At 40.2% G+C, this 72,089-nt stretch overlaps 1 protein-coding gene and 1 long non-coding RNA gene across 3 annotated transcripts; both read right to left on the minus strand.

Moving 5' to 3' along the window:
• Nucleotides 1-11,131: 11,131 nt before the first annotated feature.
• On the minus strand, nt 11,132-18,769 carry LOC119870645. 2 transcript variants are annotated; one of them, XR_005353048.1, is made up of 4 exons: nt 18,598-18,769; nt 17,556-17,739; nt 15,060-15,247; nt 11,132-13,593 (listed from the first exon to the last, which is right to left on the minus strand). It is a non-coding gene; the product is annotated as an uncharacterized LOC119870645 (long non-coding RNA). The 2 variants fall into 2 exon arrangements; XR_005353049.1 differs by having other exon boundaries at nt 14,977-15,247.
• A 29,759-nt stretch (nt 18,770-48,528) lies between these two features.
• On the minus strand, nt 48,529-51,451 carry CCN2 (cellular communication network factor 2). Its single transcript, XM_038526030.1, has 5 exons — nt 51,386-51,451; nt 51,045-51,267; nt 50,650-50,901; nt 50,306-50,517; nt 48,529-49,926 (listed from the first exon to the last, which is right to left on the minus strand). The coding sequence occupies exons 1-5, from the start codon at nt 51,449-51,451 to the stop codon at nt 49,630-49,632; spliced, it is 1,050 nt and encodes a 349-aa protein (XP_038381958.1). The 3' UTR covers nt 48,529-49,629.
• Between the last annotated feature and the right edge of the window lie 20,638 nt (nt 51,452-72,089).

Below are 72,089 nucleotides of genomic sequence, written 5' to 3' on the forward strand. Positions count from 1 at the left end.
TGTATTCTATTTCTGTGAAAACTGCCATTGGAATTTTTATAAGGATTGCATTGAATGTGAATATTGCTTTGGGTTATATGGAAATTTTAACAATATAAATTCTTCTAATTCATAAGCATGGAATATCTCTCCATTTATATGTGTCTTCTTGAATTACTTTCTTTAATGTCTTATAGTTTTCGATATACAGGGTTTTCACCTTGCTTAAGTTTTTCCTAGGTATTTTATTATTTTTAATGTGACTATAAATGGGATTTTCTATTTTTATAGTTATTTATTAGTGTATAGACATGTACCAGATTTTTGTGTATTGATTTTGTATCCTGTAACTTTACAAAACTTGCTTATTAGTTCTAACAATTTTCTTTTTAGAATTTTTTAAATATTTTATTTATTTATTCATGAGAGATACAGAGAGAGGGAGAGAGAGAAGAAGACACAGGCAGAGGGAGAAGCAGGCTCCATGCAGGGAGCCCGATGTGGGACTCGATCCAGGGTCTCCAGGATCAGGCCCTGGCTGAAGGCGGTGCTGAACCACCCAGGCTGCCCAGTTCTAACAATTTTCTGATGATATCTTTTGGGCTTTCCATATATAATATCATGTCATCTGCAAATAGTGAAAGTTTTACTTCTTCCTTTCCAATTTGGATGTCTTTTGTTTCTTTTTCTTGCCTTATTTCTCTCGCTAGGACTTCCAATACTATGTGGAATAAAATTGGCAAGAGTGGACATCCTTGTCTTGTTTCAGATCTTTGAGGAAAAGCTTTTAGCTTTTCACCATTGAGTATGATGTTAGCTGTGGGGTAGTCGTATGTGACCTTCATTAGGAAGAAGTCTGTTCTCTCTATACCCTCATTGTTGAGAGTTTTTGTCACAAACGGACATTGAATTTTGTCAAGTACTTTTTCTGTGTCTATTGAGAAAAATCATATAAGTTTTATCCTTTTGTTGGTTAATGTGTTGTATCACATTGACTGATTTATGGATATTGAACCACCCTTGAATCCCTGGAATAAATCCCACTTGGTCGTGGTGTATGATCTTTTAAATATATTACTGAACTCAGTTTATTAATATTTGTTGAGGATTTTTGCATCTATTTTTTTCAGGGATATTGGCCTGTAACTTTTTGTTTTTGTGATGTCCTTGTCTGGTCTTAGTATTTAGGTTAATGCTGGCCTCAAAAAATGAGTTTGGAAAAGTTTCCTTCTCTTCCATTTTTTGGAAGTGTATAATTGTTCATAGTCATCTCTTATAATCCTTTGTATTTCTGTGCTATCAGTTGCAACATCTATTTCATTTCTGATTTTATTTATTTGAGACCTCTTTCTTTTTTTTTAATTTTTTAAATTTATTTATGATAGTCACAGAGAGAGAGAGAGAGAGAGAGGCAGAGATATAGGCAGAGGGAGAAGCAGGCTCCATGCACCGGGAGCCCGATGTGGGATTCGATCCTGGGTCTCCAGGATCGCGCCCTGGGCCAAAGGCAGGCGCCAAAGCGCTGCACCACCCAGGGATCCCGAGACCTCTTTCTTTTTATCTTGATGAATCTAGCTAAAGATTTGTCAAGATTTTATCTTTTCAAAGATCCTATTCTTGGTTTCATTAACCATTGTCTTTTTAGTCATCATTTCACTTATTTTTTTTCATTTCACTTATTTCTACTCTAATCTTTGTTATTTCCTTCCTGCTGCTAACTTTAGACCTTGTAATTCTTTTTTTTTTTTTTTTTTTTTTTTTAGACCTTGTAATTCTTTTTCTAGATCCTGGAGGTGTAAAGTTAAGTTGTTACTTTGGGATTTTTCTTGTTTCTGCAGGGAAGCATTTATTGTCATGAATTTACCTCTTATAACTTATTTTGCTGCATCCCACTAATTTTGGTATGTTATTTTTTATTTCTTTCTTGATTTCTTCATTGGCCCATTGGTTGTTCAGCAGCATGTTGTTTAATCTCCACATACTTGGGAATTTTTGAGTTTTCTTCATGTAGTTAATTTCTAGTGTCTTATCATTGTGTTTAGAAAAAAATATTTGATATTTCAGTCCTCTTAAACTTATTAAGACTTATTTTTGACCTAACATATATGATCTGTCTTGGAAAATGTTCCATAGTCACATGAGAAGAATGTATATTTTTCTCCATTTGGATAGAATTCTCTGTAAGTATCTGTTAAGTCCATCTGGTCAAGCATGCTGTTTTGGGTGATGTTTCCTTATTGATTTTCTGTCTGGATGATATGTCCATGGATGTTCATAGGATATTTAAGTTCCTTAATATTTACTGTATTGCTGTCAATCTCTCCCTTTAGGTCTATTAATATATTTATGTGCTCTGATATTGGATGCATAAATATTTACAAATATTATATATCTTCATGTTGGATGGACACCTTTATCATTATATAATGCTCTTTGTTTCATTATAGTCTTTGTTTTATTATTTTTATATATTTTTTACATCTTTGAAAGTATATTTCTTCTGATATAAATATAGGTACTCCAGCTTTCTTTTGGTTTCTATTTGCATGGAATATCTCTTTTTCTATAAAGATTTTATTTATTTACTCATGAGAAACACACACACACAGAGGCAGAGACACAGGCAGAGGGAGAAGCAGGCTCCCTGTGGGGAGTCTGATGCGGGACTTGATCTCAGGACCCTGGGATCACAACCTGAGCTGAAGACAGACACTCAACCGCTGAGCCACCCACGTGTACCTGGAATATCTTTTTCTATCCCTTCAATTTTAGTTTCTATGTTTCCTTATGTCTAAAGTGAGTCTCTTATAGGTGAGTCTTGTTTTGAGGGGGGGTGTTTTTGTTTGTTTTTATCCATTCAGACACTCTATGCCTTTTAATTGGAGAATTTAGTCCATTTAAATTTAAATTAATTAATGGTAGGTATGTGTTTTTTTTTTTTTTACCATTTTGTTACTGGTTTTCTGAATGTTTTTGTAGTTCTCTGTTCCTTTTCTTGCTCTGTTCATTTGTGGCTTGATGAATTTAGTGATACTCCTTTCTCTTTTCTTTTTGTGTATTTACTATAGGTTTTTGCTTTGTCATTACCGTGAGGCTTACATTACTAATTAGAGCTATAACAATCTACTTTAAGTTGATAAAAACTTCAACTTTGATCCCACTGTAAAGCTCAACATTATCACTCTTCCCCATCAATGTTTTGTGTTGATATTTTTTTTTGTGTTGATATTTTTTGAGTTGGTTTTTGTATTGTTTTTTAAAGATTTTATTTATTTATTTATTTATTTGAAGGGGAACAAAGGGAGAAGGAGAGTCTTTTTTTATATATATATATTTTTTATTGGAGTCTGATTTGCCAACATACAGTATAACACCCAGTGTTCATCTCGTCAAGTGTCCCCCTCATTGCCCTTCACCCAGTCACCCTGTCCCCTGCCCACCTCCATGTTTTGTCTCCCTCTCTGAAATTTCCCACTCATTTTCTCTCCTTTCCCCTATCCCTTTCACTATTTTTTATATTCCCCGTATGAGTGAAACTGTATAATGTTTGTCCTTCTCTGATTGGAGTATTGGAGGGTATTATGCTTACTTCACTCAGCATAATACCCTCCAGTTCCATCCATGTTGAAGCAAATGGTGGTATTTGTTATTTCTGATGGCTGAGTAATATCCCACAGTTTGAGGCTCCTCCCACAGTTTGGCTATTGTGGACATTGCTGCTAGAAACATTGGGGTGCAGGTGTCCCGGCATTTCACTGCGTCTTTGGGGTAAATCCCCAGCAGTGCAATTGCTGGTTCATAGGGCAGCTCTATTTTTACCTCTTTGAAGAGCCTCCACACAGTTTTCCAGAGTGGCTGCACCAGTTCCCATTCCCACCAACAATACAAGAGGGTTCCCCTTTCTCCACATCCTCTCCAACATTTGTTGTTTCCTGTCTTGTTAATTTTCACCATTCTCACTGGGGTGAGATGGGATCTCATTGTGGTTTTGATTTGTGTTTCCCTGATGGCCAGGGAACTGGTGGAGCATTTTCTCATGTGCTTATTGGCCATGTCTATGTCTTCCTCTGTGAAATTTCTGTTCATGTCTTTTGCCCATTTCATGATTGGATTGTTTGTTTCTTGGGTGTTGAGTTTAATAAGTTCTTTATAGATCTTGGAAACTAGCCCTTTATCTGATACTCTGATACGCCATTTGGAAATATCTTCTCCCATTCTGTAGGTTGTCTTGTAGTTTTGTTGACTGTTTTTTTTTTGTTTGTTGTTGTTTTTGTTTTTGTTTTTTTTTTTTGCTGTGCAGAAGCTTTTTCTCTTGCTTAAGTCCCAGTAGTTCATTTTTGCTTTTGTTTCCCTTGCCTTCATAGATGTATCTTGCAAGAAGTTGCTGTGGCCAAGTTCAAAAAGGGTGTTGCCTGTGTTCTCCTCTAGGATTTTGAAGGATTCTTGTCTCACATTTAGATCTTTCATCCATTTTGAGTTTATCTTTGTGTCTGGTATAAGAGAATGGTCTAGTTTCATTCTTCTGCATGTGGATGTCCAATTTTCCCAGCACCATTTATTGAAGAGACTGTCCTTTTTCCAGTGGATAGTCTTTCCTGCTTTGTCGAATATTAGTTGACCATAGAGTTAAGGGCCCATCTCTGGATTCTCTCTTCTGTTCCATTGATCTATGTGTCTGTTTTTGTGCCAGGACCACACTCTGTTGATGATCACAGCTTTGTAGTACAACCTGAAATCCGGCACTGTGATGCCCCCAGCTCTGGGTTTTTTTTTCTTTTTCAGTATTCCCCTTGCTATTCGGGGTCTTGAGAAAGAGAATCTTAAACAGATTCCCTGCTAAGTGTGGAGACTGATACAACGGCTCAGTCCAATGACCCTGAGATCCTGACCTGAGCTGAAACCAAAAGTTTGAACTTAACTGACTGAGCCACTGAAGAGCCCCGATGTTTTATGTTTTTGATGTCACATTTTATCTCTTTTTATTTTGCATATTACATAACTAAATATTGTAATCATAGTTATTTTTACTACTCTTATCTTTAAATTTTTATACTACCTTTATAAGTGATTAATCAACTACCTTCACTACATATTTACATTTCCAATAGGGTTTATTCTTTTGTATGTACTCTTTTTACTAGTTAGCACCTTTTCTTTTCAGCCTAAAGAAGTCCCTTTAACTTTTCTTCTAAGTCTTATTTAATGGTGATGGACTCCTTTAGCTTTTGCTTGTCTGGAAAACTCTTTGTTTCTCCTTCAATTCTGAATGATAACTTTGCTGGATATTCTTGAATACCAGTTTTTTTCTTTTAGCACCTTGAATATGTTGCGACAATTCCTTCTGGCCTGCAAAATTTCTGCTGAAAAATGTACTTATAGTTTAATGGGGGTTCCCTTGTACAGAACAAATTATTTTTCTTTTGCTGTTTTGTAATATTTTTCCTTGTCTTTAATGTTTGATGTTTTAATTATAATGTATCTTGATGTGGGTTTCTCTGGGTTCCTCTTATTTGGAACTTTCCGGGCTTCCTTCTCTAGGTTAGGTAAGTTTTTAGCCATTATTTCTTCAAGTAAGATTTCTATCCCTTTCTCTGTCTCTTCACCTTCTAGGAGCCCGATTTTGCAAACGTTAGCCTGTTTGATGTTGTCCCATAAGTCCCTTAAGCTATCCTCATTTTTTTTCCATTCATTTTCTTTTGGTTGTACTGATTGTGTGAGTTCCACTGTCTTGCCTTGTAGTTGACTGATCTTTTCCTCTGCTTCATCTAGTATGCTGTTGGACCCCTCTAACTTTTCAGCTCAATTATTCTATTCTTCAGCTTTATGATTTATCTTTGGTGCTTTCTTATATTTTCCTTTTCTTTGTTGAACTTCTCACTGTGTTCATCCATTCTTCTCTCAAGTTTGATGATCTTTTTATAGCCATTACTTTGAACTCTTCATCAGGTTAAATGACTTATCTCTATTTCATTAAGTTGTTGTTGTTGTTGTTTTCTGAGGTGTTATCTTCTTTTTTTTTTTTTTTTTTTTTTTAAATTTTTATTTATTTATGATAGTCACACAGAGAGAGAGAGAGAGAGAGAGGCTGAGACACAGGCAGAGGGAGAAGCAGGCTCCATGCACCGGGAGCCCGACGTGGGACTCGATCCCGGGTCTCCAGGATCGCGCCCTGGGCCAAAGGCAGGCGCCAAACCGCTGCGCCACCCAGGGATCCCTGAGGTGTTATCTTCTTATTTCATTTGGAACATAGTCCGTTTCATTTGCTTGATGGTCTGTATTGGTTTTTATACAGGATAGGAAACAACCTCTTCTTGCAGTCTTAGAGGACTGGCCTCATGTAGGATATGAAACTTGTCATTCAACCCTGCCTCATTCAACCCTCAACCCTTGGGTCTTGGCTAGCTCTCAAACCTCTGTGCTTGTCCAGGCCACCTATCATATTTTCATAGCTCCAGTATTTGATGGTGTGCCAAGTCCTATCAATGTTTCAAAAGGGAGATTCAAAAAAAACAAAAACAAAAACAAAAGGGAGATTCATCTCAGCACCTAGATTCAGGCTGATTGGACACAGACTTGCAGGCATCAGCTTTTTAAAGCATGGAAATATATGTAGGTGGTGGAATCACAAGTAAAAGCCCTGCTGACTACTAGAGCTGGGCAATCTGTAGGTGTTCCCTGGGCAACCATCCTAGAGATCTGAACTCCAGCTGAATGTATAATCTTTCACCTGAGTGATACTAGTGAAGGGGAGCAAGACAAAGGGATAGCACCAAGATGGCACTCACAGCTTGTGCTTCTAGAAAGCAGTTTTTTAGCCATTCAATGTTTGACAGACCTGAAGTCTGGCCCTCAAGTCAAAGATCCAGGACAAACGAAGAAGCCTTTTTTTCTTTCACAGAAAGACAGAAGGAATGTGGCTTAGTCCACTGTCTGTGCAGTGCCCTGGGGGTGGTAGCCTGTCAAGAACCATCTCTCCAATTGCCACAGGCTTGTGGGACCAAACTCCTTCACAGCCACCAGAGCCAGGTGATCGAGGGACATCCTCTGGACGGCAGCCACAGAAGCCACGGTACTAGACGTGTCTAACCTCTCCTCCACAAGTCACTGGTGTGCTGGAGTGCAGCAGAGAACGAGCGTGAGGATACCACCCAACCTCTGAGGTCTCTGGAAAGAATGACTGTCAATATCAAGATGCATATTTAATTAGATGCCTGCCTACCCCATCAGGGGGTAGGCTAGTAATAATAATTAGCTAATAGGCTGCCTTCACAGAAAGACTGAGCTCTGGGTCTGTTGCCATAACTGTGCCCTGAGGGTAGTAGCTATTTAAGAACTCTGTTGGAGTCCTGTTGGACTCACCAGTATAAGCCCCACTGGCTACCAGAGCAAGTACTGTAGAGGTGTCCCTGGAAGCAGTAGCAAAAATCAGGGTGCCAAACAGGTGTATGCACTCCCTTCTGTGTGACAGCATTTATTACAGTCCCATAAGACCAGGAGCACAAGCTCCCCTGACCTCCAGAGCCAGGTGATCAAGAGGCATTCCATAGATGGCAGTTGCAAAAATTGAGGCACCAGACACATGTAAAAGCTCCCTTCGAAGAGTTACTGTGGTCTGGGACCCAGGAAAGGGAGAGCTCGGAGATGGCACCCACTAGTCTCAGTTCCCAGAGAGTGTTCCAGCAGGCCCCTTGATGTCTGTGTTAAATTACGTTCCTGCCCCTCAGGCCAGTGCTTAATGTAAGCAGGTGAGCCTCCTTCACTTTAAGTCTGGGCACAGTCAGCTCCTTCTGAGCTGGGCACTGGGCCAGTGAGTATGAGGGAGTGAACCCTTTTAGAGCTCTAGATCCTCAGAGTCTTGTGGGCCTTGGGACATAAGCCCTATTGGTTTTCAAAATTAGATGTTTTGAGGGTCTTGTTTCTCAAGTGTATGTCTTAAAAGTTGGGAAGCCTGATAAGGGGTTCAAACATTCTGCTTCTCAGGGAGAAGCTCCAGGCTTTGAGTTCCCTCCTGGATGTGGAACCCCATACGTGGTCTATGGCAAGAATGTGTCCCAGCCTCTCCTTTCCATTTGAATGTGGTTTTCGTCTTGCTTGATCAATGTGTACTTATCCCTCAGTCAGCCTTCAGGTTTTTAAAAAAAGGCCTTGTTCCATATGTAGCTCTAGACTCAGTGTGTCTGGAAGGAGGTGAGTTTAGGATCTTCCTATGTCAACCTCTTGAACTGGAATTCCTATTATCTCTTTTTAAATTATATTTTATTTTTTATCTCTTTTTTAAATAGCTTTATCGAGATATAATTCACATGCCATACAATTCATCCATTTAAGTATATAATGCAATGCTTTTTAGTATATTCAGAGTTGTGCCACCATCTCCACAATTAATCTTAGAACATTTTAATTATCCCCCCACCCTACACACACACACACAGAAAATCTGTAAATTTTGGCTGTCACTCCCCACTCCCTACCCCAGGTCTAGGCAATGAAAATTTACTTTCTATCTCTATGGACTTGCCTCTTCTGGACATTTCACACAATATGTAGTCTTTTGTGCCTGGCTTTTTTTCACATAGTATACTGTTTTCAAAGGTCATCCACACCGTATTATGTATCATACTCTGTTCCTTTTTACTGATGAATAATATTTCACTATATGGATATATCATATTTTATTTATTCATCTGTTGATAGATATTTGACGTTTCTAATTTTCAGCTATTATGAATAATGCTTTTATCTCATTGTCACTTTGATTTGAATTTCCCTTTTGGCTCATATTAGTAGCGTTTCCTATCCGGTCCGTGTACCTTGCTCAGGTGTTTCTTCTGTCCAGGAAATCATTTTCTTCTCTGCATTCCCTCAAGAGCTGTTGAACAGTCTTATCTGTGAATTAACTGTGGTATATAGATGTGCCCATCACCTTGATTATGGTGGTGGTTTCACGTGGTATGCACATGTCAGAACTTACCCAATTGTATACATTTAAGTATGTGCAGTCAATTGTATATAATTTATATCTTAGTAAACCTGTCAAAACAAAACCACCAGGGTGCCTGGCTGGCTCAGTTCATAGAGCATGCCACTTCTGATCTCAGGGTTGTGAGTTTGAGCCTCATGTTGGGTGTAGAGATTACTTAAGAAAAAAAAAGGGTATGTTGGCAAATTGAATTTAAATTAAATTTTAAGAAAGGAAGCAAATAAATAATAAAAAAAACAATGAAAAGCAAATAACCACTGCCCCCTACCCCGAAGTGATGATGATCCATGCTAGCTTCCTAGAACAATTATATCACCTCTTCTATGAAGTTTCTGGACTCTGTTTTTGTCTGAGAGCCCCTTGGCCTGTGTGTCTTAATATTGTAAAGTGTCTCAAAATTCCTTGGGCAATAGGCCTGATATGAGAGCAGAATGGCAGATGGGTTTCTAAGAGGGTGAGGGGCTGTTTGGGGCACCAGTGGGGGAGGAAGCATGTTGGGGGGGAGGGATGAGAAGTGCCTAAACACACAGGCTCTCTGTGGCACTCTCTGGTGCAGGAGAGCCCAGGCCGTGGCTCAGAGTATTCCTACGTGATGTGCTATCAGCTGGGGGGCCCTGGAGCAGCTCTGGCTCTTAGCTCTTTACATTCAAATCAGTAAATCACCCCATACTTTCAAGGACAGGTAACAAATGGTCTAAACCTAGAAACAAATCTTTATTTGAAACAATTGGAAGTTTTAATAATATCATTTAAATGTCTGTTTATGTGGCTTGACTGATAGTTTCTTATACAGAAGGCACCAATAAATGCTAATTAATAATAAATGTCAAATAATTATAAGATGATGATAAAGTCAGTATCACTTTATAATTATAATCAGGAAGATAATTGATAGTTAAACTCTAAACAAAGAATACAGAAAATAGTTCATGTAGGCTCAATTCTCTTGCAGTCTCCATTAAATTCATTGAAGAAGAAACTTTTAAAAATCAAAATAAAATTAACAATATCATATTTTTTTAAAAGATTTTGTTTGTTTGTTTGTTTGTTTAATTTGTTTATTTCAGAGAAAGAGGGAGACAGAGCATGAACAAGGGGGAGGGCCAGAGGCAGAGGGAGACACAGGCTCCCCGCTGAGCAGGGAGCTGGATGTGTGGCTCCATCCCAGGACCCGGGGATCATGCCCTGCGCCAAAGGCAGATGCTCAACCACCGAGCCTCCCAGGTGCCCCTACAATATATTCTTGACAAATGAGTTAGGACCTCACAAGAAAATGAAAAAACAAAAACACAATGACCTGGTCTCTAACGATGAATTACATACTGAGTTTGCAAATCAACACAAATGGTGAAAGATTTGCGTGCATTATAAATTGCTTAAACATCCATGAAGACAAGAATACTGAGGATCTAGTAAAATGTGAACATATAGATTTCTGCTATTCAGAAAATAGCACAATAAATCATAAGTAAATATATGTACTAACTACATATGTATTAAATATATATGTGAAAACTTTATGTTAATTGAAGTTCACATAAATGAATTTTAAAAGCCAGTAGGAATACGGACAAGAAAGTCAAATGTATATATTTTGATAAGTAACGCATTTGATAAGGTGCAGCTTGTGCCACTAAATGTGCAGTGAGGAGAAGCCAGCATCGCTGTGTGTGCTTCCGAGGCAGTTCCCGGAGCTGACGGGCCCCTCCTCCACCAACTAGCCAGGTGTGGCAGCCAGCTAACCTCTTCTTCAAACGTCTCCTGTCACCCCGAGATGACTCCCCGTCCTTGGTGGTTTGTTCTCAGAGTCCTGCCCCAAGTCTCCCTCAGCTACAGTAACAGCTTCAGTTCAACAATCCCACCTATAAATCTGCTTATGCTGCTCAAATGTCAAACAATTACAGGTTCTGGAAAATCTACCTTTTTATCCATTGGCAGCCGTGCCTTCGTGTAATGCGTCACCAATACCAGCAGAGATTTGATCACACTGTGGTGCAATGATTTACAGCTGCTTGAAAATGTCTTTTTCAAGTGCAAACAGGGCACCTGGGTGGCTCAGCAGTGGAGCATCTGCCTCCGGCCCAGGGCGTGACCCCAGGGTCCCGGGATCGAGTCCTGCGTCGGGATCCCCGCAGGGAGCCTGCTTCTCCCTCTGCCAGTGTCTCTGCCTCTCTCTCTCTCTCTCATGAATAAATAAATAAAATCTTTAAAAAATAAGAATCCAAACAATTTATTAATTTTCTGAAAGTCTCTGCATTTTAATAAAATGTAGATTAAACTTCTGCTATAGACCCAGAAACTGCCTTTGATCATCGGCTCTCAGCACCAGCTACCACCTCCAGGGACCCAGGAGCCCCCTGAGGGCCGGTGTGCCAGTCCTGGTGTTTCACCCTGTGGCCCGGCCTGGCTACAGACTCTGTGTCCGCATCTATAATGTGGTTATAGTATAGTTCACCTGGGTTTTCCAGAGAAATTTAAAAAACCAAATAAAGATTATTTGAGTTGAAGTATCTGTAAGGTGCGGAGCACTATCTAACATGAGATCCATAGGGAGGGGAGAGGAGACAGGGAACAGAAGGGAACCAAGCAGGAAGGAGAAGGGGGAGAGTCACGGTGCTGAGTTAAGACACCAGCACATGAGATAAATATATAGAAAAAAAATGGAATAAATAATTTTATCCTCGGAGCTTTAGTGGAGACATTCCCCCTAACACAGCAGAAGGGGACTTCTTAGGGTGAACAGCTCAGCTTTCCAAGTGCCATCTGTAGGAGGTTCTCCCGGGGATGGTAGTGGCTCCTCACAGACCAACCACCCCCAGCCATAAACTCAAGACAATATATAAGCAGCTTCGAGGAGGCACCAGACGGCCCCCAGCGCAGACCGACCCTGGGTGGAGTCTGTATTTAGAAGAGGGAGGACGCAAATTCTTGTTTCCTGTGGCTCTCAGCCTAAAGGCCAGCCCGGTCCCGGGCAGGGATAGCAGGTGTTTGCATCGAAAGTCCGCAGCCTTGCTGGTGGAGAACCAGAGAACAGAACTTGAGCAGCCCAGAGACCCTGGGAAAGGAGAAAGCCAGCAAGAGGAGCCCTCACTTCTGTGGTTGCCTAAGTCTCGTGGGAGATTCCAGCTACGGGGCTTACCCGTGGGTCTCTTCGCCAGGGCAGATGCAGTTGTCAAATAATCTCACCACAGCCTAGGAGCATATTGTGATATTATTTATTCTGGAATAAACTATGTTGAAAGAAACTGGTAATTGGTGGAAATGACCGTGCCACAGAGCACGTCGGTGTAGGCCACCGTAACGTTTGATGGGAGTGAAAGTTTTAGTAACATTTTGCTGTACAAATTTTTTTTTTCCATTGATTCAATACAACAAACTTTGAATAAAAGGCAGGCATAGTCCTCCGGGAGACGGAAGCCCCCGTGGAGCTGGCGCACGAGTCTGGAGCGGTGGCCTCAGTGTCCCGGGGAGTGTGATGCCTGGAGGCACCCCCCAGAGGCCTGCAGGCTCCGAGACCAGGCAGCAGCCAGCTGCTTTCCGCAGGCTGTTGTCATACGTGCACACCCTGTGATTTGTCACCGTCGTCACGGCCTCGGTGGGCGCGGGGAGGCCGTCTCGACCGCAGGGGTGCACGGGCTCTGCTCCAGAGGCAGGTGGGCAGCAGGGCTCTCCTCGAGTGAACCAAGGGGTGCGGCGAAGCCCAGAAACACATTCCAGAACAGCGACTTGGGCTTCAGCCTTACCCTCCTCCTGCTTCCCTAACTAGTGAGCCCAGCGCATCTGTGACGGGCTTCAGTCTACACTGGCACGGAAGTTACGTGTTTTCTCCTACAAATTAGTTGGACCGTCCAAGTCTGGCAGCCCCATCACGATGCGGTGGACGCCCGGCAGAGCCACAGGACCCCTCCCACGGGGCCTCAAGGTCGTGGGACTGATGCCCCATCCCAGGGGACGTCCCAAATGCCACCAGTCGTTCCCTTCACTCACCCACTGCTTCTCTCTTCCTCCCCACCCCGCGTTCCTGTTTTTGTTTCTGGCTCTTGGTCAGCTTTGGTTCGGCGCCGGTTTGGCCAGGATCCGGCTCTTTCTTCCCCACTGGCCGCAGCAGAGCCCAGGAGCCGGCTTCCCGGTTGGCCGTTAAGAGACCCCTGTCCCCTGGGGCCGGAGCAATCCACTTGCACTGGCCGGGAGGTGACAAAGTCTGGCTTACTCTCCTGTGTTCCGTCTGTGTGCCCACCTGCCTCAAAAGGATGCTTTGGGTCCCTTAAAAAGAAGAGGGAGTCTCTGAGGGCTGCATCAGATGAGGGCTGCATCAGGTGAGGGATACATCAGGTACATCAGGTGAAGGCTGCATCAGGTGAAGGCTGCATCAGGTGAGGGCTGCATCAAGTGCACCAGGTGAGGGCTGCATCAGGTGCACCAGGTGAGGGCTGCATCAGGTGAGGGCTGCATCAGGTGAGGGCTGCATCAGGTGCATCAGCTGAGGGCTGCGTCAGGTGAGGGGTGGCTTCAGTGCCCACTTCACCTGGGCTGGGGTTGTGGAAAGCAAGCTGTGAGAGCTCTGCACTGTGTGTCTCCGGCGAGACTTTTCTCATTTTCTCTTTACCTCTCGCACCAAGCACCTGAAATATCATCTATATCAAGAGTGTAGTAATAGATTATAAAGTCTGTCACAATAAATAAATGTTCTTATTGGCTTATAGCCACTAAGAATGCTTATATAAATGTAATGTTCCCAGAATTCTCAGAAAATATAGAAACTGAATTTCTGATACTTCATTTAATGTGCTAACCTTTTAAGAGAAACTCTTTCTCCCCAAAACTTCTACCACTTTTAGCATTTTTTTTCTATAAGAAACAAAGTTAGGGATCCCTGGGTGGCTCAGCGGTTTGGCATCTGCCTTTGGCCCAGGGCGTGACCCCGGGGTCCTGGGATCAAATCCCGTGTCAGGCTCCCTGCATGGAGCCTGCTTCTCCCTCTGCCTGTGTCTCTGCCTCTCTCTGTGTGTTTCTCATGAATAAATAAATAAAATCTTTAAAAAAAGAAACAAAGTTAATATAATCAAAGTGATTAAACAAATTGCTTTGTAATCACTACATTAATAAGTTTGGTTTAAAAACAGCTCATATAAAAAAACAGCTCATATGCTTTGTTCTTGATTTTAACTATATGAAGTATAATGCAAGTGTACATTTTATTTTTTCTTCTAAATTTGAGTTGGTTTTACCCTGAATAGATTAGATAATCTGAACTTCCTGTACTTCTTATGTTGATCAATGTTAATATTACTTCCATATGAAGTTTCAGATTTAAAAAATGTAAAATTGAGTTCAACTATATCATTCAATATATATTCATAATTCATTGAATCTGACAAGCTTTATTATACCAACACTAATTATTTTCTGTAGAATGTCATTTTTATATATCATTTCCAAGGTCCTTAATTAACTTTAAGACTTTGCATTAATATTAAGCTAATCAATAGTTAATCTTTAAGTATTCATTTCTTCTTATTTTTATATGCCACCAAGCACTGACGCCTTTGGGCCATGTTAAAATAGGTCCATTTTTACCACTTCGATGGGCGCACTGTAGGGGTTCTCTTCTGCTTGTGAGCCTCACTGACTGTGGTGGATGTGGCCCCCAGTATTCAGTCAATGCAGGGCCCCTCTCCGTGTCTCTTCTGGTCCCACAGACCCTGACTCCTCCATCTGCCCAATTCTGCTTCCTCCCTCTCCTCCCAATGGTTTTATTGAGTTTTTTTTTTTATTGAGTTTCTTTGCTTTGGACCCTGGACACCAATGCACCCCCCGCTCGGCCTCAGCAATTGCTCAGAGGCCCCTGTGTGTGACATCGCTCAATGCTGCAGGATGGCAGGCAGTTCTCAGCCCCCATCCCCCAATCCTGTCTGTGAAATAGAAGTTAATGACTTTGGTTAACACTGATAATCAATACTGGTGACTGAGACCATGCTCGGAGCAATAGTGGCAAAGAAATATGACAGTGCACTCACGGTGTGCTTTGGTTTCTGAAGGAAGAGATTCATTTGTCTAAAATAAAGTATTTGTTTACTCCAGAATGGGAAAGAGGCTCAACCTGAAGGAAAATAGAAGATTTGGGGACACCCGGGTGGCTCAGCAGTTTGGCGCCTGCCTTTGGCTCAGGTCCTGACCCTGGGGTCCTGGGATGGAGTCCCACGTCGGGCTCCCTGCATGGAGCCTGCTTGTCCCTCTGCCTGTGTTTCCGCCTCTCTCTCTTTGTGTCTCTCATGAATAAATAAAATCCTAAAAAAGAAAAGAAAAGAAAAAAAGTGGATTTGAAGAAAGTGAGCTTCATTTTCCTTGGTTTTAAAATCCTGCAAATAAAGAGTCTGAAGAGAAACAATGAATTATGTTAGAATTTTGGCAAAATTTGTTCATATTTAATGGATTTTCTGATAAGAAAGTATAAAAGTGTCTAAATTCTTTACTGCCAAATATATAAATGCAAGAATGGAATTTGGAGGGACACCTGGGTGGCTCAGTGGTTGAGCCTTTGGCTCAGGCTATGATCCTAGGGTCCCGGGATCGAGTCCCACGTCGGGCTCCCTGCATGGAGCCTACTTCTCCCTCTGCCTGTGTCTTTGCCTCTCTCTCTCTCTCTCTCTCTCTATCATGAATAAGTAAAAAATTTAAAAAAAATCTTTAAAATCCCAGAAAGGCGAAGGCAACACCTTGCACTCAAGAGACGGGTGAGGCTTGGGGGCAAGGGGTTCCCAGCGTGGAGACAGGGCGCCGGCAGACACTCGGGTTTCCGTACTAGAGGTGATGGGGCTCGCTGCACGCCAGGCCCTGCAGGCCCTGGAGGACGGGCGCCGGGGCTGCGGCCCCTGGTCTGGGGTTGGCCTGGGCCCGGGCAGCCGGGGCTCGGGAGGAAGAGCCGATATCACCACACCGAGGTCATCCTCGTCACCGAGGAGCAGGGGCCGACCTCGGTGTGCTCATGGCAGCCCCTGAGGCCCTCCTGAGGGAAGGGCTCGCGCCGCTCTCCGGGGCCAGGAGGGAAGGGGCCTCCGGCAGCCTGGGAGCCGCAGCTGGGGCACCGCAAGGCTTGGCTCTGGGCTCACGCGTCTCCTGGAGCCCGAAGGCGGACCTTGCGGCGACGGTGAGCAGAGCCACCAAGCTAGGGGCGGGGATGCAGAGGCAGCTCCCGGGGGCCGGGCCCGAGGGTGGCTGCGGGGGCCTGAGGGGTCTGTCTCCATGGGATGGCCGCGGGGACCTGTGGGGTCTGTCTCCGTGGGATGGCCGTGGGGACCTGTGGGGTCTGTCTCCGTGGGATGGCCGCAGGGACCTGTGGGGTCTGTCTCCGTGGGATGGCCGCGGGGACCTGTGGGGTCTGTCTCCGTGGGATGGCCGTGGGGACCTGTGGGGTCTGTCTCCGTGGGATGGCCGTGGGGACCTGTGGGGTCTGTCTCCGTGGGATGGCCGCAGGGACCTGTGGGGTCTGTCTCCGTGGGATGGCCGCGGGGACCTGTGGGGTCTGTCTCCGTGGGATGGCCGCGGGGGCCTGAGGGGTCTGTCTCCGTGGGATGGCCGCGGGGGCCTGTGGGGTCTGTCTCCGTGGGATGGCCGCGGGGGCCTGTGGGGTCTGTCTCCGTGGGATGGCCGCGGGGGCCTGTGGGGTCTGTCTCCGTGGGATGGCCGCGGGGACCTGTGGGGTCTGTCTCCGTGGGATGGCCGCGGGGGCCTGAGGGGTCTGTCTCCGTGGGATGGCCGCGGGGGCCTGTGGGGTCTGTCTCCGTGGGATGGCCGCGGGGGCCTGTGGGGTCTGTCTCCGTGGGATGGCCGCGGGGGCCTGAGGGGTCTGTCTCCGTGGGATGGCCGCGGGGACCTGTGGGGTCTGTCTCCGTGGGATGGCCGCGGGGGCCTGAGGGGTCTGTCTCCGTGGGATGGCCGCGGGGGCCTGTGGGGTCTGTCTCCGTGGGATGGCCGCGGGGGCCTGAGGGGTCTGTCTCCGTGGGATGGCCGCGGGGGCCTGAGGGGTCTGTCTCCGTGGGATGGCCGCGGGGGCCTGAGGGGTCTGTCTCCGTGGGATGGCCGCGGGGGCCTGTGGGGTCTGTCTCCGTGGGATGGCCGCGGGGGCCTGTGGGGTCTGTCTCCGTGGGATGGCCGCGGGGGCCTGTGGGGTCTGTCTCCGTGGGATGGCCGCGGGGGCCTGTGGGGTCTGTCTCCGTGGGATGGCCGCGGGGGCCTGTGGGGTCTGTCTCCGTGGGATGGCCGCGGGGGCCTGTGGGGTCTGTCTCCGTGGGATGGCCGCGGGGGCCTGAGGGGTCTGTCTCCGTGGGAACTGGCCCAGAGCTCGGTCCGCTTCCTCCCAGCAGCGGGGCGGCTTGTGAACCCCACGTCCCGCTGGGAAGAAGCGGCCGGGCTTGCACACGATGGTTCTTCATAAACGTCAGGAGCACAGAGGCTTCCCTCCTCTCCGGTCAACGTCTCCTCCGTAGTATTTTCCTACATCTGGGGTTTCCGTGAGCCCAGTAGCCGTTCAGGGGGCTGCTCCCTAACAGCCTGGAGCTAGGCAGCCAGGTTCATGGTCCCGCTTTTCCTGTCCTACCTCTGTTTCCGTGGGTTGGGTAGGAGCCTGGCTCCGGGGCCTTCCCTGCTTTCCCTGCGTCGCCCGGTCTGCCCCGAACTGGTTGCGACGTCATTCGTAGGACCCCAAGGACCGTGGAATGCCCCCTCCTCAGTGGGCTGTGCAGGAAAGCTGAACAGATTCCTCCGTGGTTTAGTGTCCCGGCCTTGGAGAAGAGCACAGGGAAGAACTTTGAGGCCTCTAGAGGGTAAAGGCTATTTGCAAGTGCAGTCCCCGAGTCCTCGTGCAATGCCCAAAGTGGTTAACGTCCTGGCCTCATCCGTGACGACAGGTGGAGCCCTAGGTCTGCCGACACACGATGAGGGCCCGACCTGGCTTAACACACAGGGCACCTGCATCAAGGAATCAGCCTGGCCTTCCCGCCTTAGGGGCAACACTGGCAGGTGACTTATTAGGGGGTCTGTTACGCAAAGAACGACACCAAACCTGTAAATAGGAAGACAGCTGACAGCCTGTTCAATTTTTTAAAAAAAGATGAAAGTTGCTGGAGGGTAGTGCATGGGGGAAGGGGTAATTGGGTGATGGGCATTAAAGAGGGCACTTAATATAATGAGTACTAAGTATTATATGCAACGGATGAATATATAAATTCTATCCCTTAAACTAAGGTATGTTAAGAAAATGGACTTTATAAAATAATTTTTAAAAAGCAAGTATACATACGGGGAATATTAGAAAGTGACCATACCTGCCCAATGAAAGGCTCAGAAAAGACCTGAGAAACCCTTAAATTTACACCTCAGGTTGATCTTTGCCACAGAGAAAATCTTCAAGAACCGAAAATAAAGAAAAACAGCAATAAAACTCAGCAAATCCTGAGGGGAAGGGGAGAATCTGATCTCCAGAATACCACATTGTTAGAGTCAGTGTTCCGTGTTGAATAACAACACCCCCCCCCAAAAAAAAAAAATCAAAAGGTGCACAAAGAAACAGGAAACTATGGCCCATTCAGAGGAAAGATAATAAATAAACAGATAAAATAAATCAAACTACGGCAGGGCACCTGGGTGTCTCAGTTGGTGAAGCTTCCAACTCTTGATCTCAGCTCAGGTCTTGATCTCCGGGTCATAAGTTGAAGTTCTGCATTGCACTCAATGCTTGCACTCTATGCAACTCCCATCCATGTCACCACAGACCCTCTCATAGGTTTTCCTAAGAGCTTCTCCCTGAGGCCCCTCGGGTCACGCGCTCTAGCCCTTTACCGTGATTGGCCCACAGTCTGGGGCGCACTCTTCCCCCACCCACTTCCTCCATTAGGGACTCCAGGAAACTGGAGGCTCCACTGCCCCTCCTGTGATTCTGCCTGATTTCTCTGCTAAGTGTTTTTCCATCTGGGAAGAATCTGGTGCGGACTTTGTAAAGTTCCTGCTTCTCTGGGGCTGGACTTTCCTCTCCCGGAGGCTTTAGCCACCTGGATTTAGCCCGACTCCTCATGGGGTCCCTCCCCACTTGATTCTTTTTTATTTTTTTCTTACTTCCTACATTGTTAGAAGTGAAAACCCTTCTCTCTGTAGCATTTCAGCTGTTCTCTCTTTAAATCTCAGGTCAAATTCATAGATTTTCAAGATGGTTTGAAAGTTATCTAGGTAAGTTGGTGGGGCCAGGTGAGTTGAGGACCCCTACTCCTCTGCCATCTTGCCCCCTAATTTGCCTCTAAAACTATAACTGTTTTATTTGCTAAGACATATAATATCTCCCCCCTTGCCCTCCCCCTTGCCCTCCCCCTTGATAATCTGCTTCTTTCTCAATATTTTCTGTGGCAGGTAATGTTACTACTGCTTTTTATCTAAACATCCAAGTCAACAGTTGAAGTGTCACCTCTGACTGCTTTCTGCTCACACTGCAGAACCAGCCAGTCAGCAAGTTCTACATCCAAATTGCATATTGAATCTGACCACTTTTTTTACCTTCACTGCCACAACTCCCATTCATGTCACCACAGACCCTCTCATAGGTTTTTCTAAGAGCCTCCCCTTGGGTCTCCTACCTGCTTGTACTTCTATCCTTTATCTATTCAGAAGTGAGAGTGAACTTTCTCAAACATAAATATTCCCATGGCTTTTCATTAGAATAAAATCCAAACTCCTTAGCATAGTTCATAAAGCTTTCATGATCTAGTCTTTCTCACCTTCCCAGCAACATTGTCTTCTTCCATTTCAGTGATGTTGTCTTCTGAGCATTCCTTAAATGCTCTGAGATCAGCCATGTCCTAGGGCTTTTGAATTTTCTATTCCCTCCACCTAGGCAGACCTTTCCCCAAGAATTTCTAAATCCAGTAGAACAGAGTGTTTTCTTATTCTCCACCATATCTGTAGGGTACAGAATAGTACTTGAGATAGTCAATAAATATTTTCTGAATGAGTGAATAAAGAAAATATGAAAACACAAATGAGGTCAGATATATAAGCAATGGAATAATGGGAAAAAAAGTTCAGATAAGTGCAATAATTCCAAAATTCCAAAAGACAGACAATCTCTCTGTTTAAAGTTTCACTGCCTGGTTAGATGTTTACACTAAGAAAACTTAAAAGTAGCCTTTACTCGATAAATAAAAATAAAACAGAAATAACAAAAAATATTAGTAGTTGCTACTTTGCTATGAGTGATGAAAGGCTATGTTCTTCTGAGTCAAGGTCCCTCATTTATCTAGAGTTCAGAGAAGAACACCTTCACACCACAGAGAAATAAGAACTGTGCTAAATTAAGCCATTGGGAAATGAGTTGATTTAATTAATGCTGATTTTCTAAAAGATGCAGAATTTTCCAAAGAATGCTTAACACTAGCAAAATTAGCAACAAAGAATGTTTCACACTTGTAATTGAAAAATGTAAAATGCGTACATCAGTAAATCCCAAAAGATGTCATTAGAGACAAATAATTAAGAAGTTGCTTTTTCTAGGAAAGGGAAAGGCTGAGTATTGACTGGGCAGAGAGCAGTTTCCAGGGTCATTTTAAGGTGTTGGTAGGCTCTGAATTCTTTTACTATGGAGGCTCCACTCTGCATCATATAAAACATATCAAACCCTTATCCTACACTAAATATAATTTTCAGCTATAAATTTTTTGAAAAGATGTTTATAATTTTACTTTTAAAATTAGTTGGCTACAGGTAACATTTGATTTATGGTTGGCTATGATTTGTTAGCTATTGCTAGGTGTACTCAGGAAATATTTCAAAGTAAGAAATCCCAAATTCCAAAATTACATTCAAATCCAATGAAATTTATATAAATACTAAAGTTGACAAGACAGTGGACATATTGTTATAGTTATGTATTTTTAATTACATATTTATTGCTTTCAATTTTTTAGTTTTTTTTTTTTTTCACCTTATTTGAGGCCCATACATATATTTTTTTTCAGGATTCAAACATTTTTGTCAGCCTCAGAAAAGCTTGTAGGCTCCAGGATTTGTGCCTATGTTGCCCAATGGATTAAGTAACCCTGAAGATGATTCTTCCAGAATTATTCTGGATGAGGAAAAATTCATCCTCAAAACATGGAGTCTAAGACAGAGCCTTGAGAGGAAACTAAAACAAAAAGTCAAATATTGTCCAAAGATGAAAAAAATAAAATCTATGTGTGAGACAACAACAGGACAAAAGTAAGAAACGTGAGAATAGAGGATGCCTGAGTGGCCCAGTGGTTGAGCATCTGGCTTCAGCTCAGGGAGTGATCCTGGGGTCCTGGGATGGAGTCCCACATATGGCTCCCTGCAGGGAGCTTGCTTCTCCTTCTGCCTATGTCTCTACCTCTCTCTGTGTGTCTCTCATGAATAAATAAATTAAAAAAAAGAAATGTGAGATTAAACCTGAAGAACGGGAGTGAGGGGGATCCTTGAGTAGCTCAGTGGTTTAGCGCCTGCCTTCGGCCCAGGGTGTGATCCTGGAGTCTCGGGATTGAGTCCCGCATCGGGCTCCCTGCATGGAGCCTGCTTCACCCTCTGTCTGTGTATCTGCCTCTCTCTCTCTCTCTCTCTCTCTCTGTGCGTCTCTCATGAATAAATTAAAAATAAATAAAATCTTTTTTTAAAAAAAGAATAGGAGTGCATGGGAGGAAAGGGGAAATGGGTATTTAAGCAGTGAGATCACCTGTAGGCACTGGTGGCTCTGTGACTTCTATAGAGGTGAGAGCTGCTAAAAACCTGGTATTTAAGAATACTGTATTTTTGTGGTTGATGTGGGGCAAAAAATGACACCTGCACTGACACTGTTCTTACCCTCCTAAGTTTTCTGAGATCTGTAGCTCCCCTTCCAGGCTGTCCTGAAGTTTGAATGAAGGACCATTGACTCTGACCCCGGAAAAGACTGTCTCTTTCCGGATTTGTTTCTTTATTCTTGATTGGACTTGTCCAATGGAAATTGTTCAGTTGCTGGGGCAGATTTCTTCTGTCAGTGAAGCTGACTTCTGCTCCCAAGATTCAAAGTGATTTCCACATCCACTCTCACTCCCTTATACTTTAACTTACAGAGCCATGTGGCCTCAATGATTAAAGGGTTTCTCTGCCTGTGTTGTAACAGCTCAGCCCTCTAACTTTCCCTATTTCTCACTAAATTCAAGTTTCCAGTCTGAAGAAGACCATTAGATTTTCATTTGATTTTGAAACCGAGATAATTGATATACCACATCCAAAAATTGTTTTCATAGCTTCTCCCTAATGGTAAAATCAATTATCTGTTTACCTAATCCCTGCAAAAGAATTCCTGGAACATGATTGTTTTTTTTTTTCTTTTTTTTTTAAACCAAAATTGTTTTCCACCTTTAGTAATGATACCCTGATGGATGAGGACCAAGATTATGAGTCTGACTTCAGGTCTAATCTCATCCCTTCTTCATCATGGAAGATGAGGATAAGATATTTTCTCAAGCTGTCTCTGATCCTGGAGCCATTATGAAACTATCTGTCCATGGTATAAGCTCTTCTGAAGAGAAATATCATCAGAGACAACATGGCTATCTGCCACAAATCCTGGGCAGGTTTGGAGGGAGGTTGAAGAGACGAGCAAGGCATATCATAAAGGCAACTGTTGGAGGGAGAATCTGGAGCTGAGGGTGCCCTGAATGCTCCAACCCATTCTGCCAGGCTCCAGGTGAGGAGGCATCTGACCTGACAGTATCATTGAAGGCCACTAGCTGTGCACTACAGTGTGAGTGGTAGCCCTTGGAATTTCACCGGTGTGTGGTCTGTGTAATTGAACACTGGATTTGACAAAGGGAACTCAGCAAAAAGAAATGGTGTTGGAAGTAGGAAAAGCCAGCAGGGGGCAGAGCCTCAGCTGTCCTGGGTTTCAGAACAGGAGAAGCTATACTGGCATGTCTGGAGGTGACCAGTGCAGTTTGACACTTGATGTAAATAACTTCACTACTGCAATGTCCAGAATGGCAGTTGTTGAGCACTTGAAATGTGTCTAGTGTAACTGAGGAACTAATTTTTAAACTTACCTAATTTTAATTAATTTAAAATTGATACTCAATGCAGTTGTTGGAAAATTTCATGTGACTGGAATAACTTGGGTATATGAATTTATTTTTCAGCTATAAACTTATGCTTTCTAAACACATCACATATTCCTCCCCAAAATTTAATGTACAAATTGAGATGGGCTATAAGTGCAAAATACACACCAGATTTCACAGACTAAGAATGAGAGAAATGTAAAATATATCAATCATTTTATATTAATATCATGTTAAAATACTCTATTGTGTTAAATAAAATATATTATTAATTATTAAAAATTACATTAATTAAAATAAAAGATTAATGCATTGTTAAAATGTATTAATATATTAACTTAATATATACTTAAATATAAATGTCAAACATTTATATATTTTATAATATATTTTGTATATAATTATATAAGCAAAATTAATGTATTTTAGAATAAATTAATATGTCATTACAATTAATTTTTCTTGTTTTTCTTTTTAAATGTGACTTCTAGAAAATTGAAAATTACATGTGGCTTTTGTTCTATTGAACAGCACTTCTCCATCACATATTCATATATATCTTCTAGATTGTTTAAAATTCTAATTTTTAATGGTAAATTACTAAGTGAACAATTTAATAACCTCTTTTCTACTTCCCAACATGCCAAGAACATCTTGTCCTATGAATAAATATCATCTGCAACCTCATCTGGACTAAAATAAGTGAGAGATTCTTATTTATTGGCACGATCTCTCTGAGAAGACTATATGAGTTGGATCTTCATTTCCCGACGTGGGATTCGATCCCGGGTCTCCAGGATCGCGCCCTGGGCCAAAGGCAGGCGCTAAACCGCTGCACCACCCAGGGATCCCAAATCTTCATTTCTTAAATTAGACTTTTCCCTAAAATATTGAGGGTGGAGAGCTAACAGGTAGCAGAGCCCTGGACCATTCAATGAGATGGGTTTCCCGGAATCAGAGTATAGCCGTGGATGAAAGGAATATTTATGAGCTAAACCTTGACATTTACCCTATTGCAGTAACAATATTGTTTGTCAGTAGTAGCTCTGGACTATTCTCTCGCACAGGCTTATGATCAAGCAATAACACTATTTTTAGGAGGTGACTGTAGAGTTGACAAATCCTGCAATAGTCACAGACTGCCTCTAAGCAACCAATACAAAACAGATCGATGAGACCTTTAGAGAATTATAAGAGAACAGGGAGTAATAAAGTCTCAAAGTAGGCTTTCTTGTTCAGAACTTTCCCCTTAAATGTCAGCTTCTGAAGTTCAACTCAAATATAGCAAACCTGGACTTCTCATTCATAAGGAATAATTATTTTGTACCTATGCCTACATATACTGACATAGAAAGACTTAATTACTTCACAAATTTCCAGGTCCCAAAGCAATAATTAATGGCACCAATATTCCTCACACAGTAAAAACTGTTCAGAAACAATATTCACTATCTATTCTACTTTTCAGAGAGGTAGCACGGTAGTGTGAGAAAATCATGAGTTTCTAGTGTCTCAAAGGTTGGCGTTTAAATCCTAGATGCACAGTTACTGGTTCTGTGACCTTAGAATGTAATTAAAGCTACTTAAACCTCAGTTTTCCCATCTGTAAAAAGAAGTAATAACAAATGCCTTGTACTTTAATATGAATACCAAATTTAGTATTGCATTCAATGAATTCTCTTAAGTACTTACTATGTGCTAGGCACACAGTAGCTGATATATATAATAACCAATCAGTAAATATTCTCTTTTTCCACCTCATGTTACTTAAACATCTAATCTGATTAGAGAATACATACACAAAAGAACAGAAATAAGAAGAAAATTGAAAAAAGGCATAATGCCTTGCCGTATATACTAATAGGACTATATATAGTTTGGATTTTTTCCCTCATTTTACTTGCTTATAATAATTTAGTTTTAAAAGATGCTTTAGTGGAAGTCCACTGAATTATAGTCATTTGCTCTTTCCTTCAATTATACTGATATTTATTGTTTCTAAACACATGTCTGGAAATTGACAATTATCATTTCCATATATTAAATCTTAATCTGCAAAGATACCACATGATAATTCTACGTTCAAGAGTTAGTATGTTGGATAATTGAACACCAATAAAAAATAAATTTATAAAACAAAACAAAACAAAAAAAATTAGTAACAAAAAAAAAGAATTAAGTAACAAAACAAAATGGAAGTATGCACTTATTCTTTAGGCTTTATTACACATCATATCAAACATATTAAAATGCACCCACATTCTTAATTACACATATTACATAGATAATTATAAGAATTGAAATTAGCTGGCTAACTGGCATATTGTTTTGTGTTATGGATAGTTAATGAACTACTTATTAAATCTAATTTACAGTTTGGTATTTTCTTCCGGCATGGAGATAAAACTTAGTTTTCAAATTACAAACATTTTGTTGGCCTGCAAAACTTTTTGTCCCTGGGCAAGTGTTGCATCTAGAATATCTAACAGATAAGAGCAGGACTTCTAAGGCAGGACTTCTCATACTTCAAACTTTCCAACGCAACTTCCATAACTAGAAGGTGGAAACCAAAACGCTCATGATAGTATTTCCTCTGGCAGCTGGTGCTGTGGGCAACTGTTTTATTCAGTGGGATTTCTTTTCTTTTTGCTTTCTAATGTAGAAATCACAAATCACTCACACATGCAAGTACACTCACATACATAAACTAATTGTTTCTCTGTATGTTTTTCTATGTTCCATGTAAATTTGTTTACCAACATATATTCTCAGCATGTACATCCACCTTTGTGTGGTCTGTATTCTTTCTCTGAGAGTACCTCACAGGGCTCCTGCCTGACCTTTGTAGTTCCTTTGTTCATTCATCCACTTATTCTAACATTTGTATGTAGCGTGCAACCGTAATGTCATGCTTCCGAAGGGGAAAATAGCTGCCGATAGCAGCCATCCGTCTGGATAATAACAAAACACTCTAGATAAGTTATTTTGCACTTTCTTATGTATAAAGTTGGTAGAAACTTATTTTTGCTTTGTATCATTTAAATACATTTTGTTTTGGTAAATGAACTGTGTATAAAATATTTATGCTGTTAAAACTGTTTTTAGAAAGTATTTTTAATTTCAGCAAGTTTGGTTACTTGTTGCATGACTACTAACACAGCTGACTTTTTGTGTCAGTGCAATATATATATTTTTTGTCCTGTTATTAACTTGTAAGCCCTAGTAATGGCCAATTATTTGTACAGCAACAGAAGTAAACTGAAGATACTGGCTAAGACTGGATTGATTGTAGACGTTTGTACTATACTGCAGAATTCAATATCTGTTCTTTGGTGGTTATGTAAAAGGCCTGAAGAATTACTATCTAGTGTGCAATCTGTGATAACTGAATGTTCATTGTATATCTGTCTCTGATGCAAAAAGGAAGAGTAACAATTACAATACATGATTAAATGTAAAAAAAAAAAATCCCTGTAAAAACTGCTGGTCCCCACCTTCAGAATTTTTGACTCAATAGGTTTAAGGTGGGATCTGAGTTTTGCATGTCTAATATGTTCCCTGATGATGCTGATACTCCTGGTCTAGGGACCACCCTTTGAGAATCTACTAGAATCCAGATCTTGTCAAACAAACCCTTAGTGAGGGGAACTACACTTATATATGCAAGGATGTGCGTGGACTTACAGAGGATATCTGGTTTTCACATCAAATTGCTTGCTATATGGTAGGAGTTAGTGTCTGAAAGACATTTGATGTTGGAACAAGGACAAGTAGAGTTCCAGTAGAAGTCTCTTGGGAAAGTCTCTTCTCTCTGGGCTTCCAAGCTGCCTGCATAGAGTGGGTGTTGAGTGTCAGTGAATTCTGAAATAGGAAGGCACTATATCAATGAAAGTAATTTTTTTATTATATTGGAAATGAAAAGACTGGACACCTTTATATCCTTGGAAGAATATATGCCATCTAAACACTATTGCAAAACAGAAGGGCAGGTTAAATCTGGATGAGAAAGAGCTGGTTTGGCACAGTGGTTGGCTGAGGATCAAAGGCCCTATTCTGTCACAGCTTTAGGGAGCAGTTGCTGAAAATCTGGGAATGAACTAAAAGAGCTCTAACCTTGCTTTCCAAATGAGAGTACCAGCAAGGAAGAAATTGTAGCCATAAACAACTGGCCCTAGACCCAGCAGGACCAATGTTCAGTAGTAGCACCATGTGACAAAAGCTGTGCTGAGGGACAGAACAGTTCACTGTGTCCAGGGCTTGGAAGAGGTCTGCCTCCCTTTGTGCTAAATAATCCCTAGAAGTTCTTGAATAATTTGCTGGAGAGAGTGGGACCTCAAAAGAGAGATTTTGGACTCTATTAATAAGGGATTTAAAGTGATTACACAGAAAAATAAAAGTGATTATATTTGTACACTAAAAATTGGTGGTTTGGTTCTTGCCTAAGATATATCATTTGTTTCTGCCATGGGGAGAATCAGCAGGACTTGGTCTTCTATATCTAGACATGGAAAGATCCAAATAATCAGACAAGGAGCAGCTGTCACAGGTTCCACTCTGTTGTCACATGTGTCTACAGATTACAAGGATTGCTTGAATGATATTAGGTATTAAGGATTTGCTAATAGATTTCTGGTTTTGGACCGTAGAGAACTTGAAAATTCTCCCACTACAAAGTTAGAAATTCTGGGTAAAGTGTAACCAACATTCTTTAAAATGCATCGTTGAGCTCCTGAGAAAAAAAAGGGAATTTTATAGGGCCTTCAAATTATAAGAGATTAAAAACTAAAACTATGAGTGCAAAATAATATGGAAACTTCCTTGGGAGGGAAGAGGGTTTCCAGTCCCAGTAACCAAACATCTGAGATCTTAGCACCCACATAAGCACAGACCTGACACTAGGAGGTGGTGATGAAAATAAGACCACCACCTATGCTTTCCCAACTTAATTTTGGGAGATATACAAGATACAACTTTTTGTTTTGTGTTTTTGTTTTCTCTGCCTCATTTCGTTCTACAATGGTGGAAGTTAATACCTTCTAACACATGACCAGTATGCACCAGAACCAAGTGGTATATTGTGCTGGTTCATTCTGTGAGATACTTCATTCCCATTCTGTCCTCCTCTTTTATCTCATTTATGCTTTGGTGGTCAATGGTGGGGCCTTCTACAAGTAATTCTGGTTTATATAAATTTGGGACTGAGCATCTTCTAACATACAGAACTTAATATACTCAGAACCAAGAGGATAAACCTCTAGGACCCCTGAGGTAGACAAAATTCTCCCTCCACTACAACTTCATCACCACCACCATCTCCCAGTCCCCCACTTCTTTGTCTTTTCCTATTTTTTTCTTTTTTTTCCTCTTTACTTTTGCTTTTTTCTCTTCTTATTTTCTCTTTTATTTTTTTTTCCTCTTCTTCTTTGGGATTATTGGCCTTTTATTTTTTACTATTTTGCTTTAAAATTTGATTTCCACTTTAGAGGTCCTTTTGTTGTATTTCATTCTCATCTTTGTTTTCAATTTCTGGTCTCTGACCTTAGCAGATTCGTCTAGGGTGAAATTTACTTAGGTTGTGGTTGATATTCTTGACTCAGCCTGCTCATACAGCCACTCTGCACTGAGCTTATTTTGCTTATTTAGTAGAAAGATGAACTCACCACAAAAGAAAAAATCAGAAACAGTACTCTCTCCCACAGAGTTACAGAACTTGGATTACAATTCGATGTCAGAAAGCCAATTCAGAGCACAATTATAAAGCTACCAGTGGCTCTGGTAAAAAGCACAAAGGAGGGCAGCCCAGGTGGATCATCTGCCTTCAGTCCAGGGTGTAATCCTGGAGACCTGGGATCACATCGGGCTCCTTGCATGGAGCCTGCTTCTCCCTCTGCCTGTATCTCTGTCTCTCTCTCTCTTTCTGTCTCTCATGAATAAATAAATAAAATCTTAAAAAAAAGCACAAAGGATTCATGAGATTTCATGACTGCAGAATATAGATCTAATCAAGCTGAAATTAAAAATCAATTAAATGAGATACAATCTAAACTGGAGGTACTACTGATGAGGGTTAATGAGGTAGAAGAGTGAGTGACATAAAAGACAAGTTGACGGCAAGGAAAGAAGCTGAGGAAAAAAGAGAAAAACAATTAAAAGACTTGTGGAAAGGTTAAGGGAAATAAATGATAGCCTTAGAAGGAAAAATATAGTATAATTGGGGTTCCAGAGAGCACCAAGAGGGCCAGAGGGCCAGAAAGCATATTGGAGCATAACATAGCTGAGAACTTCCCTAATTTAGGAAGGGAAACAGGCATTCAGATCCTGGAAATAGGCCACTCCCCAAATCAATAAAAATCATTGACATTTAATTGTGAAACTTGCAAATTCCAAAGAAAAAGAGAAAATCTTTATTTTTATTTTGATTTTTTATGAATTTATTTTTTATTGGTGTTCAATTTGCCAACATATAGAATAACACCCAGTGCTCATCCCGTCAAGTGCCCACCTCAGTGCTCATCACCCAGTCACCCCTACCCCCTGCCCACTTCCCCTTCCAACACCCCTAGTTCGTTTCCCAGAGTTAGGAGTCTTTCATGTTCTGTCTCCCTTTCTGATATTTCCCACTCATTTTTTCTCCTTTCCCCTTTATTCCCTTTCACTATTTTTTATATTCCCCCAAAAAATTCTCATTCATTCATATATGGTCTCCCATATAATGTCCTTCTCCGATTGACTTATTTCACTCAACATAATACCCTCCAGTTTCATCCACGTTGAAGCAAATGGTGGGTATTTGTCATTTCTAATGGCTGAGTAATATTCCATTGTATACATAAACCACATCTTCTTTATCCATTCATCTTTCGATGGACACCGAGGCTCCTTCCACAGTTTGGCTATAGTGGACATTGCTGCTATAAACATCTGGGTGCAGGTGTCCCGGGGTTTCATTGCATCTGTATCTTTGGGGTAAATTCCCAGCAGTGCAATTGCTGGGTCGTAGGGCAGGTCTATTTTTAACTCTTTGAGGAACCTCCACACACTTTTCCAGAGTGGCTGCACCAGTTCACATTCCCACCAACAGTGCAGGAGGGTTCCCCTTTCTCCACATCCTCTCCAACATTTGTGGTTTCCTGCTTTGTTTATTTTCCCCATTCTCACTGGTGTGAGGTGGTATCTCATTGTGGTTTTGATTTGTTTTTCCCTGATGGCAAGTGATGTGGAGCATTTCCTCATTGCTTGTTGGCCATATCTATGTATTTCTCTGTGAGATTTCTGTTCATGTCTTTTGAGCAAAGAGAGAAAAGAGATCCCAAACTTATATGGGGAGAAATATTAAGTAACAGCTGACCTCTCTGCACAGACCTGGCAGTCCAGAAATGGCTGGCGGGATATACTCAGGGTCCTAAATGAGATGAGCATGCAGCCAAGAATACTCTATCCAGCAAGGTTCTCATTCAGAATAGAAGGAGAGATAAAGAGTTTCCAAGGTAGGCAGAAATGGAAAGAATATGTGACCACCAAACCAGCTCTGCAAGAAATATTAAGGGGGACCCTGTGAAAGAAAGAGGTAGCCCAAAGAAACAATCTACATAAGCAGGGACTGAATAGGTAATGCGATGATGCTAATTCATATCTTTCAATAGTTACTCTGAACATGAATGGGCCAAATGATCCCATCAAAAGACACAGGGTATCGGACTGGATAAAAAGCAAGACCCATCTATTTGCTGTCTAAAAGAGACTCATTTAGACCTAAGGACACCTACAACCTGAAAATGAAAGGTTGCAGAACCATTTACCATTCAAATGGTCCTCAAAAGAAAGCTGGGGTAGCAATCATCATGTCAGATAAATTAAAGTTTACCGCAAAGACTGTAGTAAGAGATGAAGAGGGACACTATATCATACTTAAAGGGTCTATCCAAGGGGATCCCTGGGTGGCTCAGTGGGTTAGCTCCTGCCTTCGGTGCAGGGAGTGACCCTGGAGTCCCTGGATCGAGTCCCACATCGGGCTTCCTGCATGGAGCCTGCTTCTCCCTTGGCCTGTGTCTCTGCCTCTCTTCCTCTCTCCCTCTCTGTGTCTCTCATGAATAAATAAATAAAATCTTTAAAAAAAAGGGGTCTATCCAACAAGAAGACCTAACAATCATGAATATTTATGCTCCTAATGTGGGAGCTACCAAGTATATCAATCAATTAATAACAAAGTTAAGACATACTTAGATAATAATACATTAATAGTAGGAGACTTCAACACAGCACTTTCTGCAAATGACACATCTTCTAAGCACAACATCACCAAAGAAACAAGGGCTTTAATGATACACTGGACCAGATGGATTTCACAGATATATACAGAACTTTGCATTTGAATGCAACTGCATTGACATTCTTCTCAAGTGCACATGGAACTTTCTTCAGAATAGACCACATACTGGGTCACAAATCAGGTTTCAAACAATACCAAAAGATTGGGATTGTCCCCTGCCTATTTTCAGGCCACAATGCTTTGAAACTACAACTCAATCACAAGAAGAAATTAGGAAGAAACTCAAACACGTGGAGGTTAAAGAGCATCCTACTAAAATATAACTGTGTCAACCGGAAAATTAGAGAAGAATTGAAAAGATTCATGGAAACTAATGAAAATGAAGATACAACTGTTCAAAATCTTTGGGATACAGCAAAAGCAGCCCTAAGAGGGAAATGCATCGCAATGCAAGCATCCCTCAAAAAATTGTAAAAAACTCAAATACACAAGCTAACCTCACACTCAAAGGAACTGGAAAGAACAGCAAATAAAACCTACACCAAGCATAAGAAGAGAGTTAATAAATATTTGAGCAGAACTCAATGAAATAGAGACCACAAGAGCTGTGGAACAGATCAACAAAACCAGGAGTTGGTTCTTTGAAAGAATTCATAAGATAGATAAACCATTGCCATCCTTATTATAGAGAAAAGACTCAAATTAATAAAATCACGAATGGAAAAGGAAAGATCACAACCAATACCAAGGAAATACAAACAATTGAAAAAACATATTATGAACAGCTATATGCCAACAAATTAGACAATCTAGAAGAAATGGACGCATTTCTGGAAAAACACAAATTACCAAAACTGGAACAAGAAGAAATGGAAAACATTAACAGGCCAATAACCAGGGAGGAATTTGAAGCAGTCATCACAAACCTCCCAAGACACAAAAGTCCAGGGCGAGATGGCTTCCCAGGGGCATTCTATCAAACGTTTAAAGAATAAACCATACTTATTCTACTAACGCTATTCTGAAAGATAGAAAGGGATGGAATACTTCCAAACTTGTGCTATGAGGCCAGCATCACCTTAATTCCAAAACCAGACAATACCCCACCAAAAGGAGAATTATGGACCAATGTCCCTGATGAACACAGATACACAAATTGTCAACAAGATACTAGCCAATAGGATCCAACAGTACATTAAGAAGTTTATTCACCATGACCAAGTGGGATTTATCCCCAGAATGCAAGGTTAGTTCAACACCGGTAAAACAATGAACATGATAGATCATATCAACAAGAGAAAAACCAAGAACCATATGATCCTCTCATTAGATGCAGAGAAAGCATTTGACAAAATACAGCATCCATTCCTGATCAAAACTCCTCAGAGTGTAGGGATGGAGGGAACATTCCTTAGCATCTTAAAAGCCATCTACTAAAAGCCCACGGCAAATATCATTCTCAATGAGGAAACACTGAAAGCCTTTCCACTAAGATCAGGAACACGACAGAGATGTCCACTCTCACCACTGCTATTCAACATAGTACTAGAAGTCCTAGCCTCAGCAATAAGACAACAAAAAGAAATAAAAGGCATTCAAATTGGCAAAGAAGTCAAACTCTTTCTATTCGCAGATGACCTGATACTGTACTTAGAAAACCCAAAAGACTCCACCCCAAGATTGCTAGAACTCATACAATAATTAGGCAATGTGGCAGGATACAAAATCAATGCCCAGAAATCGGTGGCCTTTCTATACACTAACAATGAGACTGAAGAAAGAGAAATTAGGGAATCAATCCCATTTACATTTACACCCAAAAGCATAAGATACCTAGGAATAAACCTAACCAAGGAGGTGAAGGATCTATACCCTAAAAACTACAGAACACTTCTGAAAGAAACTGAGGAAGACACAAAGAGATGGAAAAATATTCCATGCCCATGGATTGGAAGAATTAATATTGTGAAAATGTCAATTATACCCAGGGCAATTTATACGTTTAATGCAATCCCTATCAAAATACCATGGGCTTTCTTCAGAGAGTTGGGATAAGTCATCTTATGATTTGTGTGGAATCAGAAAAGACCCTGAACAGCCAGGGAATATTGAAAAGGAAACCCTGAGCCGGGTGGATCACAATTCCGGATTTCAAGTTGTACTACAAAGATGTGATCATCAATACAGTGAGGTACTGGCACAAAAACAGACATATAGATCAATGGAACAGAAGAGAGAATCCAGAAGTGGACCCTCAACTCTATGGTCAACTAATATTCGACAAAGCAGGAAAGACTATCCACTGTAATAAAGATAGTCTCTTCAATACATGGTGCTGGGAAAATTGGACAGAAGAATGAAACTAGACCATTCTGTTACACCATACACAATGATAAACTCAAAATGGACGAAAGATCTAAATGTGAGACAAGAATCCATCAAAATCCAAGAGGAGAACACAGGCAACACCCTTTTATAACATGGTCACAGCTATTTCTTGCAAGATACATCTATGAAGGCCTGTGAAACAAAGGCAAAAATGAACCTTTGGGACTTCATCAAGACCAAAAGCTTCTGCACAGCAAAAAAAAATGGTCAACAAACTAAAAAATACATCCTACAGAATGGGAGAAGATAGTTGGAAATGGCATATCAGATAAAGGACTAGTATCCAAGGTCTATAAAGAACTTATTAAACTCAACAGCAAAGAGACAAACAATCCAATCATGAAATAGGCAAAAGATATGAACCAAAATCTCACAGAGGAAGACATAGACATGGCCAACAAGCACATGAGAAAATGCTCCACATCACTTGCCATCAGGGAAAAACAAATCAATACCACAATGAGATACCACCTCACACCAGTGAGAATGGGGAAAAGTAACAAGGCAGGAAACCACAAATGTTGGAGAGGATGTGGAGAAAAAGGAACCCTCCTACACTGTTGGTGGGAATGTGAACTGGTGCAGCCACTCTGGAAAACTGTGTGGAGGTTCCTCAAGGAGTTAAAAATAGATCTGCCCTCCAACCAGCAATTGCACTGCTGGGGATTTACCTCAAAGATACAGATGCAGTGAAAGACCAACACACCTGCACCGGAATGTTTATAGCAGCAATGTCCACAATAGCCAAACTGTGGAAGGAGCCTCGGTGTCCATCGAAAGATGAATGGATAAAGAAGATGTGGTCTATAAATACAATGTAAAATTAGTCATTAGAAACGACAAATACCCACCATTTGCTTCAACGTGGATAGAAGTGGAGGGTATTATTCTGAGGAAGTAAGTCCATTAGAGAAGGACCAACATTATATGGTTTCATTCTTTCAGGGAATACAAAAAATAGTGAAAGGGTTTAAAGGGGAAAAGAGAGAAAATGAGTGGGAAATAATTAGAGTGGGTGATAGAACATGAGAGACTCCTAACTCTGGGAAATGATCAAGGGGGTAGTGGAAAGGGAGGTGGGCAGGGATTTCAGTGACTGGGTGATGGGCACTGAGGGGGGCATCTGATGGGATGAGAACTGGGTGTTATGCTATATGTTGGCATATCAATTATATCCCTTAAAAGGATAAAGTGTATTTTATGTATTTATTCTGTTACTGATTTCTAGTTTATTATTTTTTATTATTTTTTTAAAGATATTATTATTTATTCATATATTTTATAATAAAAATATACAAAAATCATGTAAAATAAAATGAAATGAAATAAAATCACTAGAGGCAAGTTATTTTTTTGCTGGAGCTGTGACTGTCCACAGGCTTGTTACTGTGATGACTGTTACTTTTTCTCCTGGGTTCCAAAGTTTGCACTGCCACCTGGACACTCAGTAGACCATTTTAATTGGAGCCAGGTAAACTAGGAATAAAAAGTAGCCTCCTAAAAGTCATTTGTTAAGATTCTCATTATAAAGGAGGAGTTGGTTCAAAGACCCAGAAAAACAGGCATATTATACTATACTATGTGTGCAGTAGACATTCATAGTTGGTATTTGTTTTCGTTGCCTGATAATTGTATTCAGTTTCTCTCTAGGGCAGGAGTTGGCAAACCATGGCCTTTAGGCAAAATCTGGCCTATTTTGAAAAGAAAGCTTTATGGGTACATAGCCATCCCTATTTATTGATGTTATATCCATGACTACTTTTTAAGCTACAATGGCAGAGTTGAATAGACAGAAACTCTATGGCCCACAAAGGGTAAAGAATTTAGTATTGGACCTTTTTACAGAAAAATATTTCTGCTCCTTTCATTGGTAGAACCATCATACCTAGCCTAGGTGCTTTGAGTAAAGCTGACTGTACTCACAGATGATCAAAGTGTTCTACATCTGTATCATCCAATATGGAAGCCACTAGCCACATGTTGTTGCTGGACATTTGATGTATTGCTAGTGTGACAAAGAACCTGAATTTCACATTTTATGTAATTTTAACTTACTCAAATTTAGTAGCCATAGACACATTTAGTGACGTCTATGGCTAACATCTGGACAGCAAAGAACTAGAATACGGGTAAAACTGACATAAGTGACAGTTATTAACAGAGTGTTTGATAGAGCATTTAAGGAAAAGGGGACATAGCAGGTGAGAGGATTCATGGAATTGACTTCTGAGAAGACCTGAAAAGGTGCATAGGGTTGACTTTTATATAAATGTATGAGTGTATATTTGTAAATGTATTTATATATAAATATATGGGTTAAATGGGGGATGGATATTAAGGAGGGTATGCGTTGTGATGAGCACTGAGTGTTGTATGTAAGTGATGAATCACTAAATCCTACAGTTGACACTAGTATTATCCTGTGTGTACCTACGTACAGGTACTTGGGAATGTTCTAGCTAGCTTTCTGTTACTGATTTCTAGTTTATTTTTTTTATTATTTTTTTAAAGATTTTATTTATTTATTCATAGGCACAGTGAGAGAGAGGCAGAGACACAGACAGAGGGAGAAGCAGGCTCCATGCAGGAAGCCCAATGTGGGACTCGATCTCGGGTCTCCAGGATCACACCCCAGGCTGCAGGCGGCGCCAAACCGCTGCGCCACCGGGGCTGCCCTGATTTCTAGTTTAGTTCATTGTAGTCTGACTGAGAGCAGATATTGTGTTTTTTTGTAGTTTTCTTTTTTTTTAAGATTTATGTATTTATTTGAGAGAGAGAGAGAAGGAGACAAAGAATATAAAGGGAGAGTGAAAGGGAGAAGTGGACCCCCCACTAGGCAGAGAGCCTGACGTGGGGCTCGATGCCTGGACCCTGAGATGACCTTAGCCAAAGGCAGACACTTAACCAACTGAGCCAGCCAGTCACCCCTGAGAGCAGATGTTTTATGATTTCTGTTATTTCAAACTTGATAAAGTGTATTTTATGGCCCAGAATATAGTCAGACTGTGTTCTATGTGAACCTGAGAAGAAAGTGCGATCTGCTGTTGTTGGATGAAATAATCTACATATATCAATTGTATCCAGTTGTTTGATGGTGCTCCTCAGTTCAATTCTGTCCTTGCTGATTTTCTGCTTGCTGGATTTGTTCATTTCTGATAGAGACGTGTCAAGTTCTCCATGTGTATTGATGGATTCATCTGCTTCTTGTGTTGCATTAGGTTTTGCATCATGTAGTTTGATCCTAATGTGTTGTTAGGTATATACACATTAAGGATTGTTATGTTTTTGGAGTATTGACCCCTTATCATTATGCAATGCCCTTCTGTATAGTTAAAGTCTGCTCTGTGTGAAATTAATGTAGCTTACTCCTGCTTTCTTTTGATTGTTATTAGCATGATATATCTTTCTTCATCCCTTTACTTTTTTTTTTTGAGGTATGGTTGATGCACTATGTTACATTAGTTTCAGGTGTACTCCACCTCTGTAAGGTGAGTATATTGTAGACAAACTATAGTTGGATCCTGTTTTTTTGATCCATTCTGGCAATGTCTGTCTTTTAATTGGTATATTTAAAAAAAATATTTTATGTATTTATTTGAGAGAGAGAGCTAGCACAAGCAGGGGAAGGGGAGAGGAGGAGGAAGAAGCAAACTCCCTGCTGAGCAGGGAACCTGGTGTGGGGCTCAATCCTGGGACCCTGGGATCATGACCTGACCTAAAGGCAGATGCTTAACTGACTGAGCCACTCAGACACCCCTTATTGGTGTATTTTAAACATTGACATTTAAAGTGACTATTAATATAGTTGGATTGAGGATCTTATATGATTTTATTTTCTCACCTTTCTTAGCATATCAATTATATCCCTTTTAAATTTTTTTTAGTAGTCGCCCTAGAGTTGCATGACACATCTATAACTTATCCAAGTCCACTTTCAAATAACACCATATCAGTTTTCAGGTAGTGAAAGTATTTTATGATAACAAAACAATCCTAATTCCTCCCTCCAGTCTTTTGTATCATTATTGTCATTGATTTCACTTACATATGAATACATATAATTGAATACATTGCTGCTATTACTATCTTGAATAGATTTTTTTAGATCAACTAAAACAAGAAGTTTTTATTTTACCTTTACTTATTCCTTTTCTGATATATTCTTTTTTTATGTAGGGAGTTTCACAAGGTACAGAATTCTAGGCTGATGGGCTTTTTCTCTTAATACATTAATTATTTCGCTCCACTCTGTTCTTATTTGCATAATTTCTGAGAAGAAATTGACATAATTCTTATTTCTGCTTCTTTCTAGGTAAGGTACTTTACCCTTCTCTCTGGCTTCTCTGTCTTTGTTTTTCTCAAGTTAAATATGATATACCTACATGTAGCTTTTTTGCAGCTCGATGGTTTTTGAGCTTCCTGGATCTGTGTTTGATGTCTGACGTTAATTTAGGGGAAAATCTCAGTCATTATGGCTTCAAATACTTCTTCTGTTCTTTTCTCTTTCTCCTCCTTCTGGTATTCCCATTATGTGTATGCTACGCCTTTTGTCATTGTCCCAGAGTCTTTGGATATTCTAATTTTTTTTCAGTCTTTTTTCCTCTTTGCTTTTCAGTTTTGGAAGTAGCTAGTGTCATATCAATCTCAGCTGTATCCAGTTTACTAATGCACTCATCAAGTGCATTCTGCATTTCTATTAGTCTTTTTTTATCTTTAGCATTTTTTGATATTTTATTAGAATTTTATCCTCTGCTCACATTATCTATTCGTTCTTGCATGTTGTCTATTTTTTCCATTAAACTCCTTAGCATATTATATATAATATATACATAGATTTTGAATATATAAAAATAATATACATAATATATACATATATTTATTTCTTTAAGTTCCCATATCTGACTTTGGTCCTGATGCTTCTTCAGTCTCTTCAAACTGTGTTTTGTGCCTTTTAGTGTGCTTTGTAATTTTTTGTTCAAAGGTACACATGATGTAGTGAATAAAAGGAACTATAGTAAATAGGCCTTTAGTAACATAGTAGTAGGGTGTTGGGGGAGGGGGAAACATTCTATAGTTTTGTGATTAGGTCTCAGTCCTTTGGTGAGCTTGTGCCCCTGTGAACTTCACCAACACTTATAAGTATTTTTTTCACTTCTTAGTTGTGACCACATAGCTAGAGGATGCTGGAATTAGGCAAAAGGTATTTCCCTTTCTCTAGGTAGGGTAGAGAAAACCCCAATAGGCTAGGCTCTGGCAAAATAGTTTCTTCAGAGGGCTGGCCTTGTTAAGAAGAACAGAGTGCTTTGGTGTTTTTAAAAATGGTTAATTTTCTCTTTCCTCTTAATGAAGTAAGAGGGAATTTTTCTTCAATATTCGCAGACCTCTTGGAGGTGAAAGTCACCAAAGCATCGAGCCCACTGTGACTGGGTCTGAGACTACTTTCCCTATAAATGGATTTATAAATAGAAGTTAAAATATCTGAGTGTGGGTAAAAGGGAAGTGGAGGATTCCATGATAGTAGAGTGTTTTCACCTGGAAAACAAGTAGATTAATAGTGTTATTAAAAGAAATGCATAATCACATGGAGAAGCCGGTTTTGAGGGAAATTATGATGCTTTTGGTTTGTAGCACAATAAGACTGATAGTACTTCTTTCCCCCCCTAATATCAAGAATGATTTAGCTATGTGTATTTAAACAAAACAAATCACTTCCTATCCCCAAACTCAGATAGATGGTCCCAGACACAGCTTTCTATTAGAGACACCAAATGGTGATTCCAGTCAACATATCCCATTAGAGCCTCTTGGCTATTGTTCTTGGCATTGGCAGTTTCCACTGGCCACTATTTCCAACAGTGGTTAGCATGAGTTTCCATAGCAGCAGCTTCCAATAACCACCCATATTGTCACAGGTCCTAACCAGTGGCAACACCTTCCAGCAGATCTTCCTGCTGGTGAACACTGCTCCAAGTGATTGCCAGTGGCTCCTGGCTTCCATTGCCTTGGAATCCTACTAAAATCTAAAAAGTTAAATTTTAAAGGACTGGAATCCCAAAAAACTAAAAAAAAAAAAAAAAAAAAAAAAAAAAAATTCTGGTTTCCCTCAGTGGCTACTGGGACTTTCAGCATCATTCCTCAGGGCCAGCTCTCAACAGGCTTCCTATTAAGCTGTTAGGGGTAGTTATAATGCCACACTGGGGATCCCTGGGTGGCGCAGTGGTTTGGCGCCTGCCTTTGGCCCAGGGCGCGATCCTGGAGACCTGGGATCGAATCCCACGTCGGGCTCCCTGCATGGAGCCTGCTTCTCCCTCTGCCTGTGTCTCTGCCTCTCTCTCTCTCTCTCTCTCTCTCTCTCTCTCTCTCTGTGACTATATGAATAAATAATAAAATCTTAAAAAAAAATGCCACACTGTTCTTTCAAAGTTCTTTGTATCTCTAATGGCTCCTCTATATACCTCTGGTAGAAGAATCCCACAGATGGAGAGGCTGGGCTTTTGGCTTGAAAGGCTGGTGCATGTTTTCTTATTGTGGGGTCCTCTATGTTAGCTGAACAATCTGTGTTCTTAGAAGGTCACAATACAATCATACCATGTTTGGAATAGTGTGACACAAAGACTACCACAACGGATCGTAGAAAATTGGCAAAGACTCATACGGAAAACAATGAAAGCCACCAAAATTGAATGAGTGAACTAAGAGAGTGTATAACAGCACTCGGAATGCTGTTTCTGCTGCTTTTCTCACTTTCTTTGCTAGTTACTGAGGCAGAACACATGAACTGACTTTCCTAGAACTCCAGCAAAGCTTCTCTCTTCCCTAGAAGGTTACCTCCTGAAGGTCACACCATAAAGCCCGTACCTTCATCCCAAAGTCCATGGAACTACAGTGTCCAGTTCATGCCCCACATGCATCCCTTCTCCTACCACATCTCCACATTAAGGGATCTATGCAAACACCATCCTGGAACTTGCCCCAGAACTTTTAGAGTTTCTTTTCTTTTCTTTTTTTTATATATTTTTATTTATTTATTCATGAGAGATAGAGAGAGAGGTAGAGACATAGGCAGAGGGAGAAGCAGGCTCCATGCAGGGAGCCTGATGTGGGACTCGATCCCAGGACTCTGGGACCATGCCCCGAGCCCAAAGTAGACGCTCAACAGCTGAGCCACCCAGGTGTCCCCTTTTAGAGTTTCTTAACATAAGTATGCAAACTTGCCTAGCAACCCTAGAGTTAAAAATTATGAATGATATGAAATAATCGTCACATTGGGATTCATCAGCTCAAATTATGGGTAAAGTTTAAAAATCAACAAATAAATAAAATGCAAAAAACAAAAAGCAGTCATGTTGTAGACACATTTTCCTTAACCCTTGGATTTAATGTCATTTTCAGGACTTCATAATGCATTACTAGAAAGAGTATAAGAAATACTAACCACAGATCAGAAAAATTTAGCTAGAGAGGATTTCAGTCTGGGAAAAAGAAAAAAAAAAAACAGAGTTGTGTTTTTCATTTTAAAACAATCCTCTGAAATGATATAAATGAACATTTTAAAAATATGAAAAGAATAAGTTTATCTTTTATTATTTTCAGTGTTAAGGGTTTTCATTTTAAAGGACTTCAATCGCAAACAGAATAAATCAGTATAAACTGGATTGAGAAACTATTAGTGAATGAAACGTATAAATTAAAATTTTTTCATGAGTAATTAAATTCAAAATTTTGACCCCAATTTATCAATTCAAATTACTCTACTGTGGGCAGCCCTGGTGGCTCAGCAGTTCAGCACCGCCTTCGGCCCAGGGCATGATCCTGGAGACCAGGGATAAGTCCCACGTTGGCTCCCTGCATGGAGCCTGCTTCTCCCTCTGCCTGTGTCTCTGCCTCTCTGTCTCTCTCTCTGTGTCTCTCATTAATAAATAAATAAAATCTTAAACAAAAATTACTGAATTTTAGATTATATATGGTTTTGTGTTAAATTTGTCTGTTTCCTAAATTCTAACATTTTGTGTAGCACCTATCACATCAGCATTTAGATTTGGATACTTCATGTGTTCTGTATATTATTTTCATGATGATGATGATTGACTAGAAGTCACTTGAGACTTTTAGAAACACCTTGTTTCTCAACCAATTAGATTCAGGGTATTATTATTCCCTTTGTCTTTATTACATCTTAGACTAAATATTTCATTACTGTAGTATTTATTTTATAGCCCAGCTTTCTGGGAAAGGACTCTGAGACCTTTAAGTGCTTTAAAGCCTGGTTTCTTGTATGAAACTGAGTCGATGAAGAGTAACGATTTAAAAAAAATAGACTTGGTTTGAAATTTTTGTTTATTCATGTATGAGTAAAACTTACTGAAAGTATTACCTCCTCCTCTCTTCTTTTGGTTTCTTCTGCTCTGCCCCAGGATGCTTCATGAACTGGTATCTCCAGTTTTTTGGTTTTGTTTGTTTTAATTAGGTAAGGGTGGTGTGGATAAGAGTAGTTTTTGTTTTTCATAAAACAGTATTTTATATCCATTTGCCTGCCTCTATCCTATTGAACTGTACATATACATAATGTAAAGTGTTGGTAACTCTTATTGTTAAAGTGGAACTTACATAGTGAGGTGTTACTTTCCACATGGGACTCTAGATACCTTAGAATCTTGTCCTCTTAGATTAAATGATGTTTATTGAGTTTCACTAAATATACATCAAATATATAGTTTCATGATTTCTGTTCATCAGTTTCATTCTGGAATTATGTTTTAAGGAATAAGCCTGCTGATAAGCTAATAAAAAAATAAATGTTGGAAGAGATCAACTTGGTCCTCTGAGATTTAAATTGAAAATTGGTGCTAGTCCCTTTGATGTTAAAAGAAAAATCCAATGCCTCCCTAAAATATTTGTGCATTTTGGAGAACTTTCTTCTTCTAGCTATGAGTTTCTACCCCCATTAAATTCTCAACCTCATTTTTCATACATGATGCCATAATAGTGTGCAGTGAAGCATGTTATATGAACTGTGCTATTTTTCAGAAGCTTATCATCTGAAATATTAAAAATAAGTTAATGTTTTTCCTGTTTATAAAGTAATAATTATTCTTTGTAAACAATGTTGAAAATCTAGAATACTATAAAGGTGGAAAAATAACTCTCAGATAATCCTTTTTAATGTTTTGACAATATTCCTTTAAAAAGGTGCTTGAATTTATTTACTTAATTTTTAGATCAATTAAAATTGAAATACACATCAATAAATATAACAAATGTTCTCATGCCCTCCTCTGAAGTAAAAATTATTTTGAATTCTATCACCATTAATTAGTGGTTGCCTATTCTTAAATGTCATATAGATGAAATCATACAGTGTATATACTTTTGTATCTGGCTTCTTTCATTCAGCATAATGTTAGTGATTCTTTTTGTATTGATGTATATTATTCCACTGTATAAATATTCTACATTCTATCCATTTTCTTGTTGATATACATTTGAGTTCTTTTAAGTTTTGGGATGGATAGAACTGCTTTGAGGATTTTGTTTATGTATTTTGTTCATTTCTCTTGGATCTATACTTAAGAGTGAAAGTTTACTGTGTCATAGGTAGCTATATATTTGGCTTAGGTAGATACTGACATACAATCTTTCAGTTATTATATTGGCCTAAGTTACATACACTAACTGTGCTGACAAAAATTGTTAGAATTAAAAAAAAATAAAAAAAAAATTGTTAGAATTTGTTGAACTATTCCAAGTCTTCATATGCTTTATATTCTTGAGATATAAATTCTAACTAATCAATAATATTTCTTATTAACTCAACACTTCTTCCTCTTTTTTCATTATGGTTAAACATCTGATATAGAAGATGGGTCTTCATGTTGATGTCTTTGGAAGCTATATCTGGATTTGGAATCTGACTTAGTATTTTAAAGATAGATATATTTTACACTGTTTATTTGGTTATTTATTTAGTCTTGGCAACAGTCTATATAATTGGTATGATTCATGAGGTAAAGAATAGTTATTAAAAACTTACAAAGGAGAATCTTCATGATTTCATTTATGGCATGGGAGAATGAGGTATGAAAATACACTGATGTGTATGAATATATGTGACTTCACTAAAGGCTATGCATGTGTTGCACATGCTCCTAGGCACAGGGCTAATAAAGGAATAGTGGCTTGAATAGCTAAGCCATTTATTTATTTGTTGAATAGTTCATTAAATCCAAAATCATGAAAACCTCAAACACGTTTTGGCATATTCTCTATTTTTTAGTAAGGAGATGAAAGATTTATTTTATTTTATTTTTTGAAAGATTTATTTTAAAAACCTTTTCTTAATTATAAAATAATGCATATTCATTTCTGAGAATTTGGAAAAATACAGAAGACTATTTTGAAAAAATGTAAAATTACTTTAAGCTAACCATCATGTGATGAATACCATAAATTTAAAGCTTTGTTTATTTTAAAAGTCATCTTGGAATTATGTCTGGGATTGGTACAGATTGCGCTTAGTGCTTCTGAGGCACTGTAAAATGTGTAGAGTACCAAAAATCTGATACTAAAATCATCAGAGAGCTTATGTATGATGAATACTTTCTCTGTCATTCTCAGGTCACCAATTATGTGTGTTTCTGTAACTATCAAAATGAACTAGAAATTTAAGGACAGTTAATGGTCTTAATGCACTGAAGTTCTTATCCTTCTAGAGGCTCAATTTGTCCAAACTTTAATAGGAATCTTTTAAATTTGCCTCCTGAACTTTTTTTTTTTTAAAGATTTTTTTTGTTCATTTATTCATGAGATACACAGAGAGAGGGAGAGAGAGAGACACACACAGGCAGAGGGAGAAGCAGGCTCCATGCAGGGAGCCTGATGTGGGACTCGATTCCGGGACTTCAGGATCATGCTGTGGACCAAAGACAGACGCTAAACCACTGAGCCACCCAAGCATTCCCCTCCTGAACCTTTTTGATAGGTCTTAACTGTCCTTGTTAACTTCATTATTATACAATATGAAAGGTTGTCCCTGAATAAATGTATTTATTTTACACATTCCTTGTGCTAGGCCTCAATAAACCATTCTCCAAGAAACCTTAGTTTCTTTTAGTGGAAAATAGTATTTCAAGAGCACATAGGAATGCTTATTCTCTTGAGTTGTCATTGTATCTAAGCCTTTTCACTGAGAAGATATAGGAAAAAATTTATGCGTGTGTTAAGAGATAAAATACATTATAAGTTACGCTGATATTTTTAATTCGAATTCAGAAATACAGAATTTAACTTCTTTTATATCTGTATTTGTGACCTCCTCAGTAGGAATCCTAGTACTCATGAACACTAGTGATAGAATATCCATAATGGCTCGCCTGCTTTATCTATATTATACACCCAACAGTCTCCAAATTATAATACCACCACCATGAAAGCAGTTAAGTATTTGAGGGGAGGCATCTGCTATGTCCATTCTCCTCCACCCTATATGGTTGCATTCTACACTGTCAGAACATACTGTATAACCACTGTACACTATATGTTCTCCTCTTTAACCTTCATAATCTTAGTCCTAAAGATAAACTATACTTAATGCTTATATACTAGTTTTTATATTAATATCTCTCAGACATTTTTGTTTTCTAAGATTTTTCTCTAATAGAGTTTTTCAGAAAGGGCCCATAGGAACAATATGCTGAAATTCATACATGTTTTATTTTTATTGTATTTATATATATATTTTTTAAAGAGAGGATAAGAGCAGGGGAGGAGCAGAGGGAGAGGGAAAGAAGCCTAAGCAGGTTCCATACCCAGATGTGGGGCTCATCTCACAACCTTGAGATCATGACCTGAGCTGAAATTGAGTCAACTAATTGAGTAAGTGACTCAGGCACCCCAATTCTTGCATGTTTTTGGCAGTTTCTCTGTGTCTTTTATTTTTGAATGTCCGTTCTGGAGGATAAAAATTCTTTAATTCACATTTTCTTTTTAATTTTTATTTATTTATGATAGTCACACATAGAGAGAGAGAGGCAGAGACACAGGCAGAGGGAGAAGCAGGCTCCATTCCCCGGGACCCCGACGTGGGATTCGATCCAGGGTCTCCCGGATCGCGCCCTGGGCCAAAGGCAGGCACCAAACCGCTGTGCCACCCAGGGATCCCTAATTCACATTTTCTTTCTTTGAGTATCCTAAATGTTAATCCAGTATTTTGGTTTAAAGTGTTGCATGCATGCGTGCATGCATAAATAAATATGTTACTGTCAAAAAGTCTGATGATGAGTTAATTTTCTTTTACTTAAGAGATTCATGTTCTTTGCCTAGATGTTCTGATGGTTTTTCCTTTTTCTTTCTATTTCAGTAATTTTACTAGAATATGTCTTGGTGTTGGTAGATTTTATCAGGTATGTGGTATGTTCTTTCAATATGTGCTTTCAAATTACTTTTTATTTCAGTAAAGTTTTCTTGATTTATTTCTTGTCTTCTTCTCTAGGACCTCCTACTATCCATATGTTAGATTTTCTTTGCCTATCTATGTATTTATCAATTTTTCTAGAAACATTATCATACTTTTTTTTTTTTTTTAAATTTCCCTCCTCCTTACCATCTATTCTTCTTAAGGAATTTCTGGTTGTTCACTCTTTTGTTCCTTCTTGTTTGATATCTTTCTTTAATTTCCAATTCTTTTCTGGGTTTTATCAACATATTTCTAAGTTTTACTAACTGTGATTTGTGTTGCTATTTTGTGTCATTAGTTGTTTCCTTTTTATTATTTATGTCTACTCTCATTTTCTTAATGTTCTTTTGAAATAATATAATTTTTATGTGTTTTCTGGGCATGTATTTATGACATGCTTTTGTTTCTGCTTTTTATTATTTTCATATAATAATATTGTATGGGATTTAGCTTTGATAATTTTGTTTTCCTTTCTTTTACGTGAAATTAGTTTTCTTGAACTTTGTTCAGTAAGGACACTTGGTTTGGACAGCTTTTTGAACTTCACAGAGATCTTTTATTATTTTCATGTGGTTTTATAAATATGGCAGTTTACCTCCTCAGATTTTGAACCTTTGTTTCTCTCGTTTTTACCTAGGCCTTCTCATTCAATGTCTCTGTTGTCTCTGACCTGCTCAATTTTTATTTCATTCCCACAAGCATGGAGTCCTCTCCCGTGGGAGAGAGCTCTTTTGTTAAGATTTATTTGGGCAGAACCCCTGCCCTCAGATTGGTCTCCTATACTTCACTGTTGGCTATTTTGGAGTTCTCTTCTTCTCAGAAGCATCAGATATCCTATCACATCTGTTTGTTCCCACACATATGCTGACACAGTGCACGTCTTATGTGGTTGATGATTTTCTCGTCCTAACATTTTGAGATTGAAGGGATGCCTTACTACCTAGTTTTGTTATAAATATTGCTCATGGGATTTTGATTTTGCAATATAGTTACTCTGTTTTTATGTGGAAAATTGAAGTCTAAAATCTATGCCTCTGTTTGTATTTCAATCTTCCCAGAATTCTCAAATTCCTTTTAAAACACTCAGGCTCATTTACCATGGCTCTTCATCTTTGCATCTAGGAGTATATTGACAGAAAGACTATGTGGATTAGACAAGGTACTCTGTGTGTATGTGTGTGTGTGTGTGTGTGTGTGTATGTATGTGGGTTTATTTGGGGAAGTGGGGTATAGCTGCTGACAGTGTTACCATATACTTATATGGAAATATCCTAAAAGTCCAATGTTTTGACCAAAAATACTTTGCACATTTTGAACACGGCAAGTTTTCCCTTTGGTTTGTGGCATCGGCACTGTTGGTAGAACTAGTGTTTATTTTCAGATGTAATTTTGTCTTTTGGAATGACACTGGCATTACAACACTGCTGATTACCCTGTGATGGGTTAGTTTGTCTGCAACTATGCCCCCCCTAAAATCCACAGCTATACTGATCTGGAGAAAACTGTGCTTTTAGCTGTCTTTGGAATATTTTTGTTTGCCACTTACTTCAATTCACGTTTTGGTAGAGGCCTGGATAGATTCCAGAATCATTTCTAGGCTTCTTGAACAATTTCATTTTGTCACTTACCAACTACTTGGTAAACTATTGATCTTGAAATCTGATAGTCAAAAGCTTGGGGCAATGGAGGAATTGCTTTTAACTTAAGATAAATTTCTATTAATGTTAATAGAAATTATGCTCCTTTTCTACTTAGACCATCACCTATTTGTGATTGGTTATCATGGCAACTGAAAACAGAACTATGCAAAAATGCAACTTATTAGATGGTTCCATTTAAATGCAGATTTTAAAATTTGCAGATTTAACAGTAAGATTATTGAAGTTCAGAAATAGATCTATAGTAGAGTATACAAACTCAAAAAATAGTTAAAACCTTTACTATGTAGAACAGAGAGTATTTTGTGATGGGAAAGTTTGTAAATTAAATGCCTACAATGGCCAGTGAGGTATTAAATGTAAACAAGATCAAATGTAACCAATAGGGATTATGGAGATTTAAGTTACCTAGAGAGAACTGAACCTAAGGATCTATAAAGTACTGTGAAGTTAACAAAAAATGTCTGTACACAAACACATACACAGACACATATATACTGTGTCTATATACACACTATGTATGCCTGTAAGTTTGTGACACTTAATTCAGCGTGAAATAGGTTTATGGAAAATTCTATTGACCTGATTAACCAATTCATCAGCAGATATGATAACAGATTTAGAAAATTACAGATAACTTGTTTTAAGACAAAAGCTTCCCATATATATTCAAGAAAACTCAGAAATGTTTAGAAAAGTGAATATCCACATTTTTTTATAGAAAAAATATATACTTTATTTTCAACTAGAAAGGTGCAAACATGTAACTTTTGGTCACATTCTCAACAAGTAAACTGTCCAAAAAACAGTCATAGTCAAAGTAGAAACAAATGCTTCCAGGTGGAAAAACTGATCAGCTATACAGAGCCACTCATGTTTTAACAAAGGCAATTTGTTCATTAAAGTGAGGCTACCACATTTCCAACTGACAAATCAGACTCCCAAGGACATCATTACCTCATATTCAGCAAACAATCTGTTTTGATGGACTGTCATTCTGAGCAGAATTTCCATTTGAATATCCATTTCATGCTTTGAATTATCAGACAAGCTTTACGTCCTACCTATGGTGTTCGGAATTGAGGCTAACATTTGAAATATCAAAGCATTAAAAACAAAAAGGCACAAACAACTTTAAATTAACTTAGATAACTGTACAAATATATATATATGTGTATATATATATATACACACACACACACGCACACACACACACAATATTTACAGTATCAATAAAAAAAAGTTCTGGCTTATTACAGGCAAATTAGCTTGCCACAAGCTGTCCAGTCTAATAGACAGGATTCTGATTCGTGAACAGTATCATTCAAATCAGAATGTCAGAGCTGAATCTGCTGTTCTGACTTAAAAAGAACTTGACCCAGCCTCATGAAGAAGGCTGGAGAACACACATCCTAGCTGTCGCTGGAGCTGCAGGTAGGTCAGTGAGCATGCTAAAATTCTCCTTCCCATTTACACTCCAAAGAGGAGGCACATTCTACTTTAGGATGACAATCCTTTCTACAGGTGCTCTCCCACTGTTCCTAAAGTCACACCTTGTTATACTCTGGTGCTATGTGCTAACGCAGTCCCACTGTCAAGTCTTACTTTCTTCAAACCAGTGTCTAGGTTGATAGACTATTTGAAGGTCACATGGCACAATATTTTGAATTTGGCGGCACTTTTTCTTTCCCCCAGTTAGAAAAACAGATTTAAAGTAACTTGTACTACTGAAATCATGTTTACACAAAAAAATGAGATGTGAATCAGTTCAAGTTATAGCCTCATGAGTTAATGCCTCTCACACTCTGGCTTTATGCCATGTCTCCATACATCTTCCTGTAGTACAGTGACTCAAAGATGTCATTGTCTCCAGGACAGTTATAATGGCAGGCACAGGTCTTGATGAACATCATATTCTTCTTCATGACCTCTCCGTCAGGGCACTTGAACTCTACAGGAAGCGTGGTGGTTCTGTGGGGAGTGCAGCAACGGCCATCTGTGCATACTCCACAGAACTTAGCCCGGTATGTCTTCACGCTGGTACAACCAGAAAGCTCAAACTTGACAGGCTTGGCGATTTTGGGGGTACGGATGCACTTTTTGCCCTTCTAAGGAAGACAAAGCAGAAGAAAAAAAAAAAAATCAATGGCTCTATCAGGGGAGTGGCTTTCTTCAAGTTCTGTGTGTTTTAGTCTTAGGTTGTCTGACTTTTGTTTATATTTTGAGGAGTGGAAGTTTGAGTCTCATTTGCCAGTCTTCCAAAAATAGACATAGCCTCTCTTGGGATGTCTGGAATTAACAGTGTGGAGAATTTCATAGTGGAAAGCTGGTGGTTCCTATTACACAACATCTCATTCCAGCAAAACAGCTCGATGGTTAGATATTTTTGGAGACAAAACGTCTCTAATAACAAGGGTGGTGAGACCCAACTTTGGTCCTATTCATTATCATTCCAAGAAAATCAGTTAACGAGAGCAGAAAATGTACCTTAATGTTCTCTTCCAGGTCAGCTTCACAAGGCCTGACCATGCAGAGGCGGCTCTGCTTCTCCAGCCTGCAGAAGGCGTTGTCATTGGTAACGCGGGTGGAGATGCCCATCCCACAGGTCTTGGAACAGGCACTCCACTCTGTGGTCTGGACCAGGCAGTTGGCCCGAATCATAGTTGGGTCTGGGCCAAACGTGTCTTCCAGTCGGTAAGCTGTGGGAGCAGAGCACACAAACACTAAGTAAGACGCCAGGATAAGACATTTCCTCGTTCCCTTGGCAAAGCGAGGAGTCAGCCCCCGGGAGGGAGGCTCACAACACCGACTTAGAGGAAGATTCAACCCACCGGCCAGGGCAGGGCCAACCACCGTGTGATCCTTGGGCTCGTCGCACACCCACTCCTCGCAGCATTTCCCGGGCAGCTTGACCCTCCGCGGGAAGGGGCAGTCGGGGCTGGGCAAGCGGACGTCCATGCTGCACAGGGGCACGCAGCCCACCGCCCCGTCCAGGCAGGTGCACTGGTACTTGCAGCTGCTCTGGAAGGACTCTCCGCTCCGGTACACAGTTCCTCCGAAGACGCAGGGGGCCCCGTCTTTAGCTGAAGGAGAGGAAGGGGACAAGGGGGTACGCAAGGGTCAGGCATCGGTAGCAGCAGGAGGCGAGTCGGGGACGCGCGGGGCGCAGGGCTCCCGGGGGGGGGGGGGGGGGGGCGGGATCACCAGCGCAGGCCGCAGCTCTTACCCGTGCACACGCCGATCTTGCGGTTGGCCGGGGAGCCGAAGTCGCAAAAGAGGCCCTTGTGCGGGTCGCAGGGGTCGCGCTCCGTGCACAGCTCGCCCAGCTGCTTGGCGCACACACGGCAGCAGCCGCAGCCGTCCAGCACGAGACTGACGCCGGCCGGGCACCTCGGCGCCGGCGCGGCCGCACACGGGCACTGGCCGCCGCAGTCCTGGCCGGCCGCAGGCTGCGGGGAGGAGGCGGCGGTCAGCGGGCTCCCCCCACCCGGCGCCCCGGGCCCTGCCCCGCACCCCCCGCCCTGCGCGCACGCCTCCGCCCCGGCCGCCGCGGGGCTCCCGGCTTACCCGGCCGCAGAGGGCGAGCAGGAGCAGGAAGGCGCCGCGGACTGGGCCCAGGCCGGCTGCAGACATGGTGGGCGCTGCGGGAGGAGCGGGGCGGCCGGGAGGGCGGCGCGGAGGGCGATGCGGAGGGCGCGGAGGGCGGCGCGGAGGGCGATGCGGAGGGCGCGGAGGGCGGCGCGGAGGGCGATGCGGAGGGCGCGGAGGGCGGCGCGGAGGGCGCGGAGGGCGCGGAGGGCAGCGCGGTGGGCGCGGAGGGCAGCGCGGAGGGCGCGGAGGGCGCGGCGGGCCGGCGCTGGGTCGCGGGCTCGGGCCGGGGAGGTGGGGGCCCGGGCTTTCGGAGCCGAGGTCTGGGAGCGGTCGCTCGGGCGGCTGCCGTCGTGGAGAGGCGGTCGGTCGCGGGGACGGAGGTGCGCTGGCGGCCTCCTCTCTGCGGGAAGAGTTGTTGTGTGAGGCCGAGGCGGGCGGCCCGCGGCATTTATACGCTCCGGGCGGCCCCGGCTCTCCAATGAGCTGAATGGAGTCCTACACAAACAGGGACATTCCTTGCATTCCTCCCCACCTTCCTGCCTCATCAACTCACACCGGATTGATCCTGACCCCTTGACACTCCGCATTCTTCCCGTCTGAAAAAGCTGGCACACTGCAGCTCACCGCCCCCCCGCCCCCCCCAAAGAGGCTCAGTATTTCCAGCACCAAATAGGATTTTTTTTTCCCCTCTTGCCTCTTCGCACCACTCCTGACTTACATCATTGATGAACACATCAATTACTACTATTTGTTATACACTCACTTTTCTTTCTTTCAATATTTTATTTATTCATTCATGAGAGAGAGAGAGGGAGAGAGAGAGACAGGCTGATGCGGGACTCGATCCTGCGACCCTGCGATCATGCCCTGGGACGAAGGCAGACACTCCACCCCTGAGCCACCCAGGTGCCCCTCACTTCTGTTTCTAATAGTTGTACCCGCCCTACCCACTGACTTACATGTTTTTTAAGAGGTAGGTATCCTAAGAGGCTAACAGCAAGGATTCCTAAAAAATTCGGAAGGGTTTCCTTTTTATTTTTTTGTACTATTTTAATTTCGGAGGCTGTCTTTGAAACTCATCAGAGAGCAGAAAAGTAGTTGCTTTTAACCAGCTGAAATCCCCAAGAAGTCTACCTGCAAATCTTACATTCCATGTTGGAGAGGTAGGAATTTGATTCTTTCTCACTTGACATAACGGTTTGGATGCCTCATGCCTGGACAAGAAAGAGAACAAAGCCAGGGGTCAAGTCAAGAGTATGGATGCAGTTTTTGCGGGTGGGTGGGGGTGTGTGTTCCAGCACACTTGCTCTGTTTTCTCTTAATATAGGTAACAGTTTTATTGTTGGGAATATAGGGATCTTGGGGTTTACTTGGGGTGTTCTAAATACAGTTTGGGTCTTTGAGAAATGAGTGATTTTTCAAAATACTAAAACCTGTAATCTTTGAATGTGGATTGGACTTGGTTTGTCTCACAGTAAAAAAAAAGCCTGATAATTTAGCAAGAACAGTGTACCCTTTTATTTCTGGTTATAAATTAAGAGTGTCAGTGAATAATACAGTTTAGTAATAACTCTTCACACTGCTATGAATAGTGATTGTGACTTCTTACTGTCCAAGGAGCCTGCAGCCCAAGTGGAGTGAGATCAGGTCAAGGAAACAACAGGTTTTATTCTCTCTGCTTGTGCACAGATGTCAAATATGGCCAATAAGTCTAAGCACATTTCCATTTCTTAATATTGCCAGTTAGCTGCACTAAGTACTTAATTAATTAGCCATGCTTCCACTTAGAATCTACTGTTTAACTGCTTTGTTTTTTTGTTAATGTTTCCAGTTACCATTTTGTGTAAAGTGAGTGATTCCAGAGCTGGGCCATTTTCTTGTATTGTGATGCCACATCATTTGACACATGTTACCAGTGACAAACTCATTTCAGTTGTTGATTTAAGATAAACATGCCTGTGTCTGATGCAAAGAAGAGCATTCAGAAACAACCCTATAGATTTATAATTTGAAAACAGCCTATGTTTAAACAGTTTAAACAGCCGCATTTTTTTTACACGTTTCAATTCGCTCTATTGAAAAAGAAAAGAGCCAAGAAGAAAAGAAAACACTCCAACTTCAGCATAGACCACATCATCTGTACACAATTACCTCCCTAAGCAGTCCACATGTTACACAGTGAACTTGCCTGTCAACAGTGTGAGTGGCCAGCAGGGAGGGGGGTGGCTCTGAAGCTCAGGAAGAATTTTCAACATTGTTATTTAATGTTCTTTCCAAGCATTCCTCAAAGAGAAGAGGCCTAAAATTTCCTATTTAAGGACGGAACATTCCACGTTATGTTCATAGCCACATGTATATTAAAGGCAACTGGGCCCCCAGCTTTTTCTTCCCTCATGGATGATTTTAAAAGTCCAAAATATGTGGGAAGCCACAGTGAAATCTTTCAAGACCTAAACCCTGAATTATGTCTACCACTAATGGTTGGGAAGGTGTGGTAGAGGGGGAAGGGTAGGGATGTGAAGCTGGAGCCTCACCTAAGATGGGATGTGGGCTAGGTGGTCATCTCTAGTGGCTTGCAAGGGTGAGGTCGATGGGAGAATGGTTGGGAAGTTTCGAATGCTCTGGAGAGCCTGAGAACCACCACCAATAGCCTCACATATGTACAGCAAAGTGGAGACTTTCATTCATGGAAGGGATAAATTGCTGGACCACGTGACCTGGTTTATATTCTTAGAGCTGCCATTCACAAATCTTAGGGAAGTAAGAGCCATATTTCCAAGCTGACATTATGAAAATGTTGATGATACTTTATTTCGTAGGATTTAATGATGATTAATTGAATTAAAATTCTTAGGGAGTTGTTGCCCCCCCCATCTTTTTTGATTTTCTTTTTCTCTACATGTATAGTATGCATACTACATTCTGCCAGGTTTTTAAAAATAACAAGACATATCATAAAAAGAACTTGGTTTTACTATAAAATTCACATGGTACCTCAAAGTCTAAAAAAGCCAATTGTTAGCTCCAAATGGATGGTTTTGATATTGGCTAAGAGAAAATACTTGTACTGATATATACAGAACATGGAATCTCAGCATAGAAAAAGAGGTGTGCATTATACAGTTAGGGTGAGGCTTTATGATCAAAAGTCCTTTGAAGAGTTTAAAATAAAAGATTATTATTAAGAAAGTGAAAGAAAGAGAGACATAGAGAGAGACACAGAGAGACAGAGAAGAGAAGACACCCAAGGCATTCACAGACTCAAAATATGTTCATATTGTATTATGGGGACCTTCAAGTGCCAGGAAACTCAAAGGGAAAGGCTGACACTCCATCCTTAACTCATGCCATGGGATCTGAATTCTTGTACTATTATAAATGACTCAGCAAATGTTTGTGTGCACCTGGGCGGTAGTGGGAATAGTGGCTTCTTATAATTTTGTCCACCTCTGACTTCTCCCAGCGCTTGCGACTGACAGCAGGTTCGAACTGGGAGAAAAAGGTCTTTGAATTTGTGTGCAAAATGGTTAAGATGCACTAATTTTGTCTTGTAAGCAAGTGTTTATCTAGCAAATGCTTTTTAGAGAGTTTTTTTTTTTTTTTTTTTTTTTTTTTAAAATGAGGAATTCATTAAGCTGGCCACTGAGTCCTGTTTACAGAGCTATATAAGGTACGTGTGTGTCTACTCAGGCATCACTTGTACAGGTCGTTTGGTTAAGTCTTATAAGATGTTCAGCTGTGTATGTACTACATTCCTTCTCTTAGGTTTTTTGTTGTTTTTCCCTATTAAAAAGATAGTTATTTGATCAGGTATCAGACATAGAGAAAACCTGGCAGGACTACAGGAAAGTGGCCAGACTTTGGAGTGTTTGTGTACTTAAAGAAGGAATCTTGCACATTTTCAGCTTTCGGTCATAGACATTTTCTTATAAGAGCAAGTAGGCGTCTGTGCCAGCCCTGAAAACGGAAATCAGAGCTCCCAGGGAAACATAACAGAGGAATGTGACTCAGTGCCAAGACCCATACGCAATACATACACTGAGCTGTCAGATTTATAGGAAATCTGGCCATATAAGTGTATCTGGACAGTGAGCAGTTTGTTGTTATGGTGGGTTGGGAGTGGGCTTCAGATGTGTCCAGCATGCCTCAAATTCAATCAAGTAAATGAATTCCACCCCTAAAAATGATATGCCAGCTTTTTGGGGAAAAATATATAATAAATACCATCATAAAATCTTCAGGGACTCTGGCTTAGTTTACCTTGTCTTATATTTGCTTAAGATGAAGGTTAGAGAGAGGGCGTACTCCGTGGGAGTTCAGAGGTGGGAAAGAAGTGCAGATGTTTACTATCTAAATTACATTAATTTCCTCCCTGCTCTTGCCTCCTTATAATTAGTTCTCTGACTTTCTTGGGATATTATGTGATACAAAGGTGTTTGTCAGAAAGTAGTCAAGGCTGTTCCATGTGGTCTGGGTTTATGTTTGCCTGTTCATTTACTTACTTGTAGAAGCAGTTGATCGCTAGAGTGAGAAAGCAAAGGAATTTTTTTTTAATGACATTTTCTTCAGTTTATTACTTGTCTCATGTATTTTATTAGTTTAATTACAATCCTGTGCTGCCTCTAGTCTGCTTGCATTGATCTGAGGTGGTGCTGGAAAACATGGATGCTACTATAGGTAGAGATGGGTCTCTAACACTTTTCCTGACATATTAGCAACTTAGATTTACTAGCTTAGCAACAAGTCTTTACAGCACTTTGTTTGATCATCTTAGATGGGAAGAGTTTCTTTGGTGATACTTAAAGTGATAAGAGAGAAGGAAAAAGAAGGCTGATAACCGTCTGTCAAATGTGTGGTTTGGGGAAACCAAATCAATAGTTTGAAGAGGAATAGAGAATCAAGACTAGATGACTTATTTCAAAGAATAGGAGTAAAGGATAAATATTTTGAAAGGACGACTATAAAATCGACGTGATGTGAATGTGTCCCCAGAGATTCTGCCGATGTATGGGGAGGTGGAGCAAACTAAGACAGGCACCGTCAGCTCACCCCTTGAAATGTGTTCCCACCTCCTACCAACAGGCCTGAGCCCCTTCTCACAACTCCAGGGCTCCCTGGAGTGTGGCGTGTTTTTTTTTTTTTTAATATTTATTTATTCAAGTAATCTCTATACCCAACATGGGTGATACTTCATAAAGAAAACGGGTTTTTTAAATAAATTTATTTTTTATTGGTGTTCAATTTGCCAACATACAGAATAACACCCAGTGCTCATCCCGTCAAATGCCCACCTCAGTTTTTGTCTTATGTGCTTACATGTCATCTGTATGGAAGAATTATCACAGTATATTTCTCTTTTAATCATAGTTTTCAGGATACATAAAATGAAATTCTGTACTTAGCTTATTTTAGTCATATGATGGCATCTGCTTCCTTCATTTGCATGTTATCATTTTTATTCCATTTTTTTTCATGGAAGAAGAGACGTTCAAAGAGTCCTTTCTTCAATGAAAAGCATGTAAGCTACCCCGAATCCTTAGGTAAAAATACAATGTGTGAATACTAAAGAAAGAACAAAATGTCTATTGGTGCCTGTGTTCATGTTTTCTTTAGATTATTTCTTTCTCAGAAACCGAGATAGTGGGACACCTGGGTGGCTCAGTGGTTGAGCATCTGCCCTTGGCTCAGGGTGTGATCCCAGGGTCTTGGGATCGAGTCCTGCATCAGGCTCCTTGCAGGGAGCCTGCTTCTCCCTCTGCCTATGTCTCTGCCTCTCTCTGTGCGTCTCTCATGAATAAATAAAATCGTTAAGGAAAAAAAAAAAGAAACCAAGATAGTATTCTTTTGCTTAACATAATGCCATAGACATTTTTACACTCAATATATATTTGAGTTGATATTTTTCTTTCATTTCATTTTGTACCATGAACTATGGCACAATGATATTGACAAGTGAGTTTTCAAATTAAATGGAAACTGGTAGCCAGTACATTCTAGAATGATGAAAACTAAGTTGTTCAAATTGTCCAAAGACTTTCTAAGATGTTTTCCTGTGTATGGCTTTTTAAATAACTATGCCTATAGGAATTATATATGAATATCTGAACACATGGATAAGGCTTTACCTCCCAAGTCAGAGCTTACACCACACATGTAGAAGAAAAGCACACTCTAAACTCTTGAAATCTTCAGATTTGAAGTCAAAGTGAACGAATGCATTGTTTGATTTAATGGTGGAATGTACAATTCTGATTTTGTCAGATCCATTTAACAGGAACGCTACTTAGAGCTTTGTCTGGGTGCCTGAAATGGATACGTGTATGGCTGTATCACCTTCCATTTATCCAGAGATGTGATGTTAAATTTAAAGAGCCTTCTAACATACAGCGTGTCCCTTGAGCTTCACAACAACTCTGTGAGGTATTGTTCTCCCATTTTGCAGGTGAGAAAAGTGAGGTCAAAGATGGCTATGTGACATAACACAAGCTTGGTCAGAAGTGGAGCAGGGACATGTACATTTCAATTCAGTTCTTCTCAAGGGAACATCCTTGACTCTTCCAAACTCCGCTGCTTCTTTTTTTCATATTCTGTATATACAGGGGTCTCTGAACACTGCATGTTCTTAAGGGAGTTATCTCTAATTTTCCTCAAACTCTGAAATCACACACCCTAGAAAGCATATAAAATAAAACACTGTGGGTTAATTGGCAAAGTCAGGATTATGCTGTGATCTGAGATAAGCGTGAAGTAGAAAGGTAACAGTTATGGTCTGCATGGGCTTAGACAAAGGTTTTTTTTTTTTTTTTTTTTTTGACAGTTAAGATTTTTGTGATCTTGCTGTATAGACACCTGTGTAGTTTGTTATCTGCTGATGAACTGATATAGCTGAAAAAGGAAAAATGAACCAAGATGAGGGGTATGCTTTGGAAGGCTTAATATCGGGGTGTGTACCAGTGTGATATTAGCTTCAGCCCACAATGAAAATGTCTGTAACTCACTCAGTGCAATCTTGTTTAGACTGAGTCTCAGACCAACCACAGGCATCATGAAAGTCTTCTTGAAAAAAAAAAAAAAAAAGAAAGTCTTCTTGAATAATTGCATCATTCACTGATTAGTTACCCTTATGATTAAATGTCTCGATGGAGCCTCAGGCCATTGGCTTTGTTTTTGTTTGTTTGTTTGTTTGTTTGTTTTTTTAGGCCATTGGCTTTGAAGCAGTATCTACGCTACACATAGATTCTCTACAAGTATCCTTTAATAGACATGTTCCAGCAGACTGTTGACATAATGCTTATTCTGTGAACTGCATCTTGAGTGAAAATGGACTTTCCTTAAACTGAATACAGTTCATATTTAAGGCTTATGACTTTTCCCTTCTCTGCTTTCACAGTGAAATAATGTGATTTGAATCATGACTAATTTCATGTTGTTAATGGCATGAGATCTATGTCATAACTACACAGAGCAGCAGTTAAGAGTGTTATCTAGGACTGGAAGGTTTAGAACGAGAGACTTTTCTTATTGACCTGTGCATGTATGTGAAAATTAACAACTATAGGAAAAAGTTTCATGGAACCATAGACTTGCTAATGTCCCAAAATATTTCACTGTTAAGCTGTTTCTCGCATAGAGATGATGAAAGTTGATCTTGTCCAAATGAATTTTTTGTCGTGATTTTCATCATTTCTAACCGCTCTGTTTATTCTTCTTGCTCATGTGTTTAGCCCTGCCATTTCCATATATGGTTGATTCTTGAGACTCTGTTTGTTTTCAGCTCTGTAGGTGAGCAAACAAACTTCCGGTCTAGCTTCAGCTAGACTTTGAACCTATTTTACTTTGCAGTAGGGCTGGGCACTGCGACAGCCAAAGTATTCCCTGTTGGCTTTGACTACTTTCCAGGCAGGCATCTCCCTCCCCAGTCAAGCAGATTTTTCCCAGCTAGCTCCTGAAGGAGCTGCCGGGGCAAGGGGAGTCCACAGCATGGTGATGCCTCTTCTGCCTCTCTGATGTTCTCACCTCACTCAGCTGAAGCCTGGCCTAAACCTAAAGAGGGCTTAGGAACTCTTAACTCTTTTTATTTTTTAATAATAAATTTATTTTTTATTGGTGTTCAATTTGCCAACATACAGAACAACACCCAGTGCTCATCCAGTCAAGTGCCCCCCTCAGTGCCCATCACCCATTCACCCCAACTCTTAACTCTTATATTTCCAGGACGCTTAGGTGGCTCAGTGGCTGAGGGTCTGCCTTCTCTCAGAGCATGATCCTGGGGTCCCGGGATCAGGTCCCCCCAGGGAGCCTGCTTCTCCATCTGCCTGTGTCTCTGCCTCTCTTTCTGTGTCTCTCCTGAATAAATAAATGAAATCTTAAAAAAAAAAAAACAAAACAAAACAAAAAAAAAAAAACTCCTATGTTTCTCATGCATCCCATCCAGCTTTTTAAGAAGGGAAAATGACTATGTCACATATGAAGGATAATCTGGAACCTACTTTGTTTACAATAAGTAGACTGTTAGACTGGGACACCTGGGTGGCTCAGTGGTTGAGCATTTGCTTTGGCTCAGGGCGTGATCCTGGAGTCCCTGGATTGAGTCCCACATCGGGCTCCCTGCAGGGAGCCTGCTTCTCCCTCTGCCTGTGTCTCGGCTTCACTGTGTCTCTGTGTCTCTCATGAATAAATAAAACAAAAATCTTAAAAAAAAAAAAAAAAAAAGCATACTGTTAGACTAATGTGAGGGCAGGTGACCCAAGGCAGCAACAATGTCCCAAATGCATTGACAGGTGCATTACCTGGCAGCCTTTAGAGAAGCACTGCCTAGGGTCACTTTGCTTGGGATTTCTTATCTTTCCTGACACTGGTGGTGGTAGGGAAATACTGTTTTACCAGACAGCCCAATATTCAATTAGGCTAGGGCTAGAAAAACAGATGAAAAAAAGACACTCATAGCTCATTTAAACAAAACAAAACAAAACACCTTAGATATTTACATTTTTGAGCTCTCAAGAATAAAGCCTGGCAAAATAAGCTTGATTTATATTTAATTAAGCAAGATTATCAACAGTACTAGTTTGATATTACAGTGTGAAACTTTAGTACTTAAGGTAAGTTGATTCTGTAGTTTAAAGCATTTCATAAAAGTAGCCACTATTTTGGATTTAGCTAGACCAACTTCTTCTTATCTTGATTTCAAATGTTTATTAACAGAGGTAACATAGCATTGACTCGAATATAGAATTTGCTGGACTTTGTATTTCTCTATTTCAGGAGAGAGTTTCTTTTTTTCTTTCTTTCTTGCTTGCTTGATTGCTTTCTTCTTTGTTTCATTATTTAGCTGTGTTTACTAAATGTGTGACATCAGGCAAACTACTTAATCTAAGCCTCAGTTGGCTCCTTTAACTTGGAGATACTAGCAATATCCACCTCCTAAAATGGGTGTGATAATTTGTAAGGATTAAATACCAAAAATCTTGTAATGCACTCAACAGAGTGCTTGTCACAGAGTAAACACTCGAAAAAAATGTTTGCTAAAGTAAAATAGAACTTTCCTTTTAGCTCATATCTAAATACTTTCAGACACTAAATTTCTGCCTTAGCACTTGGCAAAAATTAGCCCTGAGCCCAGTAGGTTTTGGGGTCATGTATTATGCAGATTACACAGGATGAAAAGAATGTTGTGACTTTCTGTTGACAGCCTTTTTCTAGCAAGGCACGTATCATTGTTATATCACTTGTGAATGACTTATGAATTGTGATCTGTCCTTAGGATCCTGTTTTCTGGTTTGTTTTTTTTCCATCAAATTGCCACAGGGGGGAGTATAAGTTCTTGAAAGAAGCAAATGACACAGTTTAAGGAATTTGATAACCAATTATTACTAAGAATGGCCATATCTAAAAACAGCTAAATAGATGATATTAATATATGATAAAATAACAAATTAGGCAACTGTTCAATCTTAGATTTAATTTGTGATAGTTGTAGAAATAGTATCTGTAAAATGTCTCTCGGTGACATGAAGAGGTGAATGTGTGTGTGTGTGCGTGCGCACGCGCTCACTGCCTGCATGTGGACATTATTGGCACTATAGGAGACGGGAGAAAGTTTCTAGCTTTCGCCGAGTCATAAAACGAAAGAGGCAGAGGGAGAGAAAGAACCAGAGTAAATGTTAATAATAATAAATAAATAAGGATGAGAATGACTTGGATGCAAGAATATGACAGCTTTACAATATGGATGATATTGGACCCACTGTGTACATATGGAGAAATTGAACCTTGTGAAGTTCAACAGCTAGGTAATTCCAAAATAGAACTACACAAGTGAAAAGTGAAGTAACTCTTTCAATTTTACAAATGCATTTAATAGCTGCAAAAATTGGGGCAGCCCGGGTGGCTCAACAGTTTAGCGCCGCCTGAAGGTGTCATCCTGGAGACCCTGGATCGAGTCCCACATCAGGCTCTCTGCGTAGAGCCTGCTTCTCCCTCTGCCTGTGTCTCTGCCTCTCTCTCTCTGTCTATCTCTTTGTGTCTCTCATGAATAAATAAATAAAATCTTTAAAAAAATAGCTGCAAAAATTGTGACTTAATAATAGTAATAGCCAAAACTGTGCTTACTTCCTCTGCCTCTTTGAAGAAAAGTGAAGTGCACCAAAGTCCTAGGAAAGGAGAATAGAGAAACTTATGGGTTGGGCAGGTTGTTTATGGTACCAACACGAACCCTCCCTGTTAGGAGGTAATCATCTTTGCAGATGGTTGGTAATCCTCCTTCTATCTCTCTGCTTCTCCCAGTCCTTTTTCAGGACTTCCTGATAAGCCACAGTTGAGACCACATTTCCCACATTCATCCTCCCTTTCCCTCTTCTTTGTTGCAGTGTTCTGCAGAAACCCTGTCCTAAAAATTCTTATTCTTACAGAATTTCTTCATATGTGTCAATATATCATTCTGATTTTCTGAATTGTTGGGGACTTTGTACTTGGCTCATGTTCTTTCATTGAACCCCCGCCCCTGCCACCATCATATAATGCCCCCTAGTACTTACCAGAACAACCATCCAAACTTACCTCTATGTTCTTGTTGCTTGCTTCTTTTAAGCCAACCAGGACTTGCCTCAAGCCCTCACATTACGTAGAACTCCATCCCCTTGGGTCCTAAACCATTTGTCCTTTCCTGTTCTCTCCTACTCACTTACTGTCATTTGACCCAACTGAAAGCTTGATCTCTTGCCCCTTCCTTTTCTTCTGGCTACTTTTTTACCTGTCCATGGCGTCATGTTTTATGTCAACAGTCTCTTGTTAGCACCTGTGGTTTTCGGCCTCCCAACCTTTTATCAAGCCAGCTCCCTGCCTTATTTGTTCTCACACTGCCTGCCATACAGTTCTGGTTTTCAGTCTCAGTTTGGCCCTCAGTTCTGCTATGTTCTGCTTTTTATTGTTCTGGTCAGCTCTTTCCCATCTTTTCCTTTATCTCTCCTCCAAAACTTTTCCCTCAAGGGTCCTACCCTGCCCCACCTCTCAGCAGAGCAGCCCTCCTTCCTCCATGAGACTATCAGGCATGATCAACTCAAGCGCCCTTCTCAAGACAGATAGGTCTTCAGCCTCATGGCCATTCCTTTAGTGTAGAGCTGACTGCTCAATTCTGTAGCCAGTGGTCATCATGTATAGCTATTTAAATTTAAATTAGTCAAAATTTAAAATTCAGTTCCTCAGTTGTACTAGTTGCATCTAGAGTGCTCAGTAGCCACATATGGCTAATGGCTACTGGACAGGGTGGCGTGGCCACCCTTGTTGTTGTAGCAAGTTCCATTGGGCAGCCCGATTTAGGAAGACTTTGGCTTGTGCTATTGGTTTTCTCTTTTTCCTGTCTCTGATCTTTCAATTTCTTTTTTTTCTAGTAGTTTCTTCTCAGCCTATAATGATGAATACATTTCTTTCATATAAAAAAGAAAAATCCCCAAACAAAACAACTTTCCCTTTGACCTTCACATCTCTCTATATATTGCTCTACTTATTTTTTTTTACTCTGAAGCTCCTAAAACACACATGCTCACACACACAATCACACACACACTTTCCTGTATTTACTATTGCCAAATACTTACCTTTGAGTTACCACTCAACCAGCTGCAATAAGTCTCCTGACTCTAGCACTGCAAATTGGCAACAAACAACCTCTTTGTTGCTAAATCCAGTGGATTCTTTTCAGTTCTTTTTTTAAATAAATTTATTTTTTATTGGTGTTCAATTTACCAGCATACAGAATAACACCCAGTGCTCATCCCGTCAAGTGCCCCCCTCAGTGCCCGTCACCCATTCACCCCCACCCTCCACCCTTCTCCCCTTCCACCACTCCTAGTTCGTTTCCCAGAGTTAGGAGTCTTTATGTTCTGTCTCCCCTTCTGATATATCCCACACATTTCTTCTCCCTTCCCTTATATTCCCTTTCACTATTATTTATATTCCCCAAATGAATGAGAACATACAATGTTTGTCCTTCTCCGATTGACTTACTTCACTCAGCATAATACCCTCCAGTTCCATCCATGTTGAAGCAAATGGTGGGTATTTGTGGTTTCTAATGGTTGAGTAATATTCCATTGTATACATAAACCACATCTTCTTTATCCATTCATCTTTCGATGGACACCAAGGATCCTTCCACAGTTTGGCTATTGTGGACATTGCTGCTATAAACATTGGGGTGCAGGTGTCCCGGCGTTTCATTGCATCTGTATCTTTGGGGTAAATCCCCAACAGTGCAATTGCTGGGTCGTAGGGCAGGTCTATTTTTAACTCCTTGAGGAACCTCCACACAGTTTTCCAGAGTGGCTGCACCAGTTCACATTCCCACCAACAGTGTAGGAGGGTTCCCTTTTCTCTGCATCCTCTCCAACATTTGTGGTTTCCTGCCTTGTTAATTTTCCCCATTCTCACGGGTGTGAGGTGGTATCTCATTGTGGTTTTGATTTGTATTTCCCTGATGGCAAGTGATGCAGAGCATTTTCTCATGTGCATGTTGGCCATGTCTATGTCTTCCTCTGTGAGATTTCTCTTCATGTCTTTTGCCCATTTCATGATTGGATTGTTTGTGCTGTTGAGTTTAATAAGTTCTTTATAGATCTTGGAAACTAGCCCTTTATCTGACATGTCATTTGCAAATATCTTCTCCCATTCTGTAGGTTGTCTTTTAGTTTTGTTGACTGTATCCTTTGCTGTGCAAAAGCTTCTTATCTTGATGAAGTCCCAGTAGTTCATTTTTGCTTTTGTTTCTTTTGCCTTCGTGGATGTATCTTGCAAGAAGTTACTGTGGCCGAGTTCAAAAAGGGTGTTGCCTGTGTTCTCCTCTAGGATTTTGATGGAATCTTGTCTCACATTTAGATCTTTCATCCATTTTGAGTTTATCTTTGTGCATGGTGAAAGAGAGTGGTCTAGTTTCATTCTTCTGCATGTGGATGTCCAATTTTCCCAGCACCATTTATTGAAGAGACTGTCTTTCTTCCAATGGATAGTCTTTCCTCCTTTATCGAATATTAGTTGACCACAAAGTTCAGGGTCCACTTCTGGGTTCTCTATTCTGTTCCATTGTTCTATGTGTGTCTGTTTTTGTGCCATGATCACACTGTCTTGATGACCACAGCTTTGTAGTACAACCTGAAATCTGGCATTGTGATGCCCCCAGATATGGTTTTCTTTTTTAAAATTCCCCTGACTATTCAGGGTCATTTCTGATTCCACACAAATCTTAAAATAATTTGTTTCAACTCTCTGAAGAAAGTCCATGGTATTTTGATAGGGATTGCATTAAACGTGTAAATTGCCCTGGGTGACATTGACATTTTCACAATAGTAATTCTGCCAATCCATGAGCATGGAATATTTTTCCATCTCTTTGTGTCTTCCTCAATTTCTTTTCAGAAGTGTTCTATAGTTTTTAGGGTATAGATCCTTTACATCTTTGGTTAGGATTATTCCTAGGTATCTTATGCAATTGTAAATGGGATTGACTCCTTAATTTCTCTTTCTTCAGTCTCATTGTTAGTGTATAGAAATGCCACTGATTTCTGGGCATTGATTTTGTATCCTGCCACGCTACCAAATTGCTGTATGAGTTCTAGCAATCTTGTGGTAGAGGCCTTTGGGTTTTCTATGTAGAGTATCATGTCATCGGCAAAGAGGGAGAGTTTGACTTCTTCTTTGCCAATTTGAATGCCTTTAATGTCTTTTTGTTGTCTGATTGCTGAGGCTAGGACTTCCAGTACTATGTTGAATAGCAGTGGTGAGAGTGGACATCCCTGTCTTGTTCCTGATCTTAGGGGAAAGGCTCCCAGTGCTTCCCCATTGAGAATGATATTTGCTGTGGGCTTTTCTTAGATGGCTTTTAAGATGTTGAGGAATATTTCCTCTATCCCCACACTCTGAAGAGTTTTGATCAGGGATGTATGCTGTATTTTGTCAAGTGCTTTCTCTGCATCTTTTGAGAGGATCATATGGTTCTTGGTTTTTTATCTTGCTGATATGATGAATCACATTGATTGTTTTACGAGTGTTGAACCAGCCTTCTGTCCCGGGGATAAATCCTACTTGGTCATGGTGAATAATTTTCTTAATGTCCTGTTGGATCCTATTGGCTAGTATCTTGTTGAGAATTTTTGCATCCATGTTCATCAGGGATATTGGTCTGTAATTCTCCTTTTTGGTGGGGTCTTTGTCTGGTTTTGGAATTAAGGTGATGCTGGCCTCATAGAATGAATTTGGAAGTACTCCATCTCTTTCTATCTTTCCAAACAGCTTTAGTAGCATAGGTATGGTTTCTTCTTTAAACGTTTGATAGAATTACCTCTTTTCAGTTCTTATAGAACTTGATCTCTGTGTGTGTGTTGTGTTGAGTCCCATTCTCACTCTTCCTCTTTGACCATTTCCTCTGGTCTCCCTTGAAGTCTTATTTCCCTCTGCCTACCACTTTGATGTGGATGCCCCATAGTCTGTCACTGGTTCTTTCCTTACTTACATGTTCCTTAACTGCCACATTGTTGATGGCTCCCTGCTCTCTGGATCTCAACCAGAAACTTTTTCTGTGCTGTATACAGGACATTAATCGGAATGTCCTATACAGATCTTAAAGTAAGCATAATCAAAGCCAAATTCATGTCCTCTTACCCCCAAATCTGTTCCCTTTAATGTGTTCCCAGACTTAGTGATTAGGAGCAGTATACCATTCCATATTAAAGCCTGTACATGGTTGGATGTCCCTTTTTCTCTTTCACCCTCTGTATTTAATCCGTCACAAAGCTCTGTGAACTCTACCTTCTCATTATATCTTCCCAGCATATCATGCCATCAACATCTTTTGCCTGTATTTGTCTTTCTGCTAACTGGTCTTTTACCTCTCCAATTTATTCCTTTCGCTGCTGCTTGAAGAATCTATCAGTGCAAACTGCTTATGCAGCCTGCTTGAAATCTTCATACAGTTTCCATTGCCTCTAAAAGAAGGCCCTGTGTCTGGCTCCTATCTTGTCCATTCTTTTGTCTCACTACCCACCACCCCTGCCCTATTCTCGGTTTTTCATTTCCTGTATTGCTACAGTTGGTTTCAGTAACTTTGAATTTTATCATGTATATCATGGCTTTATAACTTTGCTCATATTGCTCATTCAGCACATAGAGGAGTGGTAAGTAAGGTGTGTTTATACCAATGAACTTTTGACTGTGGTAGGAGCTCATTTTATATTTGATCCAGGACAGATGCACTTACATGGTGAAACAAATTTTAGACAATACTTACTAGAAGTGATATCTTTGGTATTTTAAAATTGTTTTCTTTCCATTTTCTTAAAAAAATGCTGATCTTGATCTCTAAGCTTATTTTACTATCTTATTGAACCCACACTCTATATATTTATAGTTTCTAGATATTGTACTTAGAAAATGTCCTAGTGAATACAGACTTCATCAGTGTGAAAGAGATGTAGTTTTACTTTTATATCTGTATTTTCTAATGTAATTACTTACAAAATTTTCTGAGTATTGGGATATAGCTGTGCTCTTTAGCTTTTTTTTTTTTAACAGAATGGAATGCATAGAAAATAATAACTTCTTCTAAAATTTCTAAATTTTTGGAATGATAAAGATAGAGAAATTGTTTTGTTTAAGGATATCAAAGATCATAGCAGAACTTACTGGCAAATTGCTATCTTTTTTTTTGTTTGTTTCTAGGTAATATAAGGTTTTTCTTGGAAGTTGACTTCTGAGTATTTGTGAATAACCTCTCACATAGTATCAACTACAGACAAATCCACTCTTGAATGAATTCCTTATGTAAAGTTTGAGAACTACCTTGAACTTTAAAATATTCTACAAATATTCCCTACTTAGCTAAAGTTACATAATTGCTAAAGTTTTAGGAACTATGGTGTTTTATATTATAGCATATTTATATCAATTCATAGATATTTTGTATTTATTGATTATAAATAAAATTTCTGAGGCTCATGTATTCCTACCTGGTAAGTTTATGTTTTTTAGAATACTGAGGACTACAGTGTTTATTTTATTCAAGACATAATTATGGTAAATAATTCTCTAGAAAATTGAGTTGTAACACTAGTAGGTGTTTAGAAAAAGTTGCTGACTGACTGACTGATAAAATTTAAAAAGTTAATGTAGTTGTTAAGGTTGCCAAACCTAAGGCATAGGAAGATATTAGTGGGAAACTGTTCCAGACTAATAAGTCTATTAAAATAACCCAAATTAAAGTCAATCAGTCGTTTGTTGTTATTTCCCTTCTAAGTAAATAATGTATAAATATTTTGATTTTTTTTTGAGCATTTGCTATATTCCTAACATTGTTTTAAACACAGTGGGATATTAAAAGATACCTAGTTCTTACAGGGATGTTACAATCTATTTGCAGAAGCAGATTATATGCAAACTAAAGGTTAAACCAGTGATCACGCATTTGTGTGGCATGGGAACCGCAGGACATTGAGAACTCTGGAAGATTGGTATGATGTTCTTTTGAAACATATATACATTACTTTGCTTTATAATGGTTCTTCAGGGCTTAGAGAGTTTAAGAAGGCATTTGCAGATTTAAAGGGCAAAATTAAGAGAGTCTCAAAGACTAAGAGTTAGTAATGCTAGAATTGTTATGCTTCTGTTTCTCCTCTTGCTTCAATAAATAGTATATATTACCTTTTGTCTCCACAACTTGCAGGGCACCAGGCACATGGAGAAATCTTAAAGCACAATAAATATTTGTTGAATTAATGCATCTTTCTTGAAGGCAAAGGTTATATTGTTTTCTTCTTTTTATGATTCTCCATGACTCCTGGTAGGATGTTTTGCACACAGTGACATCTAGCAACTATAAAGTATTGAGAATGTTCATTTAATGAGGAAGAAACATAGCTAAAGTGAGTATTACTTGGCCAAGATACCTCACAAATTCTTCCATTTGCTCAGGAATGGATATGCTCACTGGATCCTGTGGTAACATGAGGTCTAGTAGTATAATGATGACTTTAGCACGAGTTACATGTTTTCATGCCTTTGTACTGGCTGGTCAGCTCTTATTCTTTCTTCAATTCTCAGTTCACTGGCCACTTTCCCTTTTGGTATTCCAGACTGGGTTAGGGTTTACCCTTTCACAGCTTATCTCTAGCTATGTAATGGTTTGCCTTTATCCCTTACCAGATGGAGTTCCACAAGAGCAGAATTGAATCATTTCTCTCTTTGCCTGTTGTACCAAGCCCACTACCTTGTTTATAAATTTTATCTGATGGGAGTTTGTTGAGTAAGTGTTTGTAGGACAAATACAATCCTTAACGGTGGTGGTTAGACATCTGGCTTTGAACTGGCAACTTGGCTTTAAAATTGTGTTCAGGGACCTAACTGAAAAAAAAACAAATACCAGAATTATAACAGTTTGAGGAATAAAGATGAGTCAATGAGAAAGAGAAATGGAAAAGTCACAAAAATTCAGTGTCAAATATAAAATGAAACTTATATTACCATTACTAAGGCATTCATATTGAGTGGGCATACACATTTTTTTTTCTGGTGCTAGACTTTTCCTTCCTGTGCATCTAGTGCCTTGTTGAAATGGTGCAAGCGACCCTTTCAGTATACATTGAGTGTGAGAACATAGGTCAGTGACCTTAGGGACCATTCAGTGAAAGTCTTGGTTAACTGAAGTGAAAAAAAACAGATTTTAGAAACCACAAAGGCAGACACCTTTCAGTGATAGAGTCTTGTCTATGCAGCAGTGAGCAGAGGAGCCTCCTCTAACTCTCTTACCCTCATCTTCCTACTCCACCATCCTGCTTTTCCAGCAACCCCTCTGTGGACAGTCCAGAAACAGCTATGTGGTCTTGGTGGATGGTGGGTGGTCTCCCTCCTCAAACACGCTATTTCACTATGACTATCCATGTATTCAGGAGAGGAGGCGAGTCTCTCTAGTCCATTGAGGTGACCCTCGTGTATACTATTGGTAATAGTCATGGCCGCCTTCATTGAGGACTTGTGCCAGACTGGCTATACAGGTTATCTCATATTGTCACACAACCTGCACATGTATACTGTTTACTCCCTTTTTTATAAATAAAGGGAGTAGCAGAGTTGGGTGATGTGATGTGTCCTGTCCATGCCGTGGAGCCAGTAAGTGGCAAAACCAGGATTCCCACCTGGCTCCTCTAAATCCCCAAATTCCATAGATTTCTCCAGACATCACATCACCTTTTATAAAGTAAAGAGGATAGAGTGACCTGTCCATATTTGTTAGGTAAAATGGTATATTAAGAGGAACAGGCATAATGCTTTCTGTAGAGTTTAAATACTTACCTATTGCTGGATAAATGACTACCTGCATAGGCATGAGATTCTTAAAAAGAAAAAGAATCACTCATTTGTCACAACATAGATTTAAGATCATTACGACAACTAGAATTTCATGAAAATGTGAAGCCGAAAAGCAAAATTCAGGGACTTTTTAAATTTTTTATGTATTTTATTTTTTAAAAGATTTTATTTAAAAAAAAAAAAAGATTTTATTTATTTATTCATGAGAGACACACAGAGGGAGCCAGAGACACAGGCAGAGGGAGAATCAGGCTCCATGGAGGGAGCCTGTTGTGGGACTCGATCCCCGGACTCCAGAATCATGCCCTGAGCGGAAGGCAGACGCTTAACCGATGAGCCACCCAGGTGTCCCACTTTTATTTTTTTTAATAACCATTGTATTTAGAGAATTCAGTTTTTTGTTTCATTGTGTATACTACTAATAAAAGAAAAAACCTAACAATTTTCCTAGTTAAGTGTACTTAGAAGAAATTATGGAACTTGTGTAATACACACAGTATTTTTTTAAACCACTATAAGTGCCTACCAGCTCATTATTTTTAGCTTGAGCTATTATTTCTAAATTTTAAAGGTCTAATTAAAATATAATTGTTAATGAAGCCATAATGTTTATTCAAAGTTTAAGTTAATAGATAACTGTCTATTTAAATACCCAACTTAAATAGCACTCAAAAATTTTATTTTTGACACTCTCAGAACAAAATAAATAATAATTGTTATCATTAGGTTAGAAATATGGACTGAATAGTTTTAAAATATTTTTCAAAAACTTGGCAATGTTGTTTGGTAACAAATACAATGAAATCTTCTATCGTATCCTTATTTATTTGATTGGGGGTTTTCAGTTCTCACCAGAACTTTTTGAGAATAAATAAAATTTATATATAGGGTTAATGTAGTTATTTACTTTATATGAAGACATATGCCATTATACAGTTGGAAACTACAGGTGCCTCATGTGTCTTGGATTGTGTGATAACAATTATATCATTATATTCTCAGAAACTATTTGGAAGAGAAGTTAAAACAAATGCAAAACTTGGGGCACCTGGGTGATGCAGTTAAGTGTCCACTCTTGGTTTCAGCTTAGGTGATGATCTCAAGGTGGTGATCTCAGTGTTGTGAGATCAAGCCCCCATCAGGCTCCATGCTCAGCGTATAATCTGCTTCACATTCTCTCTCGCTGTCCCTCTGCCCTTCCTGCTTGTGCGCTCTATCTCTCTTAAATAAATAAAGAGACAGAGAGAGCACAAGTGGCGGAGGGGCAGAAGAAGGGCAAAAAGCAAACTACCTGTTTAGTAGGGAGCCCAATGTGGGGCTCAATTCCAGGACCCTGGGATCATGACCAGAGCTGAAGGCAGACACTTAACCAACTGAGCCACCCAGGAGCCCCTAAAAAATTTAAAACTAGAGGGAAGACTAATTTCTTTTAGCACAAGTAGGTCTCCACTTTTGATAAAGTATATTATTTTCCCTAAAAACTCCTTAGGCCCAGCTCCTAAGCTTATCTTAAATGTCTCCGTATCCCTAGTAGAGTGCTTTGCATATTAATAAGTATGAATTTAACTTGATTGTATCAGTCTACTCTTAGGTCAGCTGGCACCCTACAGACACGGAGATGGAACGTTCCTTTTCACTAAATGTGTATAACTAGTTCTTCCTCTATATATACCCCTGGAAATTCAGTCACAAAGAGTGAAAAATAGCTGGGTATTAAAACAGGACATTACAGACTCAGTAAGTCAACCTTGTTAGATTTCTCTTCCCTTCATACTGGATTAGAGTATCAGGAGTTACGCAGAAATATAAACTCTGAGCTACACTTCTCTTA

This window comes from Canis lupus, chromosome 1, assembly GCF_011100685.1.
Source record: "Canis lupus familiaris isolate Mischka breed German Shepherd chromosome 1, alternate assembly UU_Cfam_GSD_1.0, whole genome shotgun sequence".
NCBI lineage: Eukaryota > Metazoa > Chordata > Mammalia > Carnivora > Canidae > Canis > Canis lupus.

Bases quoted from the DNA above. Each gene is read 5' to 3' on its own strand.
- CCN2 (XM_038526030.1), bottom strand. From the start codon at position 51,451: ATGTCTGCAGCCGGCCTGGGCCCAGTCCGCGGCGCCTTCCTGCTCCTG. The intron at 50,518-50,649 runs GTGGGTTGAATC...CTGCTCCCACAG, and splicing joins GGTTGGCCCTGCCCTGGCCG to CTTACCGACTGGAAGACACG. The intron at 49,927-50,305 runs GTACATTTTCTG...TGTCTTCCTTAG, and splicing joins ACCTGGAAGAGAACATTAAG to AAGGGCAAAAAGTGCATCCG.